The following is a 53213-nucleotide window of genomic DNA, read 5'->3' on the forward strand; positions in this document are numbered from 1 at the left end:
AATTGGGTTGTGTAGTACAGCCATAAGATGCAAACATTATACATGATTTGTGTAACTAAAATTGCTTAACTTTTGTGTAAATTTATATCCAATATTATAACTTGAAAGTGCCCTCAGTAATTTCTCTCTTTACAGTTATTTTTGAACACCATTTATGAAATCGTGAGTACTCGCATGAGATGAAGACTCCAGTCAAATCAATAACCGTATAAAAGCTGTTTTATTCTACATGGAGAGGGTCCCCTCATGGGGGCTGCCATGTTAGGGTCACATGACTCAATCTTGGGCTGAGTCCACACTAATACATTTTTTGTTTGAAAATGTTTACAGAGCTGGAATAGGTTTCTAAAAATCTGTGTTCAGCAGATGAAAGTCATGCACATCTGGGATGGCATGAGGGTGAATAAATGATGGGAGAATTTTCATTTTTGGTTGAACTATCCCTTTATGTTTTGAAATGCTGTGTATTTTAACATTTATGGACTGTTTTGTTCACTTCCATTATAAGTGCTTTAACCACTTTTTTTTATATATAAAGGAAGGACAAGTTGAAATATTTTGTGGTAATCAACAATTATACCACAAATGCTGTCAATTAAGCTTAACTTGTATTAAACCTCGAACACTGGTTAAGGAAAAAAAAAACAAAAAAAAACATGACTCGTGACTTCTGTCCTCACCATCAAAATGTTACTCTTGCACCGTATTCAACTTGTTCTTTAGTATTCCTTTTCCCAAGGCAAACTTGTAGGGTTAAAATGAAATTGTCTTTTGTTCTTCTGAAGTCATATGATAGCTTTGTGCAAGACCGACATGCCAAATTGAGATCTTTTAGAGCTGCAGTGGAGGGGACAATTTTCCGCAAATAACTTCGGTCTGTTCCTTACCCAAATCTATTGTATCGCTTCAGAAGACCTGCAAAGTAGGGCATGAGTCTGTTTCAACAGTGTCTTTTTCTTTGCAATTGTTCCCATAAGGCCTGCACACCTGAGTCTTCTCTTTACTGTTGTACATGAAACTGGTGTTGAGCGGGTAGAATTCAATGAAGCTGTCAGCTGAGGACATGTGAGGTGTCTATTTCTCAAATAGACACTTGTACATTGGTTAGTGGCTCAAAGATATATAATAGTATTATGCTAGTATATGTATAATTAGGTCTCTCATAATTATTGTCTTAACACATGCAATTAATTAAATGTGGATAGTGATAATTTTTAGTTGAGTTATCGCACATATTAAATTTGACACTATAATTTACATTCTGTTCTGTTTTCTAAAAACTGATCAAAGGAACTGAAAAACCAAGTCCCTATATATTTATACTTAAATTAGTCACACTGTAGGACAACGAAAATTAACTAGTGAAAGCAAAAAAGGTGATTAAAAATTGTTGGTGAACAGTTACAGTGCCTCAGATATACTCTTTCCTTTATACATTCATATACATTTAAACCTAAAATATTGAATAAAAATAGTCAATGGACATATTGTGTGTCAAGTACTCAAGTACATGTTCATTAAGGGCTCCTTTAACTGTCCTGTTGGCATGGGAGTTATTGTCTTATTGTTGTTGGTACTGGCCCTCAGTGGCCGTGTTATAATCCTCCAGGACACTCTGCGTGTATTCAAATGTGGGTCTCTCCTCGGGTTTGGCCTTCCAGCACATCTTCATGATGTCATAGAGCTCTTGAGGGCAGTTCTCAGGACACTGCATCCGATATCCCTGCCGAACTTTCACCATCACCTCACTATTGCTCAGGCCTGGAGAAGAGAGACAGAAAGTGACTGAAAAACTGATGATGTCTTCAGCTGCTGATTTCACCTATTACATCTACACAAAGGTCTTGATTTTTCAGTCTTGACGGATCTTGTTTTTGCCACAAGGTGGCAGCAAAGGAGGTCCATTTGGCATCTACTATGAGTATTTATAGCTGAAGTTACTTTGTAAGATCAAGTTATGGGAATTGAGAGAAGTTGTTTGTGCAAACCATATCACATTACCGTATTTAAATACTGAGTGAAGAAGTGTGTAATATGCTCTACTCACCTGCATAGGGGACTTTGCCGTAGGTGACAATTTCATATATAAGAACACCAAAAGACCACATGTCGGATTTAATGGTAAAGGAACCGTAATTAATGGCTTCAGGGGCCGTCCATTTTATGGGGAATTTAGCTCCTAAATGACATGGAGACAAGCAATATGATACAAGTATAGATAGACAGACAGAAAGATAGATAGACAGACAGACAGACAGACAGATGATAGATAGATAGACAGACAGACAGAAAGATAGATGATAGACAGACAGAAAGATAGATAGGCAGGCAGACAGACAGATAGATAGACACAGACAGAAAGAAAGATAGATAGATAGGCAGGCAGACAGACAGACAGACAGACAGATAGATAGACACAGACAGAAAGATAGATGATAGATACAGACAGACAGACAGAAAGATAGATGATAGACAGACAAACAGACAAAGATAGATAGGCAAACAGACAGATAGATAGATAGACAGACAGATAGATAGATTTGCAGACAGATAGATAGACAGACAGATAGATAGATTTGCAGACAGATAGATAGACAGACAGACAGACAGATAGATAGACAGACAGAAAGATATATGATAGACAGACATACAGACAAACAGACAGAAAGATAGATAGACAGATAGATAGATAGGCAGACAGACAGACAGATAGACAGACGGATAGATAGATTGGCAGACAGATAGATAGACAGACAGACAGATAGATAGATTGGCAGACAGACAGACAGACAGACAGACAGACAGATAGATAGATTGGCAGACAGACAGACAAACAGATAGATAGATTGGCAGACAGATAGATAGATTGGCAGACAGATAGACAGACAGACAGATAGATAGATTGGCAGACAGACAGACAAACAGACAGACAGATAGATAGATTGGCAGACAGATAGACAGACAGACAGATAGATAGATTGGCAGACAGACAGACAGACAGACAGGTAGATAGATTGGCAGACAGATAGACAGACAGACAGATAGATAGATTGGCAGACAGACAGACAGACAAACAGATAGATAGATTGGCAGACAGATAGACAGACAGATAGACAGACAGACAGATAGATAGATTGGCAGACAGATAGACAGACAGACAAACAGACAGATAGATAGATAGATTGGCAGACAGATAGACAGAGACAAACAGACAGACAGATAGATAGATTGGCAGACAGATAGACAGACAGAGAGACAGACAGATAGATAGACAGACAGACAGACAGATAGATAGATTGGCAGACAGATAGACAGACAGACAGACAAACAGACAGACAGATAGATAGATTGGCAGACAGACAGACAGACAGACAGATAGATAGATTGGCAGACAGACAGACAAACAGATAGATAGATTGGCAGACAGATAGACAGACAGACAGATAGATAGATTGGCAGACAGACAGACAAACAGACAGACAGATAGATAGATTGGCAGACAGATAGACAGACAGACAGACAGATAGATTGGCAGACAGACAGACAGACAGACAGACAGACAGGTAGATAGATTGGCAGACAGATAGACAGACAGACAGATAGATAGATTGGCAGACAGACAGACAGACAAACAGATAGATAGATTGGCAGACAGATAGACAGACAGATAGACAGACAGACAGATAGATAGATTGGCAGACAGATAGACAGACAGACAAACAGACAGATAGATAGATAGATTGGCAGACAGATAGACAGAGACAAACAGACAGACAGATAGATAGATTGGCAGACAGATAGACAGACAGAGAGACAGACAGATAGATAGACAGACAGACAGACAGATAGATAGATTGGCAGACAGATAGACAGACAGACAGACAAACAGACAGACAGATAGATAGATAGATAGATACAGTAGATAGATAGTGTGTATACCTTCTCTCGCTGAGTACTCGTTGTCTTCGATGACTCTGGCTAGGCCAAAGTCTGCAATTTTACACAGCAGACTTTCACTTACAAGTACATTAGCGGCACGCAGATCTCTGTGGATGAAGTTCTTCTTTTCAAGATATGCCATGCCCTCTGCTATCTATCACAAACACACAATTCATGCATCACATTTTCTCAGTTCTCTTATGTTAAACAGTTTTCCATCCTTCTGAAAATACATCTATAAATATCATGTCTGTAAGTAGCTCAATATATTTAAAAATAAAAGTTTAATAAAAATACATTTTTAGCCCAAGTTCTGAAAATTGCAGTACGTTTTTGTAGTACAGTGAGCACATTCCAAAAATGACCTCTTTAAACACATCAGTGCAACAATTCAATTGGTTTTTATTTTTTTTCTAATGCGTGTGTGTACTTACTTAGCTATAGTTTGGGGACACATTTTTCTCTTCAAGAAAAATCTTTAAAAGGTTAGGATTAGTCTTAAGCAGTCTTGGGTAAGTTTCCACAAAAAAACAGAATTAGTTCTCTTAAATTGTAGTAAGATTACTTTACTGATTACTTCATCGAAAAACTAAGCACATTACTAATTAATTTATTAATTTCTAAAACACTTTATACTCAACAAATTCAAAGTAAGTCTATATTTCCTCTTTGTTCATTGTCGCACACCCTTCAGCTGCCAAAGAAATGCAAACAAACATAGGAATTCATATTTTAAATGTATTATACGTAAATAATATTATTTTAGAAATATTTGTGACACAAGTACTTAAAAGTTATTACCTTAATTGAAAGTCAAATGTAAAGTGTAAAGTGTTGCTGTACTTTTTGACTAAAAAGTCATTAGATTACAGTAATTTGTAATCAGATTATACTCTACACTGTAATTATATTTAGCTTCATATAAAACATAAAAACTCAAATGACTATGGAATGTCCTCATTTAGATAGCTAAGTAAATGTGTGTGTGTGTGTGTGTGTGTGTGTGAGAGAGAGAGAGAGAGCATTTTTACTTGGGCACAAAAATCGATGAGTTTAGGAAGCTGTAGTTTTCTGCCGGCTAGGCTCTTCAGGAAATCCAATAGACTGCCTAACATGAGAAAGAAAGATTTAATGAGGAATGTTAGTATGAGTGTGTGTAAAGTCACAGGTTTGTTTTTGAATAAGAGGAAGAGACCTATTGCTAGCATTTTGTGTGTGTACCGTTAGCCATATACTCTGTGATGATGTAGATTGGTGGGGTTTTGGTCACTACAGCATAGAGACGAACAAGCCGCTTGTGCTGAAGGGTTTTCATGAGGTTTGCTTCCTGGAGAAATGCTTCCACTGTCATACTGCCGGGCTTCAGTGTTTTCACTGCTACTTTAGTCTTGTTTTTATAGTACGCTGAGAGACAGAGAGAGAAAAGAGCTGTTAATTTGACATAATAACTTTAACTTAACAGTGACGATAACTTGCATGTACATTATAAATAAGCTGAGTGAAAATCTAAAATGCTATTTGAGAACCAATTTTGGATATTTTTACAGTTGAAAAAATTTGATAAAATGGACAAACATTGATAACACTGTGTAACAAATGTTTTTTTTTTTTTCCTGGGTAAGAAGTGTTATTTCCTAATTGCTTATGCCTCAAAAGTATAGAAAATGGCTATTATTCCCCCAAACTTTGCTTTTGTGACCAGGACAGTGATATTTTGAAATGTACCTATTTCCAATGAGAAAACGGGCGAATTTGTGTCTTTTCGTTCACATAAAGTCAGAAAAAACCAACATATGAATCCAAATGAACATGGATAATCCATATTTATACTAAAGAAATATTCAAAGCCGTGCTGGTCCATAATGGTAACAAGTACCCGTCTCTTCCCCTGGCTCACTCGGTGCACCTCAAAGAGGATCACAACAGCATCAAGACCTTGCTGGACACCTTGAAGTATGATGAGTACGGCTGGGAGGTCATAGGAGACTTCAAAATGGTGGCATTCCTGATGGGTCTCCAAGGCGGTTTTACCAAGTTTCCTGCTATCTTTGCCTTTGGGACAGCAGGGACACCAAGGTGCACTACCACAGGCGGGACTGGCCACAGCGGACTGAGTTCTATGTGGGGAGGAACAACGTCAAGTAGGAGCCACTGGTGGACCCCCGGAAGGTGCTGATGCCACCACTGCACATCAAATTGGGCCTTATGAAACAATTTGTCAGAACTCTAGATAAGGAGTCGGCAGCCTTCAAGTACCTTCAAGACTTCTTCCCTAAGCTGTCTGAGGCAAAGGTCAAAGCCGGTGTCTTCGTCGGACCACAGATAAAGAAGGATTTTAGATTCATATGTTGTTTTTTTCTGACTTTATGTGAACGAAAAGACAAATTCCATTTTCTCATTGGAAATAGGTACATTTCCAAATATCACTGTCCTGGTCACAAAAGCAAAGTTTGTGGGGAATAATAGCCATTTTCTATACTTTTGAGGCATAAGCAATTAGGAAATAACACTTACTACCCAGGAACAAAAATTGTGTTACATAGTGTAATTTAATTAAAAAAATTAAAGTATATAGTAATAATTTTTTTCATTTTTTTATTTGCAGATCAATATTATTTTCATGACAATTATCGGTAAACACATGTTGGCTACAACCTGGTCTCTTCATGTCACTATACCTACATTGTTGAAAAATTATTTTTATGTGGCTCGTTGTACATATTGCGCCAGTTTCCTAAAATGAACACTAGAGGTGCTACAACAACAATTACCTTTATTCCACACAAATCTCAAGTTAAACGGCATATTATCAGTTCAAAAACACATACTTTCTGACCAGTTCCTCAAACAACGCTATCTTATGACATCTAAACACTTTTATTATAGTGCATGACTAAATTTTAACTTTTGCATTCATTACCATTTTCAAGCTTGTTCGAGTGTGATCAAATTGCACAGTAGCTCAACTGAAAGAGCATTGCATTTGCAATGCAAAGGACTGGGGTACGAGTCCTGAGCCAAAAGTGTCATATTGTGCATTCAGGTCCTCCTGGGAAGCTCGTACTTATGAGGTCAGAAACCGTAAATATGATGTGATGTACGTTCAAGTGATTTTAATCGGAAAGAACAGACCTGTTCTGCAGTTTCATATTTCTTTCTCTCTTTTTCTCTTACTAGCGAAGGCAGGAAGATTTTTTTAGTATCAATGCAACAAAATAAAGAGCAAAGCCATGCATTAGGTGTATAATTAATGCTTTATCTATCTATTTTATCAAACTAGTGCAGCCAAATATAATGAAGGGAAATGTAGTTCTGTTTCAAATGCTTGTCGCTGCATAAACCAGCTAAATGAGTCATATTTCATAGTTATATTTCAAATTTTATCGTTATTCTTCATTGAAAGTACAAAAAATGCATACAAACTAAACTGCAGTCAAAATCCTCAAGTAAAATAAAATAATTAATAGATAGAAATAATTAATTAAACCAATAACAATTTGCTTCCGCCATGATTCATTAATCGACATGCCCCCCCAACTCGGAAAGTTGGGGCTCAAAGAAAACCTAGAGTTCCCTTTCGATTCAGTTCACTTGACATTGCTGTAAGCACTATGGGGAAGTGTCCTTCACACGACCTTGTTGAAACCCTTATACAATCATGCCAGTCCTCTGATTGGCAATGGTGTCTGAGCCCCGCCCCATTAGGCACGCAGTAGGCCTATATAAGTGGGCGCTCAGTCACCATTTCTTCAGAATTATCTTCCTTCAAGACTGCAAACTTCGTCTTCGTCTTGGAACCCTTTCTGCTTCACCGTCAATATACACTTACAGCAAGACGCGAACAGGATGACACGTCGCCTGTGCTCAGGGCCTGCACCGAGAGGCTTTCTGTTCCCCTGTGTTTTCCGGTGAAGAATTCTCCACATCGGTTTAGCTGGAAGAATTAGAGGAAGATCTCGTGCTGGTGCAAGCCCTGCAAGCCCCCCGAATGTCCGATCTAATGTTCTCGCCTGTGCAATATGTGTGTGATGAGCTCCAGCCTTCTATTGGAGCGCACAACCTCATTATGTCTGGCATCTCTGATGATGGGGATGATGCTGTGTCACTTGCAGCTTCAGGCAAGTGGTTCACGGAGGATGTTGCTGCCCCTTCCCCCAGCGAGGGTGAAAAACATGCACACAGCACGGACAAGGAACTTCTTCCCATCCTTGCAAGGGCGGTTGAAGAGCACGGTCTTGAGTGGTCCACTCCAGAAGAGCCAGAAAAGTCTCCCCTGGATGAATGGTTTTTGCAAACCGGCCTCCGTCAACAGACTGTGGTCCGGAGGAGCACACCATTCTTCCCTGAGGTCCATGTGTAAGTAAATAAGTAAAATGTATTTCGAAAGCACACTCAAACACAGCAAAGCTGACTGAAGTGCTGAACAGAAAAATCTACAATACAGTAAAATAAAACAAATACATTAAAATACATACAATAAAATGTGACAAGACAATCTCAATTGATATTGCAAAAAAAAGCTAGAGAATGAAAGTGCGTTTTTAGTGTGCCTGCATTTAAAAATAGACAGTGATGAAGCTTGTCTAATGTCAAGTGGTAGCTGAATCCATAGCCTAGGGGCAACAACTGCAAAGGCTCTATCACCCTTATGTATAAAACGTGACCGGGGAATATGCAATAATAGTTTGTCAGCAGATCTTAAAGACCTAGTAGGTAACAAAGACCTGGCATGCACCCTACTTTTCACGCACTCAGGTCAGAGATGCAACCATCCTCACTAAAGTGGACCACGCTGTGGAAAAAGACAACTCAATGCTTCCCCCAGTGGAACAGGTGGTCGCAGCTCACCTCTGCCATAATACTGCCATGGGATGGAAATCCCACCCCGCCCACCCCTCCAAGACTTGTCAACTGACGTCTGCATTGGCTGGAAGAGCTTATACATCAGCGGGCCAAGCTGGTTCAGCAATCCACAACATGTCGGTGCTCCCGGTTTTTCAACCATGCCCTACTGAGCCGTCTGTGAAGCCACGCAAACCGTGGCCCAAGCGTAAGCACCCACGTCTGAGCGCATAAAATGCGCTGATGGAAAAACCCTGGCCGGGCAGCAGAAACGTTCCTGACATGCTCAGCCCTGTGAAGAGGAGCCCAGAGCTTGCCGTTATTCACGGTCCAGAGTCAAAGAAGGCTCGATTTGAGGCACACAGTGTTTCTCCCCTCTTCCCCAATACTGGGAATGGGACATTGTTCAAAATGTTGCTTTTGTGTGTATTACTCAAACAGAGGTTGTTCTCACAAAAGAGAAAAAAGTGCCCGTTGTACAAACACGGGACGCTCACACAATCTCAGAAAAAGGGCCATTCCCCCTTCTCGTATCATACATCCCACACACTATGCTCAACCCTATGGTGAGCGGCGCTCTATCTCCTATAGCATGCGAATCAATAAGCCCGCTGTCCAGCTGCGTGAACACGTGGTGAGCTCTCATGGGTGAGTCAGACTCGGTGTTAAAAACGATCGAGCATGGTTAAACGATTCCATTTGTACGCCTGTCACCTCACTTCACTGGCGTTTTGCAATCTGTGGTCTGACCACAGGATGCACCTGTGTTGCGCGCAGATATTCACAGTCGCCTCGCAAAAAACGCAATAGAGACTGTCCCAGACTGTGACACATTAATGGGCATGACACAACGCCTCCTCCAATAGAGTGGGCGTCATCTCCTCTCATTGCGTGCGACATATGTCCTGGGCCATCTGAATTTCGGGGCAGATCTGTTGTCATACCAGGGAGTATTACCAGGGAATGGAGACTTCATCCTCAGACAGTGATGAGGATTTGGGAAATATTCAGTAAAGCGGAAGTCAACCTCCTTTGTTCTGTCATCAGCAAAGTCCGAGAGGACATGGAAGTCCAAGAGGACATGGAAACAGTTCTGTTAATTCCGCCGAAATGGCCCAATCAGTCCTGGTTTCCGGTGATGATAGAAAAACTAGATGGCCCTCCATGGGAAATGCTGCTGAGGAGAGACCTTCTCTTTCAAGCACAAGGCACGATTTGGCATCCCCAGCCAGAGCAGTGGAACCTACATGTGTGGCCCCTGAACGGAGCACATCGGATGAGCCAGAATTGGCTCAGTAAGTGATGACTGATGAATACCATTTTACAGGCCAGAGTACCATCCATGAGACTCCTTTATGCACTTTAATGGCATGTGTTTACAAATTGGTGCTCTTCACATGGTAAAGACCCGGTGAATTGCCCCATAGCTAAGATTTTGACATTTCTTCAAGAGCGGCTGGATGCTGGTCTTACCCCTTCAATGCTCAAGGTTTATGTAACAACTATCTCAGAATACCACGCCCTGGAGGCTGGCTCATCAAGATGCAAATATAATCTAGTCATAAAGTTCCTTAGGGAAGTGAGGTGTTTAAACACCCCTCACCCCTCTATGGTGCTGACTTGGGACTTAAATCTGGTGCTGAAGGCACCCACCAACTCCCTGTTCGAGCCATTGGAATTTGTCGATCTGCGGGTGCTTTCATTAAAGACTGCACTCCTATTGGCTTTGGCCTCATTTAAACAGGTGGGTGACATGCATGCACTGTTGACTGACAGCTCATGCCTGGAGTTTGGTCCAGATCTGTCAAAATACACCATTAAACCTAGAAAAGGCTACGTGCCTAAGGTTTTATCAATGCCCTTCAGGGCTCAGGTGGTTCGTTTGCAAGCCTTCTTTCCTCCACCATTTAATTCTGATGAAGAGCAATCTATGCATATGTTATGCCCGGTGAGGGCATGGCAAACTTTCCAGTGCATCCAGAAAGTATTCTCAGCGCTTCACTTTTTCCACATTTTGTTATGTTACAGCCTTATTCCAAAGTGGATTAAATTAATTATTTTCCTCAAAATTCGACAAATAATACCCCATAATGACAATGTGAAAGAAGTTTGTTTGAAATCTTTGCAAATGTATTAAAAATAAAAAACGAAAAAAATCACATGTACATAAGTATTCACAGCCTTTGCCATGACACTCAAAATTGAGCTCAGGTGCATCCTGTTTCCACTGATCATCCTTGAGATGTTTCTACAACTTGATTGGAGTCCACCTGTGGTAAATTCAGTTGATTGGACATGATTTGGAAAGGCACACACCTGTCTATATAAGGTCCCACAGTTAACAGTGCATGTCAGAGCACAAACCAAGCCATGAAGTCCAAGGAATTGTCTGTAGACCTCCGAGACAGGATTGTATCAAGGCACAGATCTGGGGAAGGGTACAGAAAAATGTATGCAGCATTGAAGGTCCCAATGAGCAAAGTGGCCTCCATCATCTGTAAATGGATGAAGTTTGGAACCACCAGGACTCTTCCTAGAGCTGGCCGCCTGGCCAAACTGAGTGATCGGGGGAGAAGGACCTTAGTCAGGGAGGTGACCAAGAACCCGATGGTCACTCTGACAGAGCTCCAGCGTTTCTCTGTGGAGAGAGGAGAACCTTCCAGAAGAACAACCATCACTGCAGCACTCCACCAATCAGGCCTGTATGGTAGAGTGGCCAGGCGGAAGCCACTCCTCAGTAAAAGGCACATGACAGCCTGTCTGGAGTTTGCCAGAAGGCACGTGAAGGACTCTCAGACCATGAGAAACAAAGATTGAACTCATTGGCCTGAATGGCAAGCGTCATGCCTGGAGGAAACCAGGCACTGCTCATCACCTGGCCGATACCATCCCTACAGTGAAGCATGGTGGTGGCAGCATCATGCTGTGGGGATATTTTTCAGCAGCAGGAACTGGCAGACTAGTCAGGATCGGGGGAAAGATGAATGCAGCAATGTACAGGGACATCCTTGATGAAAACCTGCTCCAGAGCGCTCTGGACCTTAGACTGGGGCGAAGGTTCATCTTCCAACAGGACAACGACCCTAAGCACACAGCCAAGATAACAAAGGAGTGGCTACGGGACAACTCTGTGAATGTCCATGAGTGGCCCAACCAGAGCCCAAACTTGAACCTGATTGAACATCTCTGGAAAGATCTGAAAATGGCTGTGCACCAATGCTCCCCATCCAACCTGATGGAGCTTGAGAGGTCCTGCAAAGAAGAATGGGAGAAACTGCCCAAAAATAGGTGTGCCAAGCTTGTAGCATCATACTCAAATACTTGAGCCTGTAACTGGCGCCAAAGGTGCTTCAACAAAGTATTGAGCAAAGGCTGTGAATATTTATGTACATGTGATTTTTTTTTTCCCCGTTTTTTATTTTTAATAAATTTGCAAAGATTTCAAACAAACCTCTTTCACGTTGTCATTATGGGGTATTGTTTGCAGAATTTTGAGGAAAATAATGAATTTTATCAATTTTGGAATAAGGCTGTAACATAACAAAATGTGGAAAAAGTGAAGTGCTTTGAATACTTTCCGGATGTACTGTACATATGTTGAGCGGACCCATCAGTTTAGGCTGTCGGATCAGCTCTTTATTTGTTATGGAGGACGCACAAAAGGAATGTCCGTCTCCAAACAAGTCTCACTCGCTGGATTGTTGATGCGATCGCCCTCACTTACGAATCACAGGCCACAAATTGCCCTATTGGTGTCAAAGCGCATTCAACCAGAGGCATGGCCTTTTCATGGGCGTGGACAAATGGTGTGTCCTTACAGGACATATGTTTGGCAGCAGGATGGTCCTCACAATACACATTTGCGAGGTTTTACTACTCTACTGTGCGCCTAAAGGGTTGGGGCTCAGTCACCATTACCAATGTATTGGCATGATTGTATAAGAGTTTCAACAAGGTCGTGTATAAAGGACACTCCCCCATAGTGCTTACGGCGATGTCTCGTTCCCTTCATCTCAGGGAACCGAGGTTACATGTGTAAACGGAGATGTTTCCCTCTTGTAATTGGGACTCTGTGGTGGCATTCATGTCTGCTCAACTCGTAAAAACTTTAATTCTGACATGACTTGAAAGCACCAATAGAAGCACCACAAAATTACGTGGTTGCTTTAGCAATTGCGTTTTTCATCTAATATTTGCTTTTTATAACACTGTCGGTTAGCTTTAGGTTTAAATTTGTTTTTATAAAACTCGATTAACCTTAAAAATCTCATCTGTAAAGGGATAGTTTACCCAAAAAAGAAAATTCTCTTATCATTTACTCACTCTCATGCCATCTCAGATGTGTATGAATGACTTTCTTCAGCAGAACACAAATGAAGATTTTTAGAAGAATATCTCAGCTCTGTAAGTTCATACAATGCAAGTGAATGGTGATCAGACATATGTAGCTCCAAAAATCACATATAGGAAACATAAAAGTAATCCATATGGCTCCAGTGATTAAATCCATGTCTTCTGAAGCAATATAATAGGTGTGGGTGAGAACTGAACAGTATTTAAATCCTTTTTACACTAAATCTTCACTTTCACTTTCACTTTCAGATGTGAAAGTGAAACTAAACAGGCACCATGTGTGACTTTCAGATGTAAAAGTGAAAGTGGAGATTTGGAGTAAAAAAAGGTCTTACATTTTTATCTGTTTCTCACCCACACCTATCATATCACTTCTGAAGATATGGATTAAACCACTGGAGTCTTATGGATTACTTCTGTGATTCCTTTATGTGATTTTTGGAAGTACAAATGTCTGATCACCATTCACTTGCATTGTATGGACCTAGAGAGCTGAGATATTCTTCTAAAAATCTTCATTTGTATTCTGCAGAAGAAAGAAAGTCATACATATCTGGGATGGCATGAGGGTGAGTAAATGATTCAAGAATTAAAATTTTTGGGTGAACTATCTCTATATGTATCCCTATATGTATCCCTATCCCTATATAGGGCTTTTAGCGCCACATAATGGATATTTCACCTCGGAAATGCTGCGATACCTGTAATGAACCATGCAATATCATTTTGCTAAAATTTCGCCACAGTTATGTCATATTCATGAGATCAGGCTGACATTCCCCCCTCAAATTTTGATTACTGTAATGCAGAAGCATTTACTTTTTTACTTGTTTTACTTTTCAGTTAGTTTGTAATGCTCATTATTCTTTTTTTAAATGTATTTATTTTATTACATGATGTTTTTTTATTTAAATCAGCATACTGTAAATTAAAGCACTACAACAAATAGCAGGATTTAAAAAAATACTTTATCATTTAATTAATAAAAAAGTCACAAAATTGTAATGAACCTTAAAAACAGGCTTTATTTCCTGAAACAAAATATGTCTTATTTCTTTTTTTTAAATTCAGTTTTCGTAAGAGTCATCCCGTCGCATCCTTCTTTCTTCTTGTTCTCTTGTTCTTTCTTGTTCTTGTACATACAAAGATGAAACAAGCATGTACACAAACTAACACTGGCTCACCCATCCAGACCTCTCCAAACTGTCCAGCCCCAAGTTTCTTTATCATACGCAGCGCGTCTTTTCTGATCTCCCAGGCGTCCTGATCCCACGAGGTGGCGACTTGAGGCTTTACACATGCTTTATCCAAACGTCTACAAAGGCCGTCAGCATTCTCTGCAGAGACACAAACATCCATCCATGTATAAATACAACAAACACAGTTTTTCCTCTTAGTATAACATCGGCAGGTTTGCAATGGTGCAATGATGTAAGTGAAATCAAAAGCTTAGTTTACTCTGGTAGTGTTTGATGAGATCTTCTAAATTTCTGAAGGTGATTCGAGGAGAAATGTAGAATCCTCCATTATCAAGTCTGCGGATCTTATAGTGCTTGATCTGATCTGAACCATCAGGACTCGTGTCTCTCACTGACATGGAGAAATTTTCTGAAACATACAACCGACAGGACATATTTGACTACTATCAGATGTTACATAACAATAGACTTTTTTTCAGTGGTTTGGGAAAGAAAATGTTGGTGTTTGTATTTGAATATGGCAAACCTGGAGTCGTCTCACTCTCCCGAATGAGGAAGGCTCCTGCTTTGTTTGAGGGGGCCAGCAGTTGTCTTTCAGCATCCCTTCTGCTAATGTTCTTAAAAAACCATCTACACAATCAAAAGAAATGCAAAACATTGAGTTTGTGTGTGTTTGTGTTATGTCAATGTGAAGGTATTTTTGGGCGTTTATTCAGCTTTGGGTGCTTTTGTGTCCCAGGGGCTGATTCTTATTAAAACGAACAGATTATTATTATTTACTTTTTCATGTATTTTTGTTACATGAAGGTCACATTAAAAGAAAACTACCAGGTCTTCATTATTTATTTTTGGTACTTTTCAAATGCCTTTCATGCATTTCACTGTTTTAGCCTTGGCCCACACCCAGACTTTCAATATTCATTTATGAAAATCCATTATAAAACTACAAATAATTGCATGTTTGAAACTATGATATTCTAAACAAAGAGTAAAGTAAACTTAAACCGTTTGAATATTTAATGTGTGAAAAGGATTTTAGCATTTCCTAACATACTGCAGTTTTGCCAAATAATGCAAAAAATGTGAAATTATTATGGCAGATTCTATTTGCAGCCTGGTGCATATAGTGACAGGTATTATTTGCACCCCAACCCTGGTGGAAATAATGGTAGATACTAATTGCACCCTGATGCACAGTGTCAGATGCTATTTACACCCAGTAAAAATAGTGGAAAAACATTATAACAAGACTTTATTTTCTAGAAGTCCACCGTGCTAAAAGTGCCCAAAGTTGAAGAATCACCCAAGTTTGACATTTAAGTCTATTACGTATGTGTCTATTTAAGTAATTTATATTAAGTCTCACTCATTTGTGTCCATGCTGCCAGCTGATCCGACATAGTTTGAAGGTATAAGACCCTCACGTCCTGAGGACAAAGATTTGGCTGTCCACCAATCACCATCCCTAAAAAAGAAATAAAATAATGAGAAAATGTCTAAGAGAAATGTTCTCTCTCTCTTTTTTTTTTTTTTTTTTTTAGGCATTAGGAGTGTATTTCATATTAAGTGTATTGCATGCAGTTATTCTAATGATCATTTCCACAATAGAACCAACTTTCTTTCAAAAGTTAAACAATAAAAGCTTTCACGGCAATGCTATCAAGGCTTGCATTAACTTGTTGCTTTTTTGCCCTTTTTTTACTTTTTATATAGCAGACCTGCAAGGAAAAAAAAAAAAAACCGCAATCACCAAATGTAGAATGAAGCTTCAATGTATTAAAACAAGGCTGTAAAAAATATCCATACAATTATTAACTGAAAAAGAATACGTTTCAAGAAGTCCCTGTGTAACCCATCACATTTAATTATATTTATGGGAATAGTTATGTTTATTTTTATTTTTAATATAAGTCATCATGTGGCCTTTTCTAGTTACTATGGTGATAACAACACATTTTAAAGTGAAAAGCAGATTTTTATAGTTCCAGTAAGTTAATAATATAAACGGCAATGAACCGTAAAATATACAGGCATCAAAATTACATCCCATAAAGCCTGAAACATGATCATCAAATTTTTATGGTAAATTTCTGGCATCAACAGCTGCCAGTGTTTTACCATTAATTTAACAGAAGTTTATTATTATTATTATTTTATTTATTTTTTTTATTTTTTTTTAACAGTTATTTTGTATCTGAAGTGTATTGAGAACCCTATTTTTCATGCTGAGCTTTGAAAAGTTTTTACAGGAATATTAAAAAGATAAGCTTAATCGAAAGCAAATGTGGCATAATGTTGATTACCACAAAAATAATTTAAATCACAATTACTGTAAGACATTTGCAATGTTAGTGAATGGGGGCCAATCCGTTAACATTAAAATTGGACATAACTTCATACAGATATATTCACACTAAAATTACACACATATGGCTTTAGCACAGTAGAATCATGTTAACATGATATAATGGTTACATCTTGATGCTATACTTTTGAAACAATGTGTATCTTAGCATTTAAGAACTGGCCCTATTAACTCTCATTGTACGTGCCTTACTATAAACCCTCCTTTTTTAATAAGCAAGGGACGAGTCCCTTTTGTGGTAATCAACATTATGCCACAGATAATATTGATTGAGCTTAAAACATTTAATTTATATTGAACCCAGACTGTCCTTTGAAGCTTTTAGAATCTAGGAGATTTGTGCTGGTAAGTGTGTTATACTCACGCTTTTAGTATTTTGAGCCTCTCTCCCTTCTTGAAGCCCAAATCTGCCTTTTTCAAAGGCTCATAAGAAAACAGGGCGACAACAATTTGCTCCTGAGCCATGCAAGCTGCATTTACATATTCACATCACAACACAAACAGGTTGGCGACCATTAAAAGGAGGCAAGGCAAATGAAAAGTGAAGTATTTTTGAATGCATATTTGTGTGTTTATGTGTAACATGATACCATCCACATTTTGTAGAATCTGTCCAGGAAGCAGGGATGCAGATCTCTAGAGATATAGTATTAAAAACATCACATGCAAATTTGGACTTTATGTACTTTTCATACAGCATCAAATTATTTGAATACACATTTTATTATTTGAATAATGTAGCAGCAAATCATCTGCATCTCGACTAGCATCATCTGTTGATTTAGTTGTTGCAAATGTTCTCTCACCTCTGTCATTGACGGGTCGCTGCTGTAGCGGTTGGTTTTAGGTGTCTGTGTATTCTTTTTCTCCAAGGCTTTACCATTATTTGCCCTAGAACCCGCACAACCCATCCCACCTGGGAAAAAAACAGTCCTTTAGTAGGCTCCGTGAAAAATCACATGTATAGGGGAGAATGGGGTTAGTGTCAAAACTTTTTACTCCAGTGAATATTTCTCATGGTGTTTATTCATGAAAGTCTACTTCTGTCTTGTCTACAACAACAACATCAACAACAACAACAAGCTATTAATTATTTTCACTGTTAATGCCCAGGACAAAAAAAAGAAAAATGTTTGAACACTCATTGACCTAGCAGGGTATGCTGTCACATTACATGGGGTAATTTGTGATGGCCATGAAGTTTTGGTATTTTCGTGCAAGCATGAACAAGTCTAGGCGCAAGTAGGTTTGGTGAAATTGCACGTGCAAAGCGCTAATGGGCTGGGTTAAGTGCAATTTAATTCTGAGGTACTTCTCCGGCTATATACCATCTAAATCCTATTATATTGTCCATTCACTGTCAAGCAACAGCAATATAAACAAAGACAGCACAAAAAGCCGGTAGTGTAAATGGGCTGTATGCAATGAATTAGAAGAATAGAAATATGGACTTGCGTTATTTTGTGCATCAACTGCATCCTTGAATGTCAGGCATATTTTTATGACAGTGACACGCTCCTTTTATACACATGGAAGACGTGTTTTCTTCAGGATTTGGACGTACAGTTCGGCTCTGTTAAATTAGAATCATTTTCATCTACTGACACACAAATCATGGCTAGTATTAACAGTGATTGTATCGGCATGCACTTCACTTCTACCTGTCGATTTTGAAAAATTTAATTCATTTTTCAAAACTTGAAAAAATGTCACCAAAAATATTTCTAAATTCAATGTAAAAATAAAAAGAAACGAAAATATAATAAAAATAACGAAGTGATCTAAAAAATCATACCAAATCCAAACATTTTACCCTCTCCAACTTCTTCCATCTGCCCCTTTTGCAGTGATATAAAGTCACTCTACGACAACAGGTGGAAAAATACCAATACAAATAAGATTGTAAATACAATTGTAAATATAACATCAAAATAATTGAAAAATAAATCATGACCTCCAGAAAGTTTAACGAAAATCTCATACATTTTTGTTTCATAAAACAAATCAAATCAAATCAAATCACTTTTATTGTCACACAGCCATATGCACAAGTGCAACTGGTGTGTGAAATTCTTGGGTGCAGTTCCGATCAACATAGCAGTCGTGACAGTGATGAGACATATACCAATTTACAATAAACATCAAATTAACACAACACAATTTAAAGTCTAATATAAACATAATTACACACAACAATATACAAATAATAACATACACTGTACAGTATACAATACACACAATATAGATACACATTATTCAATAAAAAAAAGTATATATAGTAGTATATATAGAATGTACAGTAGGTTGTATTGTACTGTATTGACATTCAGGCTGTCGGCTGATAGTAAGTTGTTAAGAGAGAACATAATATAATAATAATATAATTTATGACAGTGAGATGTAAGAGTAAGGGTAATAAAGTGCAGTGCTGATGTATTTTGATCGTGGGAGATCAAGAGTTCAAAAGTCTGATTGCTTGGGGGAAGAAGCTATCATGGAGTCGGCTGGTGCGGGTCCTGATGCTGCGATACCGCCTGCCTGATGGTAGCAGTGAGAGCAGCCCATGGCTCGGGTGGCTGGAGTCTCTGATGATCCTCCGAGCTTTTTTCACACACCGCCTTGTATATATTTCCTGGAGGGAGGGAAGCTCACCTCCGATGATGTGTCTGGCAGTTCGCACCACCCTTTGGAGTGCTTTTGCGGTTGTGGGCTGTGCTATTGCTGTACCAGGCGGAGATGCAGCCAGTCAGGATGCTCTCTACAGTGCAGGTGTAGAACCGTGTGAGGATGTGGCAGTTCATTCCAAACTTCCTCAGCTGTCTCAGGAAGAAGAGGCGCTGATGAGCCTTCTTCACAACGACTTCAGTGTGGATGGACCATGTGAGTTCCTCAGTGATGTGGACACCCAGGAACTTGAAGCTGCTGACACTCTCCACTGGTGCTCCATTGATGGTGATGGGACTGTGTTCTCTGTCTTTTCTTCTGAAGTCCACCACAAGCTCCTTTGTCTTACTGACATTGAGGGAGAGGTTGTGCTCCTGACACCAGTGTGTCAGAGTGTGCACCTCCTCTCTGTAGGCTGTTTCATCATTGTCAGTGATCAGACCTACCACCGTCGTGTCATCAGCAAACTTAATGATGGCATTGGAGCTATGTGTTGCCACACAGTCATGTGTGTACAAGGAATACAAGAGTGGGCTGAGAACACAGCCCTGTTGGGCTCCAGTGTTGAGGGTCAGTGATGAGGAGATGTTGCTGCCTATTCTAACCACCTGGCATCTGCTTGACAGGAAGTCCAGGATCCAGCTGCACAGCAAGCTGTTTAAGCCCAGAGCCCGAAGTTTGTCATCTAGCTTGGAGGGCACTATGGTGTTGAATGCTGAGCTGTAGTCTACAAACAGCATTCTCACATAAGTGTTCTTTTTTCCAGGTGGGAGAGAGCATTATGTATTGTAGATGCAATGGCATCATCAGTGGAGCGGTTGTTGCGGTAAGCAAACTGCAATGGGTCTAGAAAGAGAGGCAGCACAGAGCAGATGTAATTTCTGATTAGTCTCTCAAAGCATTTGCTGATGATGGGGGTTGGAGCAACAGGACGCCAGTCATTTAAGCAAGTTATTTTTGATTGCTTTGGAACAGCCACAATGGTGGATGTGGGTACTACAGACAAAGAGAGGGAAAGGTTGAAAATGTCTGTAAAAACACCAGCCAGCTGGTTCGCGCACGCTCTGATGACATGGCCCGGAATGCCGTCTGGGCCCGCGGCTTTGCGGATATTCACCCGTCGGAAGGATTGGGTTACATCCGCTACAGAGTCGGAGAGTGAACTAAGCTCTGTAGCTTCGGCTGCGAGAGCTCTCTCCGCGAGGGCGGTGTTATTTCCCTCAAAACGAGCATAAAAAGTATTTAGCTCATCCAGGAGAGAGACAGCGGTGTTCATGGCAGAGTTTTTATTCCCTTTAAAGTCCGTGATGATGTTAATTCCCTGCCACATGCTTCTAGAATTGGTGGTGTTAAACTGTCCTTCAATCTTGTTCCTGTACTGGCGTTTTGCTGTTCTTTTTCGGAGGGCATAACTGGCTTGTTTATGCTCCTCCGCATTCCCGGAATTGAAAGCAGAGGTCTGCACATTAAGTGCCGCGCGAACATCGCTATTTATCCATGGCTTCTGGTTTGGATAGATCCGTGTTGTTCTGGTCGGAACTACGTCCTCCATGCACTTTTTGATGAAACACATTACACTATCAGCGTAAAGCTTGATGTCGTCATCAGAGGCGGACCGGCACATCTCCCAGTCCATGTGATCAAAACAGTCCTGTAGCGTAGAGTCTGATTGGTCCGACCAGCACTGGATCGTTCTGAGGGTGGGTGCTTCCTGTTTCAGTTTCTGCCTGTAAGCGGGCAGAAGCAGAATGGAAGAGTGGTCCGATTTGCCAAATGGTGGGCGGGAAAGGGATTTGTAGCCATCCCGGGAAGGTAGAGTAGCAATGGTCCAAAACCCGGTCCCCTCGTGTGTTGAAACTAATGTGCTGGTGGTATTTTGGTGCGACTGATTTGAAACTAGCTTTATTAAAGTCCCCAGTCACAATGAACGCGGCCTCAGGGTGCGCGGTTTCCTGCTTGCTTATAATCCCATACAGTTCCTTGAGTGCCCGGTCTGTGTTGGCTTGTGGGGGAATGTACACAGCTGTGATAATGACCGCTGTGAATTCACTCGGTAGCCAGAATGGTCGACACAGAAGCATGAGAAATTCCAGATCAGGAGAGCAGAAAGACTTGATAGAATGTACGTTCCTCTGATCACACCAGGATTTGTTGATCATAAAACATACACTACCACCTCTGCTTTTACCTGAGAGGTCTTTCGCTTTGTCCGCTCGGTGCACGGAGAACCCCGCGGGTTCAATGGCTGAGCCTGGAATCTCCGCAGACATCCAAGTTTCTGTTAGGCAGATAATGCAGCAATCCTCGTCTATCGTTGGAAAGAGATCCGCGCTTTCAGCTCGCAGAGCTTGTTATCCAGAGACTGAACATTTGCCAGTAGAATACTGGGTAGCGGGGGTCGATTTGCGCTGCGTCTTACTCTGATGAGAACGCCGGCTCTGTTTCCCCTTTTCCTCCTGCGTTTCTGCGGCCGTGCTGCCCAGACAAAGGGCTCCGCTTGTGTGTTTGTAAACAGCAGGTCGGCATTGAGGAATTTGAAGTCCGGTTTACGGTGTGAAATTGCTGAACCAATGTACAAAAGTGTATGTCTGTCATAGACAATCAGGCAGACAACACTACAAAACACTACCATGTTGTGTCGGAGCTCGCAACGCAGCAGCCATACTCAGCGCCATTTTGAGTCCAGTTCAGCTACAACAGTGATTGTCAGGGACATAATTTGATGTTCCACTATCTTTTGACATAAGTTTGGACATTAACTTTTTTATTACCAACTGCAGGTGGAATCTCCAAACTGCAAATGCTGGAACTTAATATAAACTTTACATTGAAAACAAACCTGCTTTTGAAACATCTCAACGTAATGAAATATGAAATATTCAGGAAAAACATCATTCAATACACCCAGAGTTTGTGCGCATACACCCACATATAGCGCAAACACTCCCACCCACGGCTAATTGCACTTTGCGCTGGCATGAAAATTGGATTAGACAGAGTGCAGTCATCGCGCGTAGCGCTGTGCTTTGCTCACACGAAAATAGAGCACTAAGTATTAACTGAGGCTATAGGGAATAGCCTACCCATAATGTGCTTGAATTATTTAATTATGTTTCCTTGGTCAAAGGGAACTTATCAGGACATTTATATATTGTATGTTTTGTTGCAAATAATTGTTTTGTGTGATGTCATGCTGATCTGTGTCCCTCTTGACCCTGTTAGCATTATAAGTTTTCCTTATGCATTTGCGACTGAATTTCAGGCATCTATGAACTTCTGCGGAGAAACAAATTTATTTAATGATTGACCTAGAATCAGTTATAATCTTCATTATTTAAGCTATGAACTAAATTTGAGTCCATTCATCTAGAATTGTTAAGCATACAAAAAAACAACAACATCATTTAAATAGCAAATCTGAGTCTACTTACATCTAGTTACCTTAACTTAAATAGTTAAATTCATTCTATATGAACACCAAGTTAAGTGAACTTAATTACACAAGTTTTTTCTCAGTTAGTTGAGTAGAGTCAATTTATTAGGGTTTTCAGTGGACCCTTTCCTGAATATATGCCAGGGTGGTTTAATTGTGCTCACTTGTTTACCCAACAGCTACAGCAAAATACGATGATTTTGAATTTTTGTTTGAAGAATAACTCACACGAATTACGCTAATTTAGGGGGTTTTGTACTAGACTTTTAAACCACTGCTAGACAAAAACAAACAATTGTATCATTGAACCTTTGACTCAAAACCTTATAGTTACTGTGACAACATCCATGTGTGTCAACTTGCTCCAGTCTCCCATACTTATATACAGTGCATTATGTAGGGGAGATGGGAGTGTTGTGACACATTTTGTTTCAGTGTTTGTAAATCAGTGTTTTTGTGCTAAATGTCTCAAATTTTGATAGAATATTCCCATTTCCCTATCTGTCACTCACTCGACAGTTGTGTTGATGTAGTGACACTAGGGGTCACTCTTGGGAGCCCAAAACACCTCTGCTTTTTTGAAAAAAGGCCAATGAGAATTGGCGAGTGGAATTTACATGCCACTCCCCCAGACAAACAGGTATAAATGGAGCTGGTATGCAACCACTCATTCAGGATTTTCTCTTTGGAGCCGAGCGGTTCTATTCATTGAGCTGAATTCATCTGCCGAGTTCATTCACCTCTCTCTGCTGGATCTTACGGCGCATTTCAGTGGCTTCTCCCCCTCTGCATCTGTGGTTTGCAGAGAACGCCCCTGGGCGCTTCGGCAGAACATTGAAAAGAGTATATTCTAAAAGAGTATATTTTCTTTCTGAAAGAGCGGCACACACTGAACGTCTTTTTAAAGACGCATCTTTTTAAAGATGCCTTTCCGTTTGTGTGTTATTCCTGGCTGCGGTCGTTATCTCTCCGATTCCGACGGCCACGATCGCTGTTTTACGTGTCTGGGCACTGCCCATGTGGAGACATCATTCGTGGATAAGTCATGTCCTCATTGCAAGAACATGACCATGGCAACCCCAGCGGCTCCTCGCACCAGTCCTTCTACCTACGGGTTTGTAGCCGCGTCGGTTAGCACTGGGGGTGATTTGGGGACATCAATGGGACCACCTCCGCCGGGTTTCCCCCCACGGACCTCCCATTCCCCAGCACGCTCGCTTGCCCCGATCGGGCTCTCGCATGAGACCAGCGGCTCGTCTCAGCGCGGGTTCGACTTCTCATTCGGAACTCAAGAAGACAATGAGTTAACAAGCGCAGCATCGGAGAGTGGGCTCATCCAGTCTGACGCAGAGGTTTCGGCTCGGCTTCCTCCTTCGGGAACGGTCATCCAGCCTCACGCCGACACGGAAATGACGGACGTGCTTTCCCGGGCGGCCGCGAGCGTCGGGCTAGAGTGGAACCCTCCACTCTCCCCTGAACCCTCGTGGCTCAACGATCGGTTCCTGGGCACGGGGCACCGCCCATGGCCACGCCCCGCCCTGTTCCTTTCTTCCCGGAAGTGCATGAGGAGCTGACAAGATTGTGGGAGGCACCTTTTACTACCCGGTCCCAGTCTTTCAGCTCCCCCACTCTCGCTACCCTCAATGGCGGAGCAGCCAGGGGGTACTCGGTGATCCCCCAGGTGGACAAGGCGCTCGCGGTGCACTTGTGTCAGCAGAGCGCCACCACCTGGCGTGGGCGCCCGAGACTCCCATCCGGGGCCTGTAGATTTACATCGTCCCTGACGGCTAGAGCCTACGGTGCTGCTGGACAAGCTGCCTCCGCCCTGCACGCCATGGTTCTCCTGCAAGTACACCAAGCCAAGGTGCTAAAAGAACTGCACGAGGGTAGTTCTGACATGAGATTGATGCAGGAACTGCGCTCGGCGACCGACCTCGCTCTCCGGGCAACGAAGGTCACGGTGTGGACTCTCGGGCAGGCGATGTCCACCCTGGTGGTCCAGGAGCGCCACCTTTGGCTCAACTTGGTCGAGATGGGAGAAGCGGTCATGGCACGGTTCCTTGATGCCCCCATTTCCCAGGCTGGCCCGTTTGGCGATGCCGTCGAGGACTTTGCCCAGCAGTTCTCGGCAGTGAAGAAGCAGACGGATGTTTTACAACATATCCTACCCCGGCGCAGCTTAAGACCCTGCACCCTGTCTGCTCGTCACCAAGGGTGTCCTCCTGCAGCAACAACACCGGCTCTGCCGCTGCCCGCCCCCATGGCCCGTCTCTGGCGTGGAGCCCTACGCAGGAAGCAGTCGCCACCCGTCATGCAGTCAGCCGCTAAGAACCCGAGGAAGGCTTCGAAACGCCCCCGAGACGGGTGACACAGGGGCGAGGAGATCCACTACTCTGGGGCTGGTCGACAGACCACTCCATCCCCCGGTGGAGGGCCGGGAGGAGAATCTGTTGTCGCTGCATGCCCAGGAGGCTGCGGCACCCAAAAGCCTGACAAAAGAATGGTTCCCTTGACTCCTGGGTCACATATCCGGAGCGCATGGCCGTCATCATGACCACCATCCACCGTCCCATTTTGGCAGGTATGGCGCTCCAGCGGTGCACCCCCCGCCCAGCTGTGGCACAAACATGCCCACACGGGATTGGTTCCAGTGGACTATGGGGACGAGATTCCTCCTCCCCCCTCCTCGACCAATCTTATGGTGGGCGGCAGGAGCCAGGTAAGTGCTTCGATGTCCCTGGATTCAGCACGGCCACGGGGCTCGAGTCCCCTCGACGTGGCACCTCGAGCTCCGCCCTGCCACGAGGCCCCACCCACCGGTACGTCCGATGTGATTATTCCCTTGGTCTCCCTTGCCCGGAGTTTGGACGCGTGGCTTGTGCTTTCCAACCCGTCGCAATGGCTGATCCGGACCGTCCGACTCGGCTACGTGATTCAGTTCGCCAGGCGCCCGCCCAGGTTCAGCGGCATCCGCTTCACCTCAGTGAAGGACGAGAATGCCGCTACCTTGTGTGCAGAGATCGCTACCCTTCTGTGCAAGGGAGCAATAGAGCCTGTCCCTCCAGCCGAGATGAAAAAAGGGTTCTACAGCCCTTACGTCATCATACTGAAGAAAGGCGGTGGGTTGCGACCAGTCCTGGACCTGCAAGTACTGAACCGGGCTTTGCACAGACTCCCGTTCAAGATGCTGACGCAAAAACGCATTCTTGCAAGCGTCCAACATCTAGATTAGTTCACGGCGGTAGATCTGAAGGACGCGTAATTCCACGTCTCGGTGCTACCTCGACACAGACCCTTCCTGAGGTTTGCCTTCGAGGGCCAGGCGTACCAGTGCAAGGTCCTCCCCTTTGGCCTGTCCTTGTCCCCTCGCATCTTCACGAAGTTCACGGAGACAGCCCTTGCCCCACTAAGGGAAGTGGGCGTCCACATCCTCAACTATCTCGACGACTGGCTAATCCTAGCTCACTCTCGAGAGTTGCTGTTCGCACACAGGGACCTCATGCTCTGGCACCTCAGCCAACTGGGGCTTCAGGTCAGCTGGGAAAAGAGCAAGCTCTCCCCGGTTCAGAGCATCTCTTTTCTTGGTCTGGAGTTGGACTCAGTCTCGATGACAGCACACCTCACGAACGAGCATGCACAGTCGGTGCTGAACTGTCTGAAGGCATTCAGACAGAGAACAGCGGTTCCACTGAAACTTTTACTGCTCGCCTTGCGGAGGTTTCAGCTGTTGATCCAAGGCAAGCACGTGTTGGTCTGGATGGACAACACAGCGACGGTAGCTAACATCAACCGCCAAGGCGGTCTAAACTCCCATAGCATCTCACAACTCGCCCACCATCTCCTCCTCTGGAGTCAGCAGCGCCTCAAGTCGCTACGAGCCACTCACATCCCGGGCGACCTCAACACCGCAGCGGATGCGCTGTCACATCAGGTTACCCTCAGGGGAGAGTGGAGACTCCACCCTCAGGTGGTCCAGCTGATTTGGAGTTGATTCGGTCAAGCACAGGTAGACCTGTTTGCTTCCCGGGAATCCTCCCACTGCCCGCTCTGATATGCCCTGACCGAGGCACCCCTCGGTATAGATGCGCTGGCAGACAGCTGGCCCCCTGGACTATGCAATTACGCGTTTCCCCCAATGAGCCTACTCGTACAGACCCTGTGCAAGGTCATGGGAGGACGGAGAGCAGGTCCTCCTAGTAGCACCCTACTGGCCCACATGGTTCTCGGATCTCACGCTCCTTGCAACAGCCCCCCTCTTGCGAATTCCCCTGAGGAAGGACATTCTTTCTCAGGGACAGGGCACCATCTGGCACCCACGACCAGACCTCTGGAATCTCCAAGTCTGGCCCTTGGATGGGACGCGGAGGACTTAAGTGGCCTACCGCCCGCGGTGATAGACACGATCACTCAAGCTAGGGCTCCCTCTACGAGGCACCTGTATGCCTTGAAGTGCCGTCTGTTCGCTAAGTGGTGTTCTTCCCAATGGGAAGACCCCCAGAGATGCGCAGTCAGATTGGTGCTTTCCTTCCTGCAGGAGAGGTTGGAGGGGCGGCTGTCCCCCTCCACCTTGAAGGTGTATGTAGCCGCTATTTCGGCTCATCATGATGCAGTAGATGGTAAGTACTTGGGGAAGCACGACTTGATCATCAGGTTCCTGAGAGGTGCTAGGAGGTTGAACCCCTCTAGGCCACGCCTTGTCACCCCGTGGGACCTCTCTGTAGTCCTTCAGGGTCCATGGGGAGCTCCCTTTGAGCCCTTGTAGTCAGCTGAGCTTAAGGCACTCTCTTTCAAGACTGCCCTTCTGACTGCGCTCACTTCCATCAAGAGGGTAGGGGACCTGCAAGCGTTCTCTGTCAGCGAATCGTGCCCGGAGTTCAGTCCGGGTTACTCTCATGTAATCCTGAGATGCCCAAGGTTCCCATGACCCCTTTCAGGGATTAGGTGGTGAACCTGCAAGTGCTGCCTCAGGAGGAGGCAGACCCAGCCTTGGTGTTGCTGTGTCTGGTGCGAGCTTTACGCATCTATTTGGATTGCACGCAGAGCTTTAGAAGCTCCGAGCAGCTCTTTGTCTGCTTTGGTGGACAGCGGAAAGGAAGCGCTGTCTCCAAACAGAGGATCGCCCACTGGGTCATTGACGCCATCGCTATGGCATATCAAGCTCAGGACGTGCCACCCCCTGCAGGGTTACAAGCCCACTCTACCAGGAGTGTGGTGGCCTCCTGGGCCCTGGCCAGTGGTGCCTCTTTGGCAGACATCTGCAGAGCAGCGGGCTGGGCAACACCCAACACCTTTGCGAGGTTCTACAATCTCCGGGTTGAGTCGGCTTCGTCCCGTGTAGTGGCAGGCACAAGCAGGTAAGTTCCGGGAAAGCTGGCTGGGTGTACCGCTTGCGCATAGCGCCTTTCCCCTCCCTTGAGGGGAAGACATGCGTTTTTGACTCTCAGTAGTGTTCACAGACTGTGATCCCTGGATGACTTCCTCCTTAACCCTGTGGCAGTCGAGTTTGCGGAGAAACTTGCTGCCGGCTCAGTAAGTGCGCTGGTAAGGCCCTGTACTGAGGTAGGTGCTCCGCATGCAGTGGTTCCCCATAGGTAACCCCATGTGTTTTATCAGAGAGCCCTCTGCTCCGGTCGCCATGCTTGTAGAAACTCCTCCCCCCTTGGGTAGGACCTACCATGCGACTCTCCACATGACATACTTCCGACAAGAGTTGGTAAGACCATGTGATGTATTTCCACTTGAAGTACCCCCCGGGGTGTGGTCTCCGCGGTGTCTTCCCCTTGGGAGTGACACCCCCCTGATGTAGACACTTAGGGCTCCCAGTCAGTTAACTAATTCCACTCTTTTTGGTGAGAAAAGAGAAGGGAAAGAGGTCTCAGCTGGGCCAGCCTGTCCCTATTTGTTGAGCAGTCGACTTGTTCCTGAAGGACTGTTCAACGCTCATAAAGAGCGTTGGGGGAGGTTACGTGATGTCCTGGTGCGCTGGCTACACGGCACACAGCAGTCTGCCCGTCACATACCGCCACTTCACGTAACACAGTTCAGCTAGTTGTGGTGTTTTGTATAGGGACCCCTAGTGTCACTACATCGACACAACGTCGAGTGAGTGACAGATAGGGAACGTCATGGTTACTTTTGTAATCTCCGTTCCCTGATGGAGGGAATGAGACGTTGTGTCCTTCTTGCCACAATGCTGAACTACCCGCTGAAATGGCCGGGACCTTGTCTGGGCTCCTCAGCACAAAACCTGAATGAGTGGTTGCATACCAGCTCCTTTTATTCCCATATGTCCTGGGGAGTGGCATGCAAATTCCACTCGCCAATTCTCATTGGCCTTTTTTCAAAAAATCTGAGGTGTTTTGGGCTCCCAAGAGTGACCCCTAGTGTCACTACATTGATACAATGTCTCGTTCCTTCCATCAGGGAACGGAGGTTACGAAAGTAACCATGACGATTTGTCTGCTACCAATTAGAGAAGTTGAGGAATCTAAAACTCGTTCCTAAACAAATTAGTGTCAAGTTCAAAGATTGTCATCACAATCTACCCCATTACTGAGGCGGGTAGTAACACTAAAAGAAAAACATGGACATTTTAAATTTTGTGTAGTGTTACAGGTACAACCTTCTGATCTTGCTACGTTACATTTGGTGAACAGCTTGTGTGGATGTTGCATAACAAACTAAACAAGACAACTTGCTGATTCACATGATAGCAGTTCTGTCACTGATCCCAAATCAAATAATAAACCACAACGTTACCTCAGAAATGCTTTTTGCCCTGTATTTTTGAAAGATTTGTAAAGAGACTTTCTACTGTCCCCTCAAGGGGTGATGTGCATGAATTCACCACTGTAGATCATTTCTAATTGGTTAAACTGATAGTGATACAACAACTCACCCTGTACTACAACACTCCCAGGTCTCCTTTATAACAACTCAGGGTATGAGAGGATAACTCTAAAAGTGCATAAATTATTCACATAAGCATTAAAATTACATAATTTTTCATGAAGGCCTTCATAATATCATTTTGTAAAAATACAGATAAGCCAAATCAATACCTTTAATTTTTTAAAAGGTATATTATAGCCTACTACTCACCGAATAATCTGTATTCCAACTCAGAAGAATGAAGCAGACCTGACAGAAGCTACTATTTGAACCACAGAAGTTAAAGTAACTGGATGTTGGTAGCAGTAACAACAAACGTATATAATCACACAAAACAAGGAACTACAAACTGTCAATGTTAAATTTGTTTCTCCTGTTTGAATTTGCATAAAGATGCGCTACAAAGGTCGAAACTGTGTGCACCTGATGCTCTCTCGAGATGCGCTGCTCTGTTGCAGATTAACCACAAATTATCATCTTGAAGTTTTGAATATTCCTGACAGATAACACCTACATTTGGCAAAACCATTAGGCCTACGTATGAAAAAATGCAAGCAAGTAATGAGTTCTTATTTGTGAATTACATCTAGCTATTGATTTTAATTTCTTCCTTTTGAGCAAAACAGCTATGAAATTGATTGATTTAAAGTAAATTGGTCTAATGCTATTAAAGGACATTTTTCAAAAATGACATTAAAGAGCACATTTACACAATGGTGATTCAAAATGCTGCAGGCATAATAAAAAAAGGTGAAAAAAAAAAGCCAAATTTTAAATCACTTAAGAACATGACAATGTTTTAAAAGAAAAAGAAATAAAAAGAAATAGAAGTTCTTTAAAAAAGAAATAAAAAAATTTATAACAAGGAAAATGTATAAATGAATTGCCATAAATTTTAATACAAATGCAGTGCAATTGGTTTAGCCTATAGCCATGTTTTTTTTATGTTACTGAGAACATCTTGTGCTCGTTGGGTCCTTGTTTTTACACAATGTAGCAAATTAAATAAATATTTATGTCCCTTTTTTCTATAAATGAGCACTCCAAAGCACTCTTCTCTCTTAAGAGTTTTTTTTTTGCGATTCACATTTTTGTGCATATCCTCCCCTACTGGGCAGAGAGAATTTATAGTAAAAAGGACATAAATATTGATCTGTTTCTCACCCAAACCTGTCATATCACATCAGAAGACATGGATTAAATGACTGGAGTCTTATGGATTACTTTCTTGCTGCCTTTATGTGATTTTTTGAGCTTCAAATTTCTGGCCACCTATTCTCTTATATTGAATGAACCTACAGAGCTGAGATATTCTTCATAAAATCTTTGTTTTTATTCAGCAGAAGTCATACAAATCTGGGACGGCATAAGGATGAGTAAATGAAGAGAGAATTGTAATTTTGGGGTGAACTATTCCTTTAAGAAGAAAATTCTTCTTAACTACCATTTTCGTGAATCCGACCCCAGATTCGAATCAAAGGGGAATATATTATTAGCAGTGAATAACCACTTAATTTCTGTATTTTCATCACACAAAGCTATTACAGAAAAATGTAATCGGAAAATTAATAAAGGTATATGATGACAGAATTTTCACTTTTGGCTAAAATGTACCATTGCTCTTACAGAGCAGTATTACTTTTCAAATAAATCTTTACTGATTAATTTGTGTGTGTGTAAGGTGTGTGTGTGAGTGTGTAATTGCAACAAAAAGTACACAGACAAAATTTAGGCTTAGTGACAAAGATTTATGAAAGTATGTGAATGAGTAGGAAATACAATTCCTTTTAGGACATTTACATTTTTAAGTACACATTATGCACATTTCAGTAGGTCACAGACACAGTCCATGAACCAAATGTCTTGCTCTTTAATGTAAAACAGAATTGTATTAGAACTTATACTGCCACTAAGTGAAATTAGAGTACCATGGCAGTTGAAATGATGCCGGATAGTCTGACCTCCAGTGGTAAATAAGTGTTAAGAGAGAAATATTACAGTACCAGTTCATGACAAAGAAGCAAAAAACAAAACAAAACAAAAATATGATTAATAATTAAATTATTAATCAAGTGCAATTTTTGTTTTACAATTCAAATAAGTAACAATAAATATCAGCTGCCATTTCGTTGTTTTTTACCTACAGTGAGTGGTTTTACTGTACACAGCTTCCTCACACTCACATATTTATTAGTCAAAGGTTATAATCGCTACTGAAAATAACAACCCAATTTTGTACAAATCTACCTCAACAGAATATACACACATTTCTAACAATAATTGTCTGAAATAAATATATGATCTTTCCCTAGGCGGTGCCAGGCAACATGGCCATACAACAAACAAGCACTGTTGGATGAAGATAAATAACATGACTTGTCTTGGCATCAAAATATGTTTTATGCTTTGAGCAAAAATACTGAAATGACTTATGTTACCTTAAGTGTCCAGATTCTAAAAAGTTAAGAACTGAGTTGCTGCCAGACATTTTTGCATTGCCATGCCTTTTACCCAGCATAATTCACATTTTAACAATAATTTTGTTTGTTTATAGATAAAGCATAGTAAACCATGGCATGATTGACAGATGCATTTTAAAGTACTATATGATGAGGTATAAGTGATGTAGCTTCACATAGTGGTCAACTGATATGGATTTTTAATGGATGATGCCGATATCCATAGAGTGGTGTGGCCGATAAGCCGATATACTGTAATGCTGATGTATAACACAATTTAATATAGTAAATGACATATACATCAAATTGCAAAACAATAAAAATAAAACAAAATAAATAATAAATATGCACACAGTAGTCCAGCAACCATGGATGGCATGTGCGCAATAGCAATCACATTTTCCCTCAAAAGACCGAATCACACTTGAAGCACTTTTACTTTGAAGTTTCTCTCACATGCTAATGCTAGCAATCACCTGACATCTTTCAGTTTACACAGCCTGGATCGCCTGCTGGGAATGTCATGGACAAACCGTCATGCAACATTCGTGAGTCAGAGGAACAGAGTTTTGATCCAGGATATTATAATACGTGTTTCAGAGGAAAATGCTGGATTTGTGCAGCATTGTGAGATTGGTGAATTACATTTGTTTAAACTTGGTATCCACATATTTGCAGACAGAATATGATAGCAGTTTTATTGATATTTACCTTTATATCATTACAACTGTCAAGACAGTTAAAAGTGACAAGTAACACAATCGCAAGCAACAACAAAATGAACCGTGATTGCTCGTTTACATGTCTCAGATGGGTCCTTTACATGCAAGCAGGCAATTCTTTGCGCCCTTACGACTTGAGAAACTAATCGGCAAAACGGAAAAATGTGTCGGCTGATGCCTATGATTTGAAAATTCAGAATATCAGCTGATTTATCGGCCTCTGCAATATATCGGTCGACCACTAGTTTCACATTAAACACTATCATTCATAACACAGACAGCTGTTTCTCTAGTCAGGGCCGAATATTTAATCTTCAGCTCAGTTCTGTCCTCATCCAACCTTTATACTCTCTTGATTTAAAGGGATCTATTTAAAAGGATAATTCACCCAAAAATGAAAATTCTGTATTTTACTCACCCTCATGTTATTCTAAAACTGTATGATTTTTCTGTCCTCCTGTGAAACACAAAAGGAAATGTTAGGCGCAATGTTCACATTTTGGCAGAGGCTGCCAAACATCTCATTTTGTTTTCCACAGGAGGCAGACAGTTATACAGGTTTGAAAAAGGTAGGCTGAGTAACTGGACAAAATTTTAATTTTTGGGTGAACTGCCTATCCCTTTAAAATACTAAGCTCTCATAACAACAGTCTTATGTCCTCAATTTGGGTTCATGTTGGTGGCCATTGCCAGTGTTAAGGTGAGGACTAAGGTTGATTTAGACTATCAGACCAGGCAAATAGGTTATTTCACAAGTTTAGGCAAGTTTAGAGAATGGGGCAGTGCTGTCCACAAAACATATATAGTATCTCCAGTGCATCAGGTTCTGCAGAGCACCTTATGACCTCTGTTTGTGCACTCTGTCCTTTGGTTGGCTGGGTAACTACTGGAGGTGTCGTTTTGATCACTGGATGCACCTTAGTAGCTGCTTTTTTTATGTCCGGTGGGCTGAAAACAGTTAGAATGCTATGTTTCTCAGCCCAACATTTAGGTGGCTCTGTAAGAGGAGTCACCTTGTTCTCTGTTTTCCTTTTTGGAGTGTCAGTTTTTTGCTCATCTGGCTCTAGCTCAGAATCATTGGCATTTGGAAGGTGAAAGTAGGTGAAATTCGTCCCTTGAGTCCCAGCAAGTTCCACATGTTCTGAAAGAGCTTTGTCAGGGGTTGTAGGGCCAAATAAAGAGTATGGAACATCCTCTTTCCCAGAATCATGCTCTGGTTCAGCCAATGCAACCTTTTTTACATTCGTGGGTGTGTCTTCAGGCTCTGGGGACGATTTGGGACTTGTTTCCCTAAGTAACCAGCGACCCTTATCAATGAGGACTGCATCCTTGGGTCCCACCTGAGCGTTCAGTGTGACACTATGTGTTGGCTCATTGAAGCCATCTATTGAGCTCGTGGCATTGAAATATGAAAGATCTGATATAACATTTGTACGGCTTTCATGGGTAGAGGCAAGACTGGTGACATGTGTACCTCTGAGACCTTCTGTTTTCCTGGCCTTTTGAGTCGAGGGAGTTCTCTTCTCATCAGAAACAGAGCCTTTTCCATAAAGGCGCTCAATTGTTCTTTTTACGTAACCCTTGGCAATGGCCAACCTGCACGTGTCTTTATCTTCTCTTGATACCTCTGGGGATGTCGATGACTGGTGTTCCCTGCTGTCAGAAGATTCAGGCTGGTAATCTGACAAATCAGAACTTGGGCTTGTCAGCCGTGTCTGTCCATGCTGCATGTCTGCGTTGCTCTTCGCAAGAAACATTTCTCGAATGGATTTCACTCTGTTGATCTGGATGTTTGCCTCTGGTTCTGTAGCCAAAATGCTGTTTTTAGAAACATAGCTGAATGCTAATGAAGATGGTACAGCATCGATAGAAGCATTCTCAGTGGGCTTGATAATATTTGGTGCCTCTACATTTTTTGCATTCATGTGGTTCAAGAGTCTTTCACCAGACATCTGAGCAGGATTATAAGGCTTCCTGTCCACTGTTCTTTCTTGGTCTTGTAGATTACTGATAAGTTGTGCCACTGTATTTTCTCTTTCTTCCTTGAAATCAATCTCATATTCTTTGTACTCCTCAATGAATTCCTCTGGAAGTTCCTCAAAGTTCTGTTGATAGATGGTGTAGCATTCTGGTGGCTCTATGATTACACGTTCCTCCTCTGAATAAGTCATACTTTCCATACAAAAGTCTTGATGTGTTTTTGAATGTTGGACCTTATCCATTCCCAAATTTGGTTCAATGTGAATAACATGAGGAATACATTGTTCTTCAAATGCACTGTCGTCAAACTGGTCTTGTATTGGAAATGCCTGACACTCACTTTGCAAATGTCCCAATGTCTCTTCATCTGAGTGCATCTGTTTTACTCCATCATTTAGCAAGGGACTTTCCACAGCAAGATTTTCTTCTTCATTGAAAGATCTTTCCTCAAGCCCCTCATCACATCTCCCATCCTCTCGTTCTTGATTGAACTTGTCCTCTTCCGAGGAAGTTAGTTTTTCTTCATAGCAAACCAGAGACACTTCTTCAGCTCTATCTTTATCTACCACTTTATCATTTACCACTTTTCTCATCACCTCTTCTAGAGATTTTGGATTCTCTACTTCAGAGCTGTTTTCTTCAAATGTACCTCTTCCCTCATCAATGATCCTTTGTCTCTCTACTCTCATCTCATCCTCCATTTCCTGATGTTTTTCGACTGTTTCTTCTTTGTGTCTTACTTCATCGATTCTGTATTCTGTTCTCTTGAAAACCAACTCTCTTTGCATCTCCGCCCCAAAGCTAGATTCACTAGATGGCATGTCCTCACAGATATCTGAATAAGGTATAGAGGTACAATTTTCTATTCTCTTTACATTGTAGATGTTCTCATCTCTTAAATCTTTCTGGTGAATATCAGCCATTGCAACAATGTCTTTTTGTGAAGTGCTGCTCTCCATAATGTGTGCATTTACTGCTCTATCAATAACTGAATGAACATAAAGATTCACATAATCCTCCAGCACAACATCTAAGGAACTAATCATGTCTTCTCTGGGGTGAAGCTCTGAAAATTCACTGACATTCACTTCTGGGAGTGAATCTCTAACCTCAGTGTTTTCATCCTGATTGCATATCACATACTCATCTACACTGCTGAAGGCTGCTAGCTCTTCTCTGACCCTTTCTGGAACACCTAAATCTCCCATTAACCCTTGGATAGCCTGCTCTTCATCCTCTGAACTCGATCTAAGAAGGGACTCATTCCCAGTGGAGTCTGGTTGGACAATGAGCCTCTTATTGCTCAGTTCTTGGAAGCCCTTCCAGCTCTGTAGGAACTGAACAGATGCTGAGGTGTGCAGGTCTTTCAAACTAGCCCGCAGCTGCTCTGCATCTTCTACTCCTCCTAGTTCCTTTAGAGATTGGAGCATGGACATAGCCTCAGAGCAACATAGATTGTTCTCAGTCTGACGGTATGCATTTAAGTACTTTAAACCATCCTTTAAAGTCATAATGACAAGGAAGGCAAGGAGTATTCTGGAAGAGGAGCCAAATGTAGATGCCATGTGCAAAGAAAAATCTGGCACACTTTGGGTCTTCTTCAAACACGATATCCGCTTGTGCCGTGTGATCTCACAAAGTGACTGAATAGAATGGCAAAGCTGATCAAGCACAGGCTTCATATCTGGCCTGACAGCCATTTTGACTGTGTAGAACTTTTCTGCTTGTAAATCTATCTGTTCTGTTTGGGGCTTTGTTTGAATATCATATGATCTATTTTCAGATTTTTCTTTATCATTTGAAGATGATTTAGTCTTTGACTCAGAAGGCTGGATTTCCTTTTTCTTTGATGAGTTATCACTATTTAATTGATTTGTTTCTAAAAGTGTTGGCTTTTTGTTCAAAAGTCCGAGGAGCTCTTTCTTATCAACAATGTCCTTTGTTGATGGTGCTGTTTTCTCTACAGTTTGATTATTGAACAATGATGCTTTTACCATTGTGTTGTTTTTGGGTATAGTTTCTAATGAGGGCTGACTAGGCAGTGGAGTGTCTTGCATAGTATCTATTGGAGATTGTATCTTTTTAAGAAGAACTTTGCCTGTCTTTTTCAAAGATGTTCCTGTAGCTGATTGACTCTTTTCAAATGTAGAATTTAAAGAATGGGAGGACTTTTTCAAAGTCAGCTTTCTAGGCAATGGTGACATTTCATGGCTCAAAGGGGTCTTACTTAATGAGGTACTTTTTGGCAACTGTTTATTAGGAAAAGTGATCTCAAATGCAAGAGGACTTTGAGATGTGGCATTTGTAGAAGAAGAGTTAGTTGATACTGCAGTCTTCTGAACAGTATTAATATTGATTATTGAATTCTCAGTTGCCCCGTCTACTCCCTCCACGGTTTCACAATTTATCTCTGTCACTTCTGTTAAGGGTTCGAGCTCATGGCCAGTATGAAAGCTGCTTGTGTTTTCTTGTGGTTCTTGTGGAATTGGTTCGCATTGACTATTCTGTAGCCAGAGTTCAACGTATTCGTTCATTAGAGAGGATGAGGAATTGAGAGGAGGAAGACACATACTTTGACTGATCTTTTGAGTCTCTCCTTGAGAACCACTCACCTCATACATTGATGTTTGTCTTGTTAACGTACCTTTGCTGTGTGATGCATAAAGCAAGTTTGTTTTTGCAGAGACTTGGATGGGGGTTTCTTTTTCAAACAATAACAGGGTTGAATCTCCTCTTTTCAGTTTAACACTACTATCTAACTGCTCTGTTTGAGGCTTTAGAGATACACTTCCATTTCCACCATTATTCCTCCCTTTGAAAAGTTTTTGAACTGCTTTGGCTCTAAAATGCTCTTTACGTTTCATTGCTCCTTTTTGGTTCAAAATGTCAGCTCTTATTTTCTTTATTTCTTTCAAAATGTCGGCTTTATCATCCTTTTGTTTTCTTTCTGGAGTAGCAGTCTTAAACCAGTTATTCTTTTTCACAATTACTCTCACTGGCTTCCTCTTTTTGGATGTACTAGGAGTTGAAATTCCTTGAGATACCGATGCTTTTGTGGATGCTGTAACAGGTGGAGGATAAGTTACTGACTCCTTTCTTGCATTGAAAGTATGGGGTTTAATAGTTTTTTCTTGTCTCCCAATTGACTGACATTTGGTGGAAGCCAAGGCCAAGGTCTCAGATTCCATATCTTCACCTAAGGAATGGACTGTTTTATCTGAGGATGCTGGGAAGACAGTGTCCGTAGATGGTGATGAGTCATGAGGTGAACTACTGAAGTCTTGCAAATCAAGTTGAGAGTTGCTATATAGGTTTTCTTGGCAAGTCTGCTTTTCATAGATGTGTAATACTTTCTCATGCACCTCCTTCCCATTTTCCTGGAGCTGGAGAACCTCTGAAGCTCTGTAGCTGCTGGACTGTAGCCATGTGGTGGTGGTGTTGTTGTTGTTCATTACAGATGACAAAATGCCTCGAGGCTTGGGTACAGGACGGCTAGAATGGCGAACCATGCAGTATTCCTGCATCATTTCTCCATTGTCCAGCTCTTCCTTGTAGGAGTACGAACTGTTCTCTTGAATTTCTGTTTCAGTAACAGTCCTGATGCTCTCGATGGAAGATTGTTTTTGTTGTACCTTGTGCCACCCTGGAGAGTGGGTAGAGCCCCCTTCACTCCTTATCTCGATGCTTGCTGCACCTCCATTGGTTTCGCTATATTCATTTGCCATACTGCCTTCCTCATGGCAAGAGTTGTTGCTACCTTTAGGGTCACACTCGTTTACCTCTATGGTTATGGGGTCATTGATAGGGGGCAAGTTGTCGGGTAAGTGAGCGTCCATATTAGGACAGGAATCCGAGACTGCTTTAATTTGATTGACCACATTGGAGCGACTCACTGTGGTGGTCCAGTGAATGGTTTCCTGCTCTTTAATAGTGAGGCGTACCTTCATTTCTACAGTCATACTTCCATCCTGATTGACTCGGAAGGATTTCTCGATGTCATCGTCAGGGGGTATGTGTATATCAGCCTCCCCATCACCATCCACACAGGTGATCATGTCTGTCTCAGCAACTGACTGAAGATGCTGTCCTGACTCTATTTCCATAGAGCCAGTTGGATTACTTGGAAAGTCAACCATGCTTCCTGCCATACTGTGTTGTATCTGGTTCACCAAGTAGCGTTCAGAGGATGGGGAGAAGAGATGAGATTTGATGCTGCTGAACTTCTTTTTCCCTTTAAGATATTGAAGAAATGGCAATACAGTTTCATGATGTGTTGACAGATGTAGAGGTTCAATGTGACCAGACGTTGTTTGGCCAGGTCAAGACAGTAGAGAAAAATTGCGAGGGAGAAAAAGCATACAGACACACAGATTAGAGCTAGCAGATATGCTATAATCCACATTGAAGGATGTAGGTCACTGTAGGTATTATAGCAGATATGAATGTCTCAGCACTTGTCTCAAGCCAGTCTCAGCAGTAGATTAGCTTGAGATTCAGTGTTACACATTAGACAACTTTTTTTTCAATTGGGATATAACAAAAAATTCCTAAAAGGATAGTTCATGAGAAAATGAAAATTTTCAACAAGTTGTCATGTTGCTTGGCCTCATTTTGTTACAAACTCATATGACTTTCTTTCTTATGTTGAACACAAAAGGATATGTTAGACAGAATGACAGCTTCAGTCACCACTGACTTTCACTGCATATTTTCTTATACAAGTAATGTGAATTGTGACTGAGGTTAACATTCTGCCTTATATCTTCGTTTTGTATTCCAGTATCAAAGTGTGAATAAATGATGACTGAATTTTCATTTTTGTGTGAACTATTCCTTTAGAGAATGTTTTAGATTTGCATGCATTTATTGAATGCATTTAATGTTAATTTGTCTACATCATTATATTAGTTGAGCTCTGTACTGGAATGAAAGTAGAATGAATTCAACTTACTTGCTTTTGGACGTAACCTTCCCACTCTTTTAGCCGGTAGCCATGTTGGTGGAGATGGCTTCTGTATATCATAGTTTCTTTTTTTGAAGGGTTCTCGGCCTGCAGCCACCAACACTCCAGAACATAATATCAATGCAGGAAGTCCATCCACCTATGATAATGCAAAAACATATTTTCTTTATACTGCATCAGCAAACTTCCATCTTTAGACAAAAATTTAAGCTTTTTGTTTTATTTTTGGCTCACTTCCAATGTAAGCTCCACCCACCAGTTGTCTTCCCAACTAATAAAAATACAGATTTATGTCATGACTTTACTGCAGATTCCTAGTAGTTTTTAATCATTTGCTCCTGGATAGTGAGTACCTTTGCTTGTCTATGCTTTGATTCAATTCCTAGATGGGGAGATTCCTATATCTTTTATATGTGTTAACTTTTTGAAATCTATCTACATATGAATAAGCCAAAGACAATTTGACAAGTCAGATACAAGTTGTGATCATGTTTTACAGAGGACGTAAAGATAACATTCCTAACAAAACTAAGAGGTGGTTGGAGCTCTAAATTGCGTGTTACTTATTCCCCTCTCCACGTTAAATCCCAGCTTGTAATGCAGTATAATAGGATGAGATCGTAAAGAGGCTTAGTGCTGCTGGGCAACCAGTCTCCATCGATCTGTGAAATCTATGTTCATTTAAACACTGCGTCAGCCTGCTCACACCAGAGACACTATTGGCATGAACTGCCTAAAATGGATAACTACATGTGAATTGGGTAAATGCAACCCAGTAAACCTACATAATGTACAAAAAAATATATATTTCCCAGAGGTTGTTCTTTCACGTATTGGAGCTCTCAGATATGTTTTATTTTTCCCAAGTGTCAAATTTGTCTTTAGGAGAAATGAAAAGAGACACAATTTAGTATCGAAACATAGTTAGAGTGTTACTATGTGCATAGTCTAGCTCAGAAAATTTGGTCATGGAAGAATTTAATGAGAAATGTTTTAATTCATATCGGGATCTCTGACTTTTGGGTTGCAGTGTTTGGTGTCTTGGCAAATCTGGGCACAGCTTATGACATTGAGCTTTCAGAACATTTCTGAAATTAGAGGACACGCGTATGAGATCACCAGGCCTTTTTCTCAGGACTGAAATTGAAAAAAGTAGGTTGACTGTCTTTTGGCTAAAATCAGTCTGTGCTTACAGAAATTCAAAACACTGCCCCTAGTGTCCAAAGCGGTAAGTGTTGTTGGGCATATGGGCATGTGTGAGCACCAATTTTTGAGTGTCATGTCCACGGAGGGGTGAGTTGTAAAAAAAACAAGTTATGAAGCAAGTTTTTTTCAGCTCTACTGGCAGTAATACAGTGAAGAGGAATGCGTTTTTTTATAAGCTGCACCCCAACCTAAACCTTAACCTAACCATCAGTGGAGTAAAAATGTAATGAGGGAAAAATGCAACCTCCAAATCGTGCTGGTCACTGATTATGCGGATGAACCTGGTTCTCCCACATTGCTGACATGGCGCGCTTCCTGTCGCACCACAGGGGCAAGTAAACACACTGGAACCAGGGGTGGCATTTGCGTATGGCAGTTGCCATACCCTAGCATGCAGACAAAATGGGGAAAATATAGTATACGCCTCATTAAGATGCAGTCTGCTCATTACTTCAGTCTGTGTCGGCCTCGTTTCCCCAAACCATTATAATAACCATTATTATATCATAGTAATGACCATACGAATCATCTTAGAATTATGGGCTGTTTCCCAAAGGCATCATAATTTAATTACTTGAAAATGGTTGTAGACCTAGTGTTCTGGAGTAAGGACATATCTGACTTATGCGGACACCTACAGGACAACTGTGAAATTACACCTCATTGGGCTGAATGGAACCAATGCAAACATGTCTGATGGGATATGACGCTTGTCAGTGAGTCGCCATTATTTGGCCGATTCTCGGTCGTGTTTTTCTTGTGTGTTTTCCTTTTGTCGCGTGAATGGCTTAATTTATGTTTCTATGGGAAACTATTTGCGCTGTTCACGAGCTGATTATCGGCACCTGCAGCTTAACTCGGTCTATTTATACCCTCTCGTTCTCGTATCTAGTTCCAGATTGTTCGTTAGTGTAGCATCTCAGTCTCGTCAGTCAGTCGGTCTTGACCTGTTTTGCTCTTTGTTTGTCTTCTGCCAGTTTGTTCCAGTTTGCTGCTATCGGTTGGATTATCATTCTGAGGACTGTCTTGTCAGGTTAGGTTGAGGAAAAGGCAGGACTCAAATGCAGAGTAGCGATTAGGGCTTTTATTTAACAAAAATATAACAAAAACAAACAAAACTACCCCGAAGGGGAAAAACAAACACAGTCCAGGGTGACAACACAATGACAGGCTGGGCAGGAATGGGGAACCAACAGAAATCTGACTGGACAGGAACACGACCGACAGAGAACTAACAGGGGACATAAACACAAGCAACATCCCACAATGAACTGGCACCAGACAGAGCACAAAGGGAGATTATAAAGGGAGAGAAATCAGGAGGGTAACAAGGAAAAAACGAGGAGGGCAGGTGAAAACAATCAACTAATAATCAGACAGATAACAAGTCAAATGAGAAAATACAAAACCAAGTGCATTCACATAACACGAGACAAAACACAAGTGCCTGGACTATAAACCAAAACAACCGAAGTGGCTGAATCCAGACACAAGACATAAAACAGACATGGAACACGTATATGTCAGGGCTTTGCCACAAAGGGGAAAAACCCCAAAACTAAGGGCAGAACCCTGATATGTCTGTTGGATTTACTCACCTTTGGAATACTTACTGATATCATCTATTCTCCGCCCGGGTGTCCTGAGTTGGTCATCACTGTCTTCATCCTCACCTCTGCCACATTGTCTCCAGTTACCTGTAACCTGAGTCGGAACTCTTCACTGTTTACTTTAATCTACTGTGTTTTCAATAAACTGTTATTTGTTTCTCAGCATCCCTGAGTCCTCCACTCATTTTGTGACAGAACAATCTGGCCAAGAATGGACCCAGCAGAGGACAACTCTCTCCATACTGTAATCGACCAGCAGGTGGGGCTCCTTGGTCATCAGCAGGACCAGCTCAACACTGCTACTCATGCCATTGAAGAGATTGCAGGGAGGATAGCCGAATGCTGCAACATTGACAGATCTCACCCAAAACCGGTGCCACCCCCACCAGTGCCACCACTTCTCCCACTACTGTCTCTTCCATCAGATCCTCCGAGCCCTGGTTTAATCCGCCAGCATCATACTATGGTGAGCCCAAGACTTGTCGATCATTTCTGTCACAATGCTCTCTGGTTTTTGCTCTCCAACCATCGTCTTTTTCCACTGAGAATGCTAAGTTTGCTTATGTGATCACACTTCTCTCTGGCCAGACTCATGAGTGGAGAACTGCGGTTTGGGATAACGGACATCGGTGCTGCTCGTCCTTCCGCACCTTTTTGGATGAACTGTGTAAGGTGTTTGACCGTGCTGCCATGTGCTCGGAGGCAGCGAGAGTGCTTTCAGAACTTCGTCAAGGCGACAGGTTAGTGTCGGTCTACTCTATTGAATTTTGCACTCTCGCTGCATCGTGCTGCTGGAACGAGCAGGCACAGTGGGAACAGTTCCTGAATGAGCTTTCCGACCAGGTTAAAGATGAGATTTATGCTCTGGACCTCCCTAAACGCCTCTGATCTAGTTCAGGGGACGGCAACCTTTTTGACATGGGGTGCCATTTTTTATTTTTCTGGTCAATGGCTGTGCCATTCTTTTATTTTTCATTACAAATGATATCAGCATAACAGTTTGAGTGAAAAATTTGTGCAAAAACCGATGATTATGATATAATCATGATCCTGCATGTGAATTTTCACAGAGCATCTTGTAAAAGTGCTTTAATGAAAGAAAAACCTGTCCTTTTGTACAAAATGAGTATCACAGCATGTATGGAATCTTAAATGTTATATATATGACATATATTATGTCATACATTTTTCAAAATCACGCAGGGGGGTAATTACTAGCACGCAAGCAACAGCGAGAGAGGAGCAGACTATTTTATTTATATGAAGTTTTCACACCTGACCTGCATTCCAATCTAGATCTTGATGTAATCCTTCCTCATGATCGCGCATCATGTTTTCATTAGCAGAATGAGAGACAAAATATTATTAAAGTGTAACAAGACTCACATGGCACATGCAAGCCATTTGCGCATCACAAGCCGATCAACTATTTAGCCCTTTTCGGTGAATCGCACCTGCAAAATCCTAAAACTTTATTTCCAGTTTTAATTTATATTTTGAATAGATTCAGATTTTTTAACCCCACGATGTGGGTTTATGTTTTCTCTTTTAATTGTTTATTGTAATTTTGAGTGTGACCATGGTTTAAGGAGGGTGTACCTGTATGCTGGGTTGGAAATATCAAGGATTAATAGTGGTCTTTTCCTTATTACATGACATGTTGTTCTGAAAGCAATAAACAAATGAAACACAAAATGTAGGCTGTCACCCCGAAGCAAAGCAGGTGCGTTTACTCACATGATTAACCGAAAGTGAAGTGTGGCCGGCTCGTGATGTGCGAATGGTTTGCATGAGTTTGTTGGGTCTACTGTAGTCTCATCACATTTTTACTTTTCGTTTAGCCTCCCATTCAGCTCATGAAAACACGCTTGGTGATCATGAGGTTACATCAAGATGTAGATTGTAATGCAGGTTTGGAATTTATAAAAATAAAATAGTTTACTCCTCTCTCGCCAATGCTGGCGTGCCAGTGATTACTCATCTGCGTGCCAATGCTGGCACATGTGCCATAGGTTGCCGACCCCTGATCTAGCTGATTAGGCCATTAGGGTGGATGATTGCCTCACCGTTCAATGAAGATATCGCAGAGATGCTCCATCTAGGGAGGTTCCTGTTTCATCTGCCTGTCTTCCATCATCAGCCAGTCCATCAGAACCCGTGTCGGCGGAGGAACCCATGCAGGTTGGGAGAACTCGGCTATTCTCCAAGGAGCGCTACAGAAGTCTAGTCAATGGTTTGTGTCTGTAAAACCGGGTCACACTGCTGCTTTCTCTCAGGTAAAAGACACAGGTCACCAGCAGACAAGGGGTTACTGGTCAGCGTTACCCCTATGCATAAATCTCCCGGAAGAAAGGCGCTCCTCCCGGCCAGGTTGCAGTTTAAGGAATCCGTCCCCTCCATCTTATCTCTTGTTGATTCTGGAGTTGAGGGTAATTGTCTGGACTCTGAACTAGTTACTAAATGGTAAATTCCACTATCACCGCACAAGGATCCTATCTCTGCCAGAACTCTCTGCGACACACTGCTCACCATGTTTACACACGCTACGGCACCCCTCACTCTTACCATCTCTGGGAACCATGTTGAAGAGAAATGTTTTTTGGTCATCCAGTCACCCACAGCTCCAGTGGTCTTGGGAAATCTGTAGCTGGTAACTCACAACCCTTATTTAAACTGGGAAGACAGTTCTGTGTTGTCTGCTTTCTCCCCAGTTTCGTCTTGTTCTGTGTCTCAGGAGGAGTCGGCAGATCTCACTGGGGTACCTGAGGTCTACCACGATCTGAAGGCAGTGTTTAGCAAGTCCTGAGCTGCTTCTCTACCACCGCACCGTCCGTACGACTGTGTGATTGATCTGCTGTCTGGCACTTCTCCGCCTTGAGGTCATCTCTATTCGCTTTCTGATCCAGAGAGGGAGGCCATGGAGAATTACATCAATGATTCTATGAGAGCAAACATGGTTCTTCTTCGTTGGTAAGAAGGATGGCTTCTTAAGACCCTGCATAGATTATCAGGGGCTGAACGACTTTCTGGTGAAGAATCGTTATCCTTTACCTTTGATGTCGTCGTCCTTCAAACTCTTGCAGGGTCAAGTTTGTTCCTGAATCGGTCCAGACCAACGTCCTGCAGTGGGGTCATGATCTAGTTGATTTGGCCATTAGGGTAGATAATTGCCTCACCATTTGACGAAGATATCGCAGAGGTACTCCATCTAGGGAGGTTCCTGTTTCGTCTGCCTGTCTTCCATCATCGGTCAGTCCATCAATGATTCTCTGACAGCAGGCGGGGTTCTTCTTCATTGGTAAGAAGGATGGCTCCTTAAGACCCTGCATAGATTATCGGGGGCTGAACGACATTCTGGTGAAGAATCGTTATCCTTTACCATTGATGTCATCGGCCTACGAAATCTTGCAGGGTCAAGTTTGTTCCTGAATCAGTCGGACCAACGTCCTCCAGTGGGGTCATTCATCTAATCTCACCTGTCACCCAGGGGCTGCTTGCACTCAGGCGTTAGTTAAGCAGCAGTTCTGGTGGCCCACACTAGCACAGGATGTTCGTCAGTTTGTTGCGGCTTGTCCAGTGTGTGCTTGTGGTAAGACTTCCAGTTGCCCCCCCTGCAGGGCCCCTTCGGCCGCTGCCGTTCCCTTCAAGATCCTGGTCCCACATTGCCTTGGATTTTGTTACCGGTTTACCCCCATCCAATGGCAATACAGTCATTTTGACTGTGGTGGACTGGTTCTCAAAGGTGGCCCATTTTATTCCCCTCCCCAAATTACCTTCTGCGGGGAGACAGTAGCTACTGTCATTGATCACGTCTTTCACATTCATGGCCTCCTGACGGATGTGGTTTCTGACAGGGGACCCCGGTTTGTCTCTAAGTTTTGGACAGAATTCTGTCGGCAACTGGGTGCGACTGTAAGTTTGTCCTCTAGGTTTCATCCCCAGACCAACGGGCAGGCAGAGCGAGTGAACCAAGATTTGGAGAGGGTCCTGCGCTGTGTGGCCTCCCTGGAGCTGTCGACTTGGAGTTCCAAATTTACCTGGGAAGAGTATGCACATAATTTCTTGCCGGTGCCATCTACGGGAATGTCACCTTTCCAGTGCTGTTTAGGCTACCAGTCCTCTCTGTTCCCCTCCCAAGAACCTGACACTGTTGTTCTGTCTGCGTACAGAACAAGTTAGTGTGGCCTAAGGCAGCATCTTAAATGAAATAGAAGCTAATAAGTGACTGAACTGAAATGCTCTTCATAAGCTGAAACTCTGTTAATAGTCACTTACACTCACCACACAATTAGCTCTCCTCATGGGAAGCCCATGAGAGATTTGAGTAATGCTCACAGTTGATTCCAATAGAGTTTCAATGTGCTATACTTTGACCCATGCACCTACTTTCCTTTTCTTTCTCAACATTATTAATTATGATATAAAATAATTATGATGGTTTGACTGTTGAGCTTTTGTTAGAATAATATTATATTAGATGCAAAATTAAAAGCACACTGTCTAATTCTCACGTCATATTTGGGGGCTCATTATAATAAGTATACACATTTAAAATGAGGTATCTTGTGAGCCACAAAATAAAGTCTTAGGCATCATTTACTCCTAGTGTTTGATGCGTTTTGGGCCATTTTTTTAAACGGGACAGCATTAGAAAGGTGTAAACGGGGTCCAAAACAACATTTTAAAATTTGTCCACTTTTTTTGTGGTTGAGAGTTCAACCACAGTCGGAGGTGGGTGAAAGTGGTCAAAAATGCATACTAGAATGAAAGTTTAAACTTTGTCAGTTATGTGTGGCTTTAAAAGGATATGACCACCTGATCAGAAAATTTGAAAAGCGCATACATGTATATATTCGACATGCAAAGACACGGATGAGAAGCACACACACCCAATGATCACTGTGCTGATTTTTATCATGCTTTCTTTGTCTTTTTAAACCTTTTTGCGCTTCATCTTCATGCAGTAATACACTGATGTAGTGATTGATGTATGTCGTCATGAAATCTGAGACCCTCCCCTCGAAATCCGAATACAAGTGGTCAAAAGAGACGCATATTACGACCAGGGGTAAACTGTGATATGTTTTGCCTGTCCACTGGTGATCTGATCGACCAATACACATCTTAATAGCAGGTCTAAACAGTGCCTTAGAGCCTAATGTGTTTTTCAGGTACCTTGTCTAGGGTTTGGATCTTTACATCTTCAATATAAACTCAATAAACACTTTATGGAACATATGTACACCAACTTATTCATGCAATTATCTAATCAGCCAATAGTGTGGCAGCAGTGCAATGCATAAAATCATGTTGAGGAGCTTCAGTTAATCTTCACATCAACCATCTGAATGGGGAAAAAAAATAATCTCAGTGATTTCGACCATGGCATGATTTTTGGTTCCAGACGGGCTAGTTTGAGTATTTCTGTTACTGCTGATCTCCTTTGATTTTCATGCACAACAGTTTCTAGAATTTACTCAGAATGGTGCCAAAAACAAAAAACATTCAATGAGTGGCAGTTCTACGGACGGAAATGCCTTGTTGATGAGAGAGGTCAGCGGAGAATGGCAAGACTGATTTGAACTGACCAAGTCTACGGTAACTCAGATAACCACTTTGTACAATTGTAGTGAGCAGAATAACATCTCAGAATGCACAGCATGTCGAACATAACATAACTGAAGCAGTGGATGCTTCTCTTTTTTCCATGCAGTGAAAGTGAATGGTGACTGAGGCTAACATTGTGCCTAACATCTCGTTTTGTGTTCCACAGAAGAAGGAAGTCATACAGGTTTTGAACAACATGGGGTTGAGTAAATGATGACAGAATTTCCATTTTTGAGTGAACTATCCGGACATGGTTATGACATGGATGGATAAAATGTAAACAATTACAAATGAACTAATTAAACAAAAAATAAAAGATTTCAAATAAAAATAAATGTACTTTCAAGACACAATCCTCACCCTTCTTCCATCAGGTGTGTGTAGCTTGAGTACGGGGAAGTGCATAAGCTCCGATATGTGATTCAGCAGCGCTTCAAACGAGTGTGTTGTTCTCTTCTGCAGCATCACTGTGTGCTTCACCTCTGACTCTCCATTACGAAACACCACCAGACGTTTTGGTGCATGCAACAGGGCGGCATGCTCGTTTAGTCTTGCACTGCGAGTTCCACGCGGAGCATGACTGTGCGCCTGCCAGACCGAGTGCCGGGAGCTAACGGGCCGGGCGTGGTACCAGGGCGGCAGTTTCCGGCGTGCCCTCTCCAGGTCGATGGGTTTGACGGTTCGACGGTCGGAGCAAATGTAGGAGTGGCCATGACGTAACTGGTCAAGGGACCGAACCGCCGTAAGACCGCGAGGAGTTGTGATAGTGCGCACACCAAATGGCAGTGGCACACGCTTGGAGAGGCTATCCAAGAGCGCCTCGAAGGTTTTAAAGGTGCGGTTGTTGATGACCACAGGTAGACCGCTGAACTGGGCATCACCGCTTTTATAAAAGCACACATGCTTGGAGGCAATGGGCTCACTGATGTATGGCTGGCGTGATGTCATCTGAGTGTGACCGCTGGTGGTGGATTGGGCCTTGCGTAGCACTGGAGCATCACTCATGATCGCTGTTTACCTGCATGATATAGTGAGAGACAAGAAACAAGTTAATACAAATGCTAAAAAAAACAACTATGTTTCATGTGCCATTGACAATCATTCACCCAAAAATAAAAATTCTGTCATTATTTACTCACATTCATTTAGTTCCAAACCCATGTGACTTTCTTTTTTTGGAACACAAAAGGAGATGTTAAAGGGGTATTGACAGGAGTAATAACATTTTCCTTGGTCTTTTAACATATAAGTTGTCATTGTACTATAACAACCGTACTATAAGTTTCAGAACTCAAAACTGCAAAAAGAGTATTTGTTGAAACCAAGCTGCCAAAACAACTCGCTTTCTATTTCTTCCACATTGTGATGTCACACTGTGGTAGAAATTTGCATCTGACCACCTGCACAACAACACATCAACACCAACTTTCCCTTATCACCTCCGAAGTCCCGCCCAGTAGCAGTGAGCAGTGAGAGAGCAGGTCAAGAGCAGAGAGCCAATCATAACAGTGGCTGTTTACTGTCAAGTCTTAAAGGAGAAGCAGCACCAAAACAGAGTGTTTCTGACAGAGGGTCAGAATGAGGGTGGAAAATGATGTTTTACAAATATATGACTGTTTTTAGTACAATAAACTTTACTAATATTATAAGTGAACCTCAAGGAACATATTTAAATAATAATAAAAAAAGCATGTCATGACCCCTTTAAGCAGAATATTAGCCTCAGTCAGCATTTGCTTTCATTGCATCTTTTTTGACCAATAGAGTTAAAATGAATGGTGTCTTAGGCTAACATTCTACACAACATCTCCTTTTACGTTCAACAGAAGAAAGAAAGTCATATGGGTTTGGAACAACAACTTTTATTTTCAGGTGCACTTGCCCTTTAAAAATCTGTCCTCACAAAACCATTTGGATCAACCAGTAATCTAAAAATGAAAAGGGGATGTGCACTCATTGTCTATGGTGGTTATGGTCATAAGGGGCCTGGAATCCAAAACACAACATGGTGACAATGTTTTGTTGGTCTTTTCAGCAAGGGTGTTATAATATTGAAGATTACTGGATATAATTTTGGTATTTGGGTGTTTCTTCAACTTCAGGCAATTTCATGTCCCAGGGGTTGACTTTTATTAAAAATGAACAGATATTTATTTTACTTTTTTGTTATATTAAGCTCTCTTAAAACTGAACTGGAAACTTTTTTCCAGGCCTTCATCATTTATTCTTGATACTTTTCAAATGTAATTTTATGTACAGATTTTACTTTTATCCTTGTCCCAGACCCAGACTCTCAATATTAAATATAAAACTATGAAAATCCACTATAAAAATACAAATTATTACATGTTTAAAACTATGATAATCTAAACAGAGTGAAATAAACAACAAAACTAAAAAGATTTTAAAGTGGGAAAATTATTTCTATACATTTTTCAAAAATTACGACTGCGTCATTTCCACCACACCAAATATTTTTGGCCCTTATACACTTTATTATTATTATATATATATATATATATATTTATTTAATTTAATTTAATTTTTTTTTTTTTTTTTTTACATGTAATTAAACAAAGTGTCAGTAAAGACTTTCAGAAAAATGTAATAAATCTCCTGTGGGGCATGTACATAACTGCTGCACATTGTTAGTACAGATTTTTTATTTTTTATTATTATGAGAGTGTAAAAAAGGTTTTAATGAATCAAAAGTGCTAAAAGTGCCCAAAGTTGAAGAAACACCCATATATATATATTTAAGGCCAAGGCTATTTGTAAATAGCTATCAAAACTTTGCACTAAGTGCAAATAGTGGCAGATATTATTTGCACCTCTAATTAAATACTAACATGCAGTTTAAAGTCATCACTATAGCAATTTTATTGTATTTATTTAGAGACCCACAGACCTATCCTTTCCCCTAAACCTAACCCTAGCCTTACCTTACAAAATTTAACCATGGTTTTACTACAGTAACCATAGTATCAATGTGTAGTATGTAGTAAAATCATAATAACCACAAAATGAAAACATAGTTACTATATTAACACCATATTACTGGAGTAACACCATGAATCATTACATTCAAACTATGGCTTCTGCCAAAAAACATGGTTACTACAATATTACTATAGTAAAACCATGGTTCATTTTATATGGATTAAACCTTTCCCTAAACTCCCCGACATTCACTGTGACCAAATCACTGCGATGAAATCAGCCTTTATATTAATTTGTATTTATTATTATAAGCAGTATTAAAGGAAATAGTAAGAGTGGAGACAGGAAACAGAATGGAAAAAACTGGGGCAAAGGGGGGAATCGCACCCGGATCGTCCACACGAAAAAGCTTTACACTTCACTATTGCAGCAACACTTGAAGTAGCAGTTTGTCTTTAATTTCAGTGTTGCCACCTGACTATTTGAGTGCAAATAGCCGTGCTGTGTGGTAAATAGTGCAAATAGTCACTCCGATTTTTTTTCAACCACACACACAAGCTTTGTTATTGCATATACACATAAACATAAAACTCCCATTTCATAGCTTCTATTCACCACGTAACTCAAATAATTCAAGTACAGTAAATTATAGTTGTTTGTGTGGGCATGTGTGGCAAGGTTACAGACTGTGCATCACCTTTACTGGCAGCTGCTGTTTACTGTCTAACAGAATTGGATTAAACATCACTAGAATTGTTCCACATCAGACACACATTTAAATAATCAGACAGTTAATCTAGTTATCAACACTAGTGAAGCTCTTAAAGTTTCAGTCAATGGGGACTATTTCATATACTCTACATTTACATATATATATATATATATATATATATATATATATATATATATATATATATATATATATATATATATTAAATAATCAGCTTTCCTTCATTATTTTTAACAATAGGCTCTGATGTCAATTCAGCATAAAGCTCTGTACAAACAAATGTGTTTGTAATTTATGTGAATTTAAGTAAAAAAAAAAAATGATTTAATAGTAACAAATCTTTCTACGTATTATTGTAAATAATGTAGCACTTTTGCATTATTTGCAACATAAAATTAATATATTTAAAACATTTTGACAATTAGAAAGATACATGATCTGTAATTAATATTCAGTGATTACGTTACTATAAGGACATTTCTGGTCGTACACCAAAATTAGAAAACACATTTTTCTGTTCTAAATTAGTGCTCTATAGTGCTCTGAATGTAGCTTTACCTGAAGGAAGATTAACAACAACAAAGCCATTCAAACAAGCACTTCAGAACAAATCTCAAAAACATCTTTAAATCACACTACACACAACAGTCTTATATAGTACTCACTGTGTTCCTCATTTGGAGCTGGATGTAAGTTTAATATAAACATTTTGTCTTCGAGGTGCTATGGAGAGGAAGTTATTTTGGGCAAGTGCTTCAGTCTTAATTTGCTTAATCTTTGTTCACCCTTAATCTGACCAGCAGGGAGAGCATTACGCATGCAATACAGCTCTGAGTGTGCGTGAGGTGTCCTCACTGTTATCTGTCCTGCTGATCTATTATGCCACCTGGAGTCTCAATTTTAGCACTGTCACACTGGCCTAGCTCTGTCTGTGTTTCAGTACCAGGTGACTAGAGGCTCTGCTTTATATACGAGTAAGAAAATAGAAGGCTAGGCCCACATGAACAATCTACCAAAGAGATGGGTTAACAGATAAAGCATATAAAGTGTTTTAACTGGAATGAAGGTGGGGCTAAATAATAAATAAGTGTGTGTGTGTGTGTGTGTGTGTGTGTGTGTGTGTGTGTGTGTGCATGTTTATACTACATTGTGGGGACCAACTATCTCTGTAAGTTTGGATTTCATAGGCTTATAATTTGACTAGATATCCGAATACACTCTGAATTATTATTTATTTTTATTTTTTACCCAACAGGTCCATTACACATAGTGGTTGTGTTACTTTTAACATTGTTGGGTTATTTTTAATA

The 53213-nt window shown here is 41.6% G+C and overlaps 1 protein-coding gene across 1 annotated transcript; it reads right to left on the reverse strand.

The window, feature by feature from the left end:
* Window positions 1-213: 213 nt before the first annotated feature.
* Window positions 214-29989, reverse strand: LOC127427255 (tyrosine-protein kinase Lyn-like). Its single transcript, XM_051674778.1, has 13 exons — window positions 29897-29989; window positions 17505-17614; window positions 17289-17334; window positions 17063-17168; window positions 15700-15798; window positions 14860-14963; window positions 14593-14742; window positions 14319-14471; window positions 5161-5343; window positions 4971-5047; window positions 3940-4093; window positions 2048-2179; window positions 214-1761 (listed from the first exon to the last, which is right to left on the reverse strand). Exons 2-13 carry the CDS (start codon window positions 17607-17609, stop codon window positions 1562-1564), a joined length of 1509 nt encoding a protein of 502 aa, XP_051530738.1. The 5' UTR covers window positions 17610-17614; window positions 29897-29989; the 3' UTR covers window positions 214-1561.
* Between the last annotated feature and the right edge of the window lie 23224 nt (window positions 29990-53213).

Source organism: Myxocyprinus asiaticus, chromosome 1, assembly GCF_019703515.2.
Source record: "Myxocyprinus asiaticus isolate MX2 ecotype Aquarium Trade chromosome 1, UBuf_Myxa_2, whole genome shotgun sequence".
NCBI classification, from domain to species: Eukaryota; Metazoa; Chordata; class Actinopteri; order Cypriniformes; family Catostomidae; genus Myxocyprinus; species Myxocyprinus asiaticus.

Excerpts from the sequence above, each read along its gene's own strand:
- LOC127427255 (XM_051674778.1), bottom strand. The coding sequence starts at position 17,609 with ATGGGTTGTGCGGGTTCTAGGGCAAATAATGGTAAAGCCTTGGAGAAA. Across the intron at positions 17,169-17,288 it reads GATTCTACAAAATGTGGATG|CTTGCATGGCTCAGGAGCAA; the intron begins GTATCATGTTAC and ends ATGTAAATGCAG. Across the intron at positions 1,762-2,047 it reads CGGCAAAGTCCCCTATGCAG|GCCTGAGCAATAGTGAGGTG; the intron begins GTGAGTAGAGCA and ends TCTCTTCTCCAG.